The sequence below is a fragment of the Pristiophorus japonicus genome, chromosome 2 (genome assembly GCF_044704955.1).
Source record: "Pristiophorus japonicus isolate sPriJap1 chromosome 2, sPriJap1.hap1, whole genome shotgun sequence".
NCBI classification, from domain to species: domain Eukaryota; kingdom Metazoa; phylum Chordata; class Chondrichthyes; family Pristiophoridae; genus Pristiophorus; species Pristiophorus japonicus.
In genome coordinates this window covers 4,326,524-4,398,612 of record NC_091978.1, presented here as the reverse complement: position 1 = coordinate 4,398,612, position 72,089 = coordinate 4,326,524, and the positions used below count along the sequence as shown (strand labels likewise).

At 47.0% G+C, this 72,089-nt stretch overlaps 1 protein-coding gene across 1 annotated transcript; it reads left to right on the top strand.

The window, feature by feature from the left end:
• Positions 1–19,302: 19,302 nt before the first annotated feature.
• LOC139228310 (apolipoprotein L3-like) lies at positions 19,303–54,639 on the top strand. The gene is made up of 3 exons (XM_070859494.1): positions 19,303–19,310; positions 26,065–26,124; positions 53,676–54,639. Exons 1-3 carry the CDS (start codon positions 19,303–19,305, stop codon positions 54,637–54,639), a joined length of 1,032 nt encoding a protein of 343 aa, XP_070715595.1.
• Positions 54,640–72,089: the final 17,450 nt, after the last annotated feature.

Sequence of the window (72,089 nt, the reverse complement as noted above, 5' to 3'; positions counted from 1 at the left end):
TGCAAACCCTGCTAATCCTGCAAACCACCATGTTGCAGAGGAGGACAGATCCACGGTGGATCACGACGAACCAGAGCCTCAGACCAAGGAGACAGAGGAATTGTGGGGTGCACACATTTACCACAATAATGGACCATCCCCCGATAATGCTGAAGGTTGAATTAAAAGGACTCCCGGTGTCAATGGAGCTGGACACGGGCGCGAGCCAGTCCATTATGAGCAAAAAGACTTTCGATAAATTGTGGTGCTGCAAGGCCTCAAGGCCAGTCCTGACTCCCAATTGCACTAAACTGAGAACTTACACTAAGGAACTGATTCCCGTAATTGGCAGTGCTACTGTAAAGGTCTCCTACGATGGAGCGGTGCATAAGTTATCACTCTGGGTGGTGCCGGGCGATGGTCCCACGCTGCTTGGTAGGAGCTGGCTGGGGAAGATAAGTGCGTTTTCCTGGCGCCTGAAGTGAAGTTCCTGGGGAGAAGAATCGCGGCGGACGGCATCAGGCCCACCGATTTGAAGACAGAGGCAAACGAGAACTCACCGAGGCCACAGAATGTGACGGAGCTGCGCTCGTTTCTGGGACTCCTGAACCAGTTTGGTAACTTCTTACCGGTTCTCAGCACACTGCTAGAACCATTACATGTCTTACTGCGTAAAGGAGACGAATGGGTTTGCGGGTAAAAGCCAAGAAAATGCCTTTGTAAAAGCTAGAAAATTGTTAAAACAAATTGCTTGTGTTGTATGATCCATGTAAGCGTTTGGTACTAGCATGTGATGCATCGTCATACGGTGTCTGGTGTGTATTGCAACAAGCTAATGATTTCGGGAAACTGCAACCAGTTGCTCATGCATCCAGGAGTCTGTCTAAGGCCGAGAGAGCCTACAGCATGATTGAAAAAGAAGCGTTAGCTTGTGTCTGTGGTGTAAAGAAAATGCATCAATATCTGTTTGGGCTCAAATTTGAATTGGAAACTGACCATAAGCCACTGATATCCCTCTTTTCTGAAAGTAAGAGGATAAATACAAATGTATCGTCCCGCATCCAGAGATAGGCGCACACGTTGTCTGTATACAACTACGCCATCCGCCATAGGCCAGGCACAGAAAACTGTGACAATGCTCTCAATAGGCTGCCATTGCCCACCACGGGGGTGGAAATAGTACAGCCCACAGATTTAGTTATGGTAATGGAAGCATTCGAGAGTGAGCAATCACCTGTTACCGCCGACAGATTAAAACCTGGATGAGCCAGGACCCCTTACTAAAAAAACTGTGTGCTTCACAGGAGCTGGTCCAGTGTCCCATTAGAAATGCAGGAAGAGATAAAGCCGTACCAGGCAGACTGCCTTCTGTGGGGTAATCTGGTAGTGGTACCAGAAAAGGGCAGGGACACTTTCATTCGTGATCTCCACAGCACCCACCCAGGCATTGTAATGATGAAAGCGATAGCCAGATCCCACGTGTGGTGCCCCGGTATCGATGTAGACTTAACAGTCCTGCGTGCACAAATGTAACACATGTTCACAGTTAAGCAATGCACCCAGGGAGGCACCGCTAAGTTTATGGTCTTCGCCCTCCAAACCGTGGTCTAGGGTCCATGACGACTATGCAGGCCCGTTCTTGGGTAAAATATTCCTTGTGGTTGTAGACGCGTACTCCCAAGTGGATTGAATGTGAGATAATGTCGGCAAGCACATCCGCTGCCACCACTGAAAGCCTGCGGACCATGTTTGCCACACACGGCCTGCCTGATGTCCTTGTAGTTACAACGGGCCGTGTTTCACCAGTGCCGAGTTCAAAGAGTTCATGACCCGCAATGGGATCAAACATGTCACATCTGCCCCGTTCAAACCAGCATCCAATGGTCAGGCAGAGAGAGAAGTGCAAACAATCAAGCAGAGGTTGAAGAGGGTAACTGAAGGCTCACTATAGACTCGCCTATCCCGAGTCCTGCTTAGTTGCCGCATGAGACCCCACTCGCTGACTGGGATTCCACCCGTTGAACTGCTCAGGAAAAGGGCACTTAAGACAAGGCTCTCGTTAGTCCACCCTGATCTACATAAACAGGTAGAGAGCAGGCGGCTTCAACAAAGTACATATCATCATAGCGCAAATGTGTCACGTGAAATTGAGATTAATGATCCTGTATTTGTGTTGAACTATGGACAAGGTCCCAAGTGGCTTCCTGGCACTGTCGTGGCCAAAGAGAGGAGTAGGGTGTTTCAGGTCAAACTTTCAAATGGACTCATTTACAGGAAACACTTGGACCAAACCAAACTCACATTTACGGACTATCCAGAGCAACCCACTTTGGACCCTACCTTTTTTGACCCCCCAACACACACACCAGTGGCAACCGACTCAGTGGTTGACCATGAAGCAGAACCCATCACCCGCAGCAACCCAGTAGGACTCACCACACCACGCAGGCCAGCTGCACAGCAGCCCAGCAAGGCCAGCTGCACAGCAGCCCAGCGAAGGCCCAACAAACGACTCACCAAAACCAGCATTTGCACTGAGATGATCAACCAAGGAAAGAAAGGCCCCAGATCGACTCACCTTGTAAATAGTTACACTGTTGACTGGAGCGGGGGGGAGTGTTGTTATATATGTAAACCTGTAAATACCAGAGGGCTCATCCCCTGGAGTCCCAAGGGATCCCACAATCCCTTGGGAGCACCTGTACTTAAGGAGGTCTCACAGGCTGGAGAGGCACCCTGGAGACCTGCAATAAAAGACTAAGGTCACACTTAACTTTGAGCTCACAGTAGCTGGTCAGACGCTTTATTCATACACTACACATCATTCAGTGAAACCCCAACGTTGCACGAGGTTCACAAAGCCATAAAACAGCTTAAGAATAACAAGGCTACGGGAGCGGATGGAATCCCTGCTGAGGCGCTAAAATATGGTGGAGAGGCGCTGTTGGCGCGGATACATGACCTCATCTCTCTCAGCTGGAGAGAGGAGAGCATGCCGGGAGATCTGAGAGATGCAGTGATTTGTGACCATCTTTAAAAAGAGGGACAAGTCCGACTGCAGCAACTACAGGGGAATCTCCCTGCTATCAGCCACTGGGAAAGTTGTCGCTAGAGTTCTCCTCAATCGTCTTCTCCCTGTGGCTGAGGAGCTCCTCCCAGAATCACAATGCGGATTTCGTCCCCTACGGGGCACAACAGACATGATCTTTGCAGCGAGACAGTTGCAGGAAAAATGCAGGGAGCAGCGCCAGCCCTTATACATGGCCTTTTTCAATCTTACAAAGGCCTTTGATACTGTCAACTGTGAGGGTCTATGGAGCATCCTCCTCCGTTTTGGGTGCCCCCAAAAGTTTGTCAACATCCTTCACCTGCTTCACGATGACATGCAGGCCGTGATCCTTACCAACGGCCCAATCCACATCCGGACCAGGGTCAAACAGGGCTGCGTTATCACTCCAACCCTCTTCTCAATCTTCCTCACCACCATGCTCCACCTCACAATCAACAAGCTCCCCGCTGGAGTGGAACTAAACTACAGAACCAGTGGGAAGCTGGTTAACCTACGCCGCCTCCAGGCCAGGTCCAAGATCACCACAACCTCTGTCATTGAGCTGCAGTACGCGGACGATGCCTGCGTCTGTACACATTCAGAGGCTGAACTCCAGGATATAGTCGATGTATTCACTTAGGCATACGAAAGCATGGCCTTACGCTTAACATCCGTAAGACAAAGGTCCTTCACCAGCCTGTCACCGCCGCACAGCACTGCCCCCCAGTCATCAAGATCCACGGCGCGGCCCTGGACAACGTGGACCATTTCCCATATCTCGGGAGCCTCTTGTCAACAAAGGCAGACATTGATGCGGAGATTCAACATCGCCTCCAGTGCGTCAGTGCAGCCTTCGGCCGCCTGAGGAAAAGAGTGTTTGAAGGCCAGACCCTCAAATCTACCACCAAGCTCATGGTCTATAGGGCTGTAGTAACACCCGCCCTCCTGTATGGATCTGAGGCATGGACAATGTATAGAAGGTACCTCAAGTCGCTGGAGGATATATCACCAACGATGTCTCCGCAAGATCCTGCAAATCCCCTGGGAGGACAGGCACACCAACATCGGTGTCCTCATCCAGGCTAACATCCCCAGTATTGAAGCACGAACCACACTCGATCAGCTTTGCTGGGCAGGCCACATAGTTCGCATGCCAGCTACGAGACTCCCTAAGCAAATGCTTTATGCGGAGCTCCTTCATGGTAAACGAGCCAAAGGAGGACAGCGGAAACGTTATAAGGACACCCTCAAAGCCTCCCTGGTAAAGTGCGACATCACCACTGACACCTGGGAGACCCTGGCCAAAGACCACCCGAGGTGGAGAAAGTGCATCCGGGAGGGCGTTGAGCTCTTCGAGTTCCAACGCAAAGAGCGTGAAGAGGCCAAGCGCAGGCAGCGGAAGGAGCGCGCGGCAAACCAGCCCCACCCACCCCTTCCCTCGACGAATGTCTGTCCCACCTGTAACAGGGTCTGTGGCTCTCGTATCGGACTGTTCACCAAATAACTCACTTTGGGAGTGGAAGCAAGTCCTCCTTGATTCCGAGGGACTGCCTATGATGATGATGATGACACTACACCTCTCACACATCATTCCCCCCAGACAGTTAAATCAGAGACCTATTCAGAAATTTCCAAACCAAAATATTTATTATATGCCAAACAATGGGTGTCCAAAACCTCCACATAATCAATTATCACCCTTGTGCAACTCCTTATTACCTCTCTTACGCAGATCTATCCTTGCACTGCGCTGCAGTGTCTCCCCTGTGACTACCTCATGGCTTTGGGAAGGCTGCTGTGTGTCTGAAGAGGAATCTACAGGTGTCCTTCACGGATGCCCTCGACCAGCTCTGGCCTTAGAAGTGCAGGCTGCAGACTAGGCCACATCCTCCTGTGCAACTTTAGTTGGAAGTGGCTGGGGCAAAGCCATGGTTGGTAGCAATGGCAGAGCGGCAGGTCTTTGCTCAGAGTTGCTATGAACCGGAGAGCCCACATCAGCATCCTGGTCCGTGGAGCCTGCGCCACTCCCCCGGGGCAACAGCCCACCTCCCCCACCAAGCTGCTGGAGCTCAGGTTGGCAGGGTGGGGTGGCACCGTTAGGCCCCCAGTCGACCGTGGTGTACCCAGCCACGATGGCAGCAGTCAGATCTCGTGTAGTATCCAGCTGAGACTGCATGAGAGCAGCCACATTCTGGAAGCCATCAGAGGGGACAGCAGTAAGACTCTCCGTGGTCTGTTGCCCAGAGTGCATGAGAGCATTCTGAGCTTCCAGGACAGCGGCCAGCCTATCCAAAGAAGCACAGCGATGCTCATTCCCTTGCGCCTGTGCTGCAATGGCAGCTGTCATCTTGGCCAAGGGATGCATCATCACAGCTGCATCCGCACAGTCACTCTGGGAGTCCACCATCGTCTGCACACTGGCAATGGTGGGCTCCATGGTGTGTGCAGAGCTATCCATATTGTGGGAGGCAGACTCCTCGGCTCCATGCTCCTGACCACTTACGACATCCTCACGTGCTTTGCTGCAAAGAGCTCGGATTGCATGGCCTCCACCCTTTGTTCATAAGCCCCAACATCGATGGGCTCGTCTGAGTCCTCGTCAGCAGAACTCATGTGCGCACTCGCCCCCCCGGGGAGATGGCAGCAGAGGTTGCTTTTGTCCTTCACCATGCTGCAGCCCGCTAGGCCCCGGTGCTCCACACAGTGCAGATCCATCTCCTAAATCTAAGATCATCATTATCATCATCATAGGCAGTCCCTTGAGACTTGCTTCCACTCCAAAAGTGAGTTCTCAGGTGACTGTACAGTCCAATACGGGAATTACAGTCGCTGTCAGAGGTGGGACACAGTCCTTGGAGGAAAGGGTGGGCGGGGAGTCTGGTTTGCCACACGCTCTTTCCGCTCCCTGCGCTTGATTTCTGCATGCTCTCAGCGACAAGACTCAAAGTGCTCAGTGCCTTCCTGGATGTTCTTCCTCCACTTAGGGCGGTCTTTGGCCAGGGTCTCCCAGATGTTGGTGGGAATGTTACACTTTATCAAGGAGGCTTTGAGGGTGTCCTAGAAACATTTTCTCTGCCTACCTGGAGCTCGCTTGCCGTGTAGGAGTTCCGAGTAGAGCGCTTGCTTTGGGAGTCTTGTGTCGGGCATGCGGGCAATGTGGCCTGCCCAGCGGAGCTGGTCGAGTGTGGTCAGTGCTTCAATGCTGGGAATGTTGGCCTGATCGAGAACACCTGACGTTGGTGCATCTGTCCTCCCAGGAGATTTGCAGGATCTTGCGGAGGCATCGTTGGTGGTATTTCTCAAACGATTTGAAGTGTCTACTGTATATGGTCCATGTCTCTGGCCATACAGGAGGGCGGGTATCACTACAGCCCTGTAGACCAAAAGCTTGGTGCCAGATTTGAGGGCCTGGTCTTCGCGACTGCAGACTCCCAGTGTGACTGCAGGAAGCAGTGACGCAGTGTTGCTAGCACAGCTCTCCCCCTCTCTGTCTCCCTCATTGGACATGCCACCAAGATCATTCAGGGCATCAAGTGTGTCCTCCTGACTCTGGCTGCCAGTCATGTCAAGGGTGTCCGTTTCGCTCATGTTGACACTTGGGGTCTCAAATGCAATCATAAATGGGACAAGGGGTGCCGTGAGGGTGATGTGCTGCATTGCACCATGCAGCAAGCAGCTTCCACACAAGCATAATCAATAGCCAGGTAGCCGATTGCACTGTCAGGGAGCGATGGCATTGCACAAAGGCCTTCACTTACCCATGTTGTCCCACAGCCTCATCGGAGCAGCGACAGGGAAGCCAACATGCATGCCCATGACCCGCTGCACCCTCTCCTCCAGATCAGTCAGCTCGATATTTTCAGACTCGCCCCCTCCAGTGGCTTGTTGCTGGGCACGGTTCCGCACTGCCTTGGCATGCAAAGCAAAGAAGGGTTTGAAGTTGGAGTTCCCTGAGGCCTCGGCAACTAATACAAGTTTGGGTCCATTACATGCAGCTGTGAATCTCACATGCAAGGGAGCCTCCATGGTGAGTGTGCACAGATATATGCCGTAACAATCAAAAGCTACTTCAGCTACTATATAGTGTTGGTGAGAAAGCAGTCAAGGTGAAGGAGAGTTTTGCAGATGTAAGGTGAGGAGTTGGGGAACATGTATTCACTTTCATTAGGCGAATAAGATCGATGAGCCTTTTCCTGCATTGGGTTGCGATGCACTGGTCAATGGAGGTTCCCGAAACCTCCTGTGCAATCTCCCTCCAAGTCCTAATTGGTCTCCCACCAGTATCAGGGCAGAGTAACCACCTGCTTCCCCCCACAGCTTGCATCAGGCTTTCCAGCGCAGCGTCACTGTAACAGCTGGCCCTCCTGAAAGGTCCTCCTGTAGCCATCTCCTCTGAAGCCACTCAGACCGAAGTCATGACTCAGCTGCAAACCCAAGAAGGCCATGGAGCAGCAGCATAGTTATGATCAATTGGTTAGGTGTGGAATTTCTTCATCCAAACACCACAACGCTGCCACACCGCTGAAACCAGCCCATTACCTCAATCATTACTACTCCGCTCCGTTTAGCCGCCGAAAAAGCAAAATCTTGATCTTAACACTGCTCCATTTTGTACCGGCGGTAAGGGAAGCTAATATGCAGCAGATGCACCCCTTTTGTGGGGGGGGTGGGGGGCGCGATTTCCGCCCCAGATTTTCAACCAAACGAAAAATTATTCAACTCCCCACACATTCACGGCTGGTAAGTTTACATACAAACGCACATTTCCCACGCAAACTGGAATCCAGCATTCTTTCAAACTTCTTACATAGAAACATAGAAAATAGGTGCAAGAGTAGGCCATTCGGCCCTTCGAGCCTCAATAAGATCATGGCTGATCATTCACCTCAGTACCCCTTTCCTGCTTTCTCTCCATACCCCTTGATCCTTTTAGCCGTAAGGGCCATATCTAACTCCCTCTGGAATATATTCAATGAACTGACATCAACAACTCTCTGCGGTAGGGAATTCCACAGGTTAACAACTCTCTGAGTGAAGAAGTTTCTCCTCATCTCAGTCCTAAATGGCCTACCCCTTATCCTTAGACTGTGTCCCCTGGTTCTGGACTTCCCCAACATTGGGAACATTCTTCCTGCATCTAACCTATGCAGTCCCGTCAGAATTTGATATGCTTCTATGAGATCCCCTCTCATCCTTCTAAACTCCAGTGAATACAGGCCCAGTCGATCCAGGCTCTCCTCATATGTCAGTCCTGCCACCCCGGGAATCAGTCTGGTGAACCTTCGATGCACTCCCTCAATAGCAAGAACGTCCTTCCTCAGATTAGGAGACCAAAACTGAACATAATATTCCAGGTGAGGCCTCACCAAGGCCCTGTACAACTGCAGTAAGACCTCCCTGCTCCTATACTCACATCCCCTCGCTATGAAGGCCAACATGCCATTTGCCTTCTTCACAACCTGCTGTACCTGCATGCCAACTTTCAATGACTGATGTACCATGACACCCAAGTCTCGTTGCACCTCCCCTTTTCCTAATCTGCCACCATTCAGATAATATTCTGTCTGTGTTTTTGCCACCAAAGTAGATAACCTCACATTTATTCACAGTATACTGCATCTGCCATGCGTTTGCCCACTCACCTAACCTGTCCAAGTCACCCTGCAGCCTCTTAGCATCCTCCTCACAGCTCACACCGCCACCCAGCTTAGTGTCATCCGCAAACTTGGAGATATTACATTCCTTTGTGAAAAGGACCCATTTATCCCAACTCTCTGCTTCCTGTCTGCCAACCAATTCTCTATCCACGTCAATACATTACCCCCAATACCATGTGCCTTAATTTTGCACACTAATTTCTTGTGTGGGACCTTGTCAAAAGCCTTTTGAAAGTCCAAATACACCACATCCACTGGTTCTCCCTTGTCAACTCTGCTAGTTACATCCTCAAAAAACTCTAGAAGATTTGTCAAGCATGATTTCCCTTTCATAAATCCATGCTGACTTGGACCGATCCTGTCACTGCTTTCCAAATGCATTGCTATTTTATCCTTAATGATTGATTCCAACATTTTCCCCACTACTGATGTCAGGCTAACCGGTCTATAATTCCCTGTTTTCTCTCTCCCTCTTTTTTAAAAAGTGGGGTTACATTAGCTACCCTCCAATCCATTGGTACTGATCCAGGGTCCATGGAATTTTGGAAAATGACCACCAATGCATCTACTATTTCTCGGGCCACTTCCTTAAGTACTCTGGGATGCAGACTATCTGGCCCTGGGGATTTATCGGCCTTCAGTCCCATCAGTTTTCCAAACACCATTTCCTGACTAATAAGGATTTCCCTCAGTTTTTAGATTTGCAGGATCTTGTGGAAGCAGCATTGGTGGTGCTTCTCCAGCGTTTTGAGGTGCCTGCTGTACATAGTCCATTTCTCTGAAGCATATAGGAGGGCGGGTATCACTATTGTTCTGTAGACCTTGATCTTGGTGCTGGGTTTGAGGTCCTGGTCTTCAAACATTCTCTGCCTCAGGCGACCGAAGGCTGCACTGGATCATTGAAGACAGTGTTGGATTTTGTCATCGATGTCTGCCCTTGTTGACAGTAGGGTCCCGAAGTATGGAAAATGGTCCACGCTGTCCAAGGCCTCGTCATGGATTTTGATAACGGGGGGCAGTGCTGTGTGGCGAGGGCAGGTCGTTAGAAAACCTTTGTCTTATGGATGTTTAGTGTAAGGCCCATACTCTCGTACGCTTCAGTGAAGGTGTCAACGATGGTTTGGAGTTCAGCCTCCGAGTGTGTGAAAACGCCAAGCATCGTCTGCATACTGTAATTCAATGACAGAGGATGGAACGACCTTGAATCTGGACTAGAGGCGATGGACTTTGAACAGTTTCCCATTTGTTCTGTAGATTAGCTCCACTCCAGCGGGGAGCTTATTGTGGGTGAGATGGAGCATTGCAGCAAGGAAGATCGAGAAGAGCGTTGGTGCGATGATACAGCTTTGCTTGACCCCGGTCCGCACATTTATTGTCTCTGTGGTGGATCCATTGGTCAGGATCACGGCTGTTATGTCATCATGGAGCAGGCGGAGGATGGTGATTACATTTTGAGGGCAGCCGAATTTGAAGAGGACACTCCATAATCTTTTACCGATATATAAAACGGAAAAGAGTGACTAAAGTAAATGTTGGTCCCTTAGAAGATGAGAAGGGGGATTTAATAATGGGAAATGTGGAAATGGCTGAGACCTTAAACAATTATTTTGCTTCGGTCTTCACAGTGGAAGACACAAAAACCATGCCAAAAATTGCTGGTCACAGGAATGTGGGAAGGGAGGACCTTGAGACAATCACTATCACTAGGGGGTTAGTGCTGGACAGGCTAATGGGACTCAAGGTAGACAAGTCCCCTGGTCCTGATGAAATGCATCCCAGGGTATTAAAAGAGATGGCGGCAGTTATAGCAGATGCATTCGTTATCATCTACCAAAATTCTCTGGACTCTGGGGAGGTACCAGCGGATTGGAAAGCAGCTAATGTAACACCTCTGTTTAAAAAAGGGGGCAGACAAAAGGCAGGTAACTATAGGCCAGTTAGTTTAACATCTGTAGTGGGGAAAATGCTTGAAACTATCATTAAGAAAGAAATAGCGGGACATCTAGATAGGAATAGTGCAATCAAGCAGACGCAGTATGGATTCATGAAGGGGAAATCATGTTTAACTAATTTACTGGAATTCTTTGAGGATATAACGAGCATGGTGGATAGAGGTGTACCGATGGATGTGGTGTATTTAGATTTCCAAAAGGCATTCGATAAGGTGCCAGACAAAAGGTTACTGCAGAAGATAAGGGTACGCGGAGTCAGAGGAAATGTATGAGCATAGATAGAGAATTGGCTGGCGAACAGAAAGCAGAGAGTCGGGATAAATGGGTCCTTTTTGGGTTGGAAATCAGTGGTTAGTGGTGTGCCACAGGGACCACAACTGTTTACAATATACATAGATGACCTGGAAGAGGGGACAGAGTGTAGTGTAACAAAACTTGCAGATGACACAAAGATTAGTGGGAAAGCGGGTTGTGTAGAGGATACAGAAAGGCTGCAAAGAGATTTGGATAGGTTAAGCGAATGGGCTAAGGTTTGGCAGATGGAATACAATGTCGGAAAGTGTGAGGTCATCCACCTTGGGAAAAAAAACAGTAATAGGGAATATTATTTGAATGGGGAGAAATTACAACATGCTGCGGTGCAAAGGGACCTGGGGGTCCTTGTGCATGAATCCCAAAAAGTTAGTTTGCAGGTGCAGCAGGTAATCAGGAAGGCGAATGGAATGTTGGCCTTCATTGCGAGAGGGATGGAGTACAAAAGCAGGGAGGTCCTGCTGCAACTGTATAGGGTATTGGTGAGGCCGCACCTGGAGTACTGCATGTAGTTTTGGTCACCTTACTTAAGGAAGGATATACTAGCTTTGGAGGGGGTACAGAGACGATTCACAAGGCTGATTCCGGAGATGAGGGGGGATCTGAGAGAAACATTTAAAATAATGAAAGGGATAGACAAGATAGAGGCAGAGAGGTTGTTTCCACTGGTCGGGGAGACTAGAACTAGGGGGCACAACCTCAAAAAAGGGGGAGCCAATTTAAAACCCAGTTGAGATGGAATTTCTTCTCCCAGAGAATTGTGAATCTGTGGAATTCTCTGCCCAAGGAAGCATAGAAACATAAAAACATAGAAAATAGGTGCAGGAGTAGGCCATTCGGCCCTTTTAGCCTGCACCGCCATTCAATCAGTTCATGGCTGAACATGCAACTTCAGTACCCCATTCCTGCTTTCTTGCCATACCCCTTGATCCCCCTAGTAGTAAGGACTACATCTAACTCCTTTTTGAATATATTTAGTGAATTGGCCTCAACAACTTTCTGTGGTAGAGAATTCCACTGGTTCACCACTCTCTGGGTGAAGAAATTCCTCCTCATCTCGGTCCTAAATGACTTACCCCTTATCCTTAGACTGTGTCCCCTGGTTCTGGACTTCCCCAACATTGGGAACATTCTTCCTGCATCTAACCTGTCTGAACCCATCAGAATTTTAAACATTTCTATAAGGTCCCCTCTCATTCTTCTGAACTCCAGTTAATACAAGCCCAGTTGATTTAGTCTTTCTTGATAGGTCAGTCCCGCCATCCCGGGAATCAGTTTGGTGAACCTCAATAACAAGAATGTCCTTCCTCAGGTTAGGAGACCAAAACTGTACACAATACTCCAGGTGTGGCCTCACCAAGGCCCTGTACAACTGTAGCAACACCTCCCTGCCCCTGTACTCAAATCCCCTCGTTATGAAGGCCAACATGCCATTTGCTTTCTTAACCGCCTGCTGTACCTGCATGCCAACCTTCAATGACTGATGTACCATGACACCCAGATCTCGTTGCACCTCCCCTTTTCCTAATCTGTCACCATTCAGATAATAGTCTGTCTCTCTGTTTTTACCACCAAAGTGGACAACCTCACATTTATCCACATTATACTTCATCTGCCATGCATTTGCCCACTCACCTAACCTATCCAAGTCGCTCTGCAGCCTCATAGCATCCTCCTCGCAGCTCACACTGCCACCTCACTTAGTGTCATCCGCAAATTTGGAGATACTACATTTAATCCCCTCGTCTAAATCATTAATGTACAATGTAAACAGCTGGGGCCCCAGCACAGAACCTTGCGATACCCCACTAGTCACTGCCTGCCATTCTGAAAAGTACCCATTTACTCCTACTCTTTGCTTCCTGTCTGCCAGCCAGTTCTCAATCCATGTCAGCACACTACCCCCAATCCCATGTGCTTTAACTTTGCACATTAATCTCTTGTGTGGAACCTTGTCGAAAGCCTTCTGAAAGTCCAAATATACCACATCAAATGATTCTCCCTTGTCCACTCTGCTGGAAACATCCTCAAAAAATTCCAGAAGATTTGTCAAGCATGATTTCCCTTTCACAAATCCATGCTGACTTGGACCTATCATGTCACCTCTTTCCAAATGCGCTGCTATGACATCCTTAATAATTGATTCCATCATCTTACCCACTACCGATGTAATTCCCTGTTTTCTCTCTCCCTCCTTTTTTAAAAAGTGGGGTTACATTGGCTACCCTCCACTCCATACGAACTGATCCAGAGTCAATGGAATGTTGGAAAATGACTGTCAATGCATCCGCTATTTCCAAGGCCACCTCCTTAAGTACTCTGGGATGCAGTCCATCAGGCCCTGGAGATTTATCGGCCTTCAATCCCATCAATTTCCCCAACACAATTTCCCGACTAATAAGGATTTCCCTCAGTTCCTCCTCCTTAGTAGACCCTCTGACCCTTCTTATATCCGGAATGTTGTTAGTGTCCTCCTCAGTGAATACCGAACCAAAGTACTTGTTCAATTGGTCCGCCATTTCTTTGTTCCCCGTTATGACGTCCCCTGATTCTGACTGCAGGGGACCTACGTTTGTCTTTACTAACCTTTTTCTCTTTACATATCTATAGAAACTTTTGCAATCCGTCTTAATGTTCCCTACAAGCTTCTTCTCGTACTCCATTTTCCCTGCCCTAATCAAACTCTTTGTCCTCCTCTACTGAGTTCTAAATTTCTCCCAGTCCCCGGGTTCGCTGCTATTTCTGGCCAATTTGTATGCCACTTCCTTGGCTTTAATACTATCCCTGGTTTCCCTTGATAGCCACGGTTGACCCACCTTCGCTTTTTTATTTTTATGCCAGACAGGAATGTACAATTGTTGTAGTTCATCCATGCGGTCTCTAAATGTCTGCCATTGTCCATCCACAGTCAACCCCTCAAGTATCATTCACCAATCTATCCTAGCCAATTCACGCCTCATACCTTCAAAGTTACCCTTCTTTAAGTTCTGGACCATGGTCTCTGAATTAACTGTTTCATTCTCCATCCTAATGCAGAATTCCACCATATTATGGTCACTCTTCCCCAAGGGGCCTCGCACAACGAGATTGCTAATTAATCCTCTCTCATTACACAACACCCAGTCGAAGATGGCCTCTCCCCTAGTTGGTTCCTCGACATATTGGTCTAGAAAATCATCCCTTCTGCACTCCAGGAAATCCTCCTCCACCGTATTGCTTCCAGTTTGGTTAGCCCAATCTATGAGCATTTTAAAGTCACCCATTATAATTGCTGCACCCTTATTGCATGCACCCATAATTTCTTATTTGATGCCCTCCCCAACATCACTACTACTGTTTGGAGGTCTGTACACAACTCCCACTAACGTTTTTTGCCATTTGGTGTTCTGCAGCTCTACCCATATAGATTCCACATCATTCAAGCTAATGTCCTTTTTAACTATTGCATTAATCTCCTCCTTAACCAGCAATGTTACCCCACCTCATTTTCCTTTTATTCTATCCTTCCTTAATGTTGAATACCCCTGGATGTTGAGTTCCCAGCCCTGATCATCCTGGAGCCACGTCTCCGTAATCCCAATCACATCATATCTGTTAACATCTATTTGCACAGTTAATTCATCCACCTTATTACAAATACTCCTTGCATTAAGACACAAAGCCTTCAGGCTTGTTTTTTTAACACCCTTTGTCCTTTTAGAATTTTGTTGTACAGTGGTCCTTTTTGTTCTTTGTCTTACATTTCTCTGCCTCCACTTTTTCTCATCTCCTTTCTGTTTTTTGCTTTTGTCTCCTTTTTGTTTCCCTCTGTCTCCCTCCATTGGTTCCCATTCCCCTGCCATATTAGTTTACCTCCTCCCCAACAGCACTAGCAAATATTCCCCCGAGGACATTGGTTCCGGTCCTGCCCAGGTGCAGACCGTCCGGTTTGTACTGGTCCCACCTCCCCCAGAACCGGTTCCAATGCCCCAGGAATTTGAATCCCTCCCTGCTGCACCACTGCTCAAGCCACGTATTCATCTGAGCTATCCTGCGATTCCTACTCTGACTAGCACGTGTCACTGGTAGCAATCCCGAGATTACTACTTTTGAGGTCCTACGTTTTAATTTAGCTCCTAGCTCCTTAAATTCGTTTCGTAGGACCTCATCCCTTTTTTTACCTATGTCATTGGTACCAATGTGCACCACGACAACTGGCTGTTCTCCCTCCCTTTTTAGAATGTCCTGCACCCGCTCCGAGACCTCCTTGACCTTTGCACCAGGGAGGCAACATACCATCCTGGAGTCTCGGTTGCGGCCTCAGAAACGCCTATCTATTCCCCTAACAATTGAATCCCCTATCATTATCGCTCTGCCACTCTTTTTCCTGCCCTCCTGTGCAACAGAGCCAGCCACGGTGCCATGAACTTGGCTGCTGCTGCCCTCCCCTGATGAGTTATCTCCCTCAACAGTACTCAAAGCGGTGTACCTGTTTTGCAGGGGGATGACCACAGGGGACCCCTGCACTACCTTCTTTGCACTGCTCTTCCTGCTGGTCTTCCATTCCCTATCTAGCTGAGGACCCTTCTCCTGTGGTATGACCAACTCACTACACGTGATACTCACGTCATTATCAGCATCGTGGATGCTCCAGAGTGAATCCACCCTCAGCTCCAACTCCGCAACGCGGACCGTTAGGAGCTGGAGGTGGATACACTTCCCGCACACGTAGTCGTCAGGAACACTGGAGTCGTCCCTGAGTTCCCACATGGTACAGGAGGAGCATAACACACGACCGAGCTCTTCTGCCATGACTTAACCCTTAGATAGGCAACAATAATGTTAAAGTTTACTCACTGTTAAAGAGAAGAAAGAAAAACTACTCACCAATCACCAGCCAATCACTTACCCGTTTGGCTGTGACGTCACCTTTCTGTTTCTTTTTACTTCTTTTTTGCCTTCTCCCTGTAGCTGCACAAGCCACGCCTTTTATAGGCCTCCGACCCCGGACCCGCGCTGCTCCAACTGCCGCCGCCTCACTCTCCCGCTGGGCCTTTTATAGGCCTCACCAACCCCGGACTTGCGCTGCTCCAACTGCCGCCGCCTCACTCACAAGCAGTTGAGGCCAGCTCATTGAATGTATTCAAGTCACAGATAGATAGATTTTTAACTAATAAGGGAATTAAGGGTTACAGGGAGCGGGCGGGTAAGTGGAGCTGAGTCCACGGCCAGATCAGCCATGATCTTTGTGAATGGCGGAGCAGGCTCGATGGGCTAGATTGCCTACTCCTGTTCCTAATTCTTATGTTCTTATGTTCTTATGTAATCTCTCCCGATTGACAGTGTCAAAGGCCTTTGTGAGGTCAAAGAAGGCCATGTACAGAGGTTGGTGCTGCTCCCTGCAATTTTCTTGGATTTGAGCACGGTGAAGGTCATGTCCTTAGTGGGTGGAATCCGTATTTCGACTCTGGAAGGAGCTCTACAGCCCCTGGGAGAAGGTCAATTGAGGAGGATTCTTACAATGAGGTGTATAAAATTATGAGGGGCCTAGATAGAGTGGGGATAGGAAGGACCTATTTCCCTTAGCAGAGAAGTCAACAACCAGGGGGCATAGATTTAAAGTAATTAGTAGGAGGTTTAGAGGGGATTTGAGGGGATTTTTTTTCACCCAGAGGGTTGTGGGTGTCTGGTACTCATTGTCTGAAAGAGGCAGAAACCATCACCACGTTTAAAAACTACTTGGATGAGCACTTGAGGTGCTGGAAAGTGGGATTAGGCTGGATAGCTCTGTTGGCCGGTTCAGACAGGAAGGCCAAAATGGCCTCCTTCCGTGCTGTAAATTTCTATGATTCTATGAGTGTGTCAGCACACAGACACACAGACAGACAGACTCACACACACACACACACACACACACACACACACACACACACACACAGACAGACAGACAGACAGACAGACACACACACACACTCACAGACAGACAGACACACACACACAGACTCACACACACACAGACTCACACTGACTCACACAGACAGACACACACAGACACACAGACTCACACACACACACAGAGTCACACACACACACACACAGACACACACACACACAGACTCACACTGACTCACACAGACAGACACACACAGACACACAGACTCACACACACACACAGACTCACACTGACTCACACAGACAGACACACACACACAGACTCACACACACACACACACACACACAGACACTCACACTCACACAGACTCACACACACAGACTCACAGACACACACACGCTCACACACAGACTCACTCACACAGACACAGACACACACACACTCACACTGACTCACACACACACACACACACACACAGACTCACACACACACAGACTCACACACACACACACACACACACACACACAGACTCACACACACACACACACACAGACAGACACACACACTCACACAGACAGACACACAGACACACACACACTGACACACACACACACACACACACACACACAGACTCACACACACACACACACACTCACACTGACTCACACACAGACACACACACTGACACACACACACACTCACACACACACACACACAGACTCACACACACACACAGACAGACACACACACTCACACTGACTCACACACAGACACACACACAGACAGACACACACACTCACACAGACAGACACACAGACTCACACATCCCTACTTGCCCTTGAAAAGGTGATGGTGAGCCGCCTTCTTGAACCGCTGCAGTCCTTGTGGTGAAGGTGCTCCTACAGTGCTGTTAGGGAGGGAGTTCCTGGATTTTGAACTAGTGACGATGAAGGGACGACGATATATTTCCAAGTCATGATGATGTATAACTTGGAGGGGAACTTGCAGGTGATGGTGTCCCCATGCGCCTGCTGCCTTTGTCCTTCTAGGTAGTAGTGGTTGCGAGTTTGGGAGGTGCCATCTCTCGACTGATGTTGCCTGACCTACTGAGTATTTGCTGTGTTTTCTGTCTTCTCAAAGGCCTTCCTTTACCATCCGGGGCCTTGCAAGCCTCTAGCAGCACTTCTTACATATTTCAAAAATCTTTTAACATCTAATGCAGCAAGCCGCTACTTCAGTAAAATCAAAAAACCCAGGCCAAAAGCTTAAATGGAAACTTACCTAAAAGATGTGTGTGACCCATTTAAGAGGTGCTGATAGCACATCTGTAAGTCTGCTTGCACGCTGGGTTTATCTGATGAGCTTAGGACCCAGAGCTGAACTCAGCACAAAGGTCTAAGTTCACCGTGTGCAGGGCAATGCGTCTTCCCGCAGCGCTGCTGGGCCGAGGAAAATGGAAACACTGTGGGACCTGCCACCAGCTGGCGAGAGGGTGCTGGCTGTCCTCTTTTTGCAATAGTTTTGACGGTAACGGGTGGCGCAAAGGCCCCGAATTTTTAGCCCTTTGATTATGGTCATTGTTTGCAAGCTGCCTCCTTACTGTCAGATTGTTGACTAATTCTGGTTTGTTACTCATCGGTAAATCTAGTAAAGCCTTGTCGGTTCTAAAAATATTATTCTAGCATTTATTGCCTTTACTACATGAGCAATTCTGCTTCTCACAGTCTGTGTGAAAATTTAAAGCTCACATTGTAACCAATGTTTTTGCTTCATGCTGCCCTGATCTCCCTGATTATACATCCCCCACTACAGCACTATTAGCAGGTCTGGACACCCACCAGAATCTTGCAACCTTCCTGTTGTCACACCCAATTTCTGCGGTTTGCTGCTTTTATATACTCCCTCTGTCAAAGATTGTGAAATATGTTGAATGTGTTTGTCAGGGCAAACGCTCATTCTTCACTGTGAAACTGAACATCTGTCAACACGGGTCGTTTAGAATTCCCCGGACAGCCAGCCGGCCGGCCAGGTAAATGGACGTTTGTGTTATTTTCACTTAGCTGCACTGTTTACAGTAACATTTGGTACATTTTGGTAGGAAGAATAAGGAGGCCAAAAACTGCTTGGAATATCAGTGTCTAAATGGAGTCGAGGAACAGGGGAATCCCTGGGTAGATACACAGATCACTAAAAGTAGTGACGCAGACAATAAATAAGGTGAATTTAAAAAAAGCAAACAAAGCATTGGGGTTACTTTCTCACGGGATAAAATTGAAAACCAGAGAAAGTATGTTAAACTTGTATAGAACCTTGGTTAGACCACATCTGGAGTACTGTGAACAGTTCTAGTCTCAATTTTATAAAAGAATATAGAGGCACTGGAGCCGGTGCTGAAAAGATTTACAAGGATGATACCGGGACTGGGAGGTTATGCCTATCAGGAAAGATTGAACAGGCTGGGGTTCTTTTCTCTCCAAAAAGATGGCGAGGTGAGCTGATAGAGGTCTTTAAGATTATGAAAGGATTGATACGGTAAATGTAGAGAAGATACTTCCACTTGTGGGCAAGACCAGAACTGTGGGCCATAAATATAAGAAAGGCACTAATAAATTCAATAGAGAATTCAGGAGCAACTTCTTTACCCAGAGAGTGGTGAGAATGTGTAACTTACTACCACAGGGAGTGGTTGAGGTGAATAGCATAGATGCATTTAAGGGGAAGCTAGACGCGCACATGAGGGAGAAATTAATAGAACAATACATTGATGGGGTAAGTTGAAGAAGGTTGAGAGAAGGCTTGTGTGGACCATAAACGCCAGCATCGACCTGTTGGGCCGAATGACCTGTTTCTGTGCTGTAAATATTTTGTAACAATTTACAGGATCCGGCAAACTGATTGACCTGATCATGCAAGAGGAAACGTATATTGGTTTCAGGAATAAAGAGCTAACTATTGGGCTCTCTAGTTATCTTAACCTCTCTTAGTGGGAATGAATCATATATAATTCAGCGTATTTATATGAACAAATACCAGAGCACAGAATGCACTCTGGGTGGGGGACTTCAATGTCCATCACCAAGAGTGGCTCGGTATCACCACTACTGACCGAGCTGGCCGAGTCCTGAAGGACATAGCTGCCAGACTGGGCCTGCAGCAGGTGGTGAGAGAACCAACACAAGGGAAAAACCTACCTGACCTCATCCTCACCAATCTACCTGTCGCAGATGCATCTGTCCATGACAGTATTGGTAGCAGTGACCAGTGCCTGAAGACCCACTCCATCGTGTTGTGTGGTACTACCACCGTGCTAAATGGGATAGATTCAGAACAGATCTAGCAGCTCAAAACTGGGCATCCATGAGGTGCTGTGGGCCATCATCAGCAGCAGAATTGTATTCCACCTCAATCTGCAACCTTATATCCCTCATTCTACCATTACCATCAAGCCAGGGGACCAAGCTTGGTTCGATGAGGATTGTAGAAAAGCATGCCAGATGCAGCACCAGGCATACTAAACTGGGTGGTGGTGTGAGCTGCGAGGAGGACACTAGGAGGCTGCAGGGTGACTTGGACAGGTTAGGTGAGTGGGCAAATGCATGGCAGATGCAGTATAATGTGGATAAATGTGAGGTTATCCATTTTGGGGGCAAAAACACAAAGGCAGAATGTTATCTGAATGGCGGCAGATTAGGAAAAGGTGAGGTGCAACGAGACCTGGGTGTCATGGTTCATCAGTCATTGAAAGTTGGTATGCAGGTACAGCAGGCGGTAAAGAAGGCAACTGGTATGTTGGCCTTCATAGCTAGGGGATTTGAGTATAGGAGCAGGGAGGTCTTACTGCAGTTGTACAGGGCCTTAGCGAGGCCTCACCTGGAATATTGTGTTCAGTTTTGGTCTCCTAGTCTGAGGAAGGACGTTCTTGCTATTGAGGGAGTGCAGCGAAAGTTCACCAGACTGATTCCAGGGATGGCTGGGCTGTCATATGAGGAGAGACTGGATCAACTGGGCCTTTATTCACTGGAGTTTAGAAGGATGAGAGGGGATCTCATAGAAATATATAGGATTTTGACGGGACTGGACAGGTTAGATGCGGGAAGAATGTTCCCGATGTTGGGGAAGTCCAGAACCAGGGGATATAGTCTTAGGATAAGGGGTAGGCCATTCAGGACTGAGATGAGGAGAAACTTCTTCACTCAGAGAGTTGTTAACCTGTGGAATTCCCTGCCACAGAAAGTTGTTGATGCCAGTTCACTGGATATATTTAAGAGGGAGTTAGATATGGCTCTTATGGTTCAGGGGATCAAGGGGTATGGAGAGAAAGCAGGAAAGGGGTACTGAAGGAATGATCAGCCATGATCTTATTGAATGGCGGTGCAGGCTCAAAGGGCCGAATGGCCTACTTCTGCACTTATTTTTCTATGTTTCTACCTAAAAATGAGGTGCCAACCTGGGGAAGTTGCAACTAGGACTACATGCATGTTAAACAGCAGCATGCCATAGACAGGGCTAAGCGAACCCACAACCAATGGATCAGATCAGAGCTCTGCAGTCCTGCCACATCCAGTGGTGAATGGTGGTGGACAATTAAACAACTAACGGGAGGAAGAGGCTCCATGAATATCCTGATCCTCAATGATGACAGAGCCCAGCACCTGAGTGCAAAAGGCAACGCTGAAGCGTTTGCAACCAATGATTCATATCGGCCTACTCCTGAGGTCCCCACCATCACAGAAGCCAGTCTTCAGCCAATTCGATTCATTCCATGTGATATCAAGAAATGGCTGAGCGCACTGGGTACAGCAAAGGCTATGGGCCCCGACAATATCCCGGCTATTGTGCTGAAACATAGAAACATAGAAACATAGAAAATAGGAGTAGGCCATTCGGCCCTTCGAGCCTGCACCACCATTCAATAAGATCATGGCTGATCATTCACTTCAGCACCTCTTTCCTGCCTTCTCTCCATACCCCTTGATCCCTTTAGCCGTAAGGGCCACATCTAACTCCCTTTTGAATATATCTAACGAACTGGCCTCAACAACTTTCTGTGGTAGAGAATTCCACAGGTTCACAATTCTCTGAGTGAAGAAGTTTCTCCTCATCTCGGTCCTAAATGGCTTACCCCTTATCCTTAGACTGTAACCCCTGGTTCTGGACTCCCCCAACATTGGGAACATTCTTCCTGCATCTAACCTGTCCAATCCCATCAAAATTTTATAGTCGATCCAGTCTTTCTTGATAGGTCAGTCCTGCCATCCCGGGAATCAGTCTGGTGAACCTTCGCTGCACTCCCTCAATAGCAAGAACATCCTTCCTCAGATTAGGAGACCAAGAATCACACACCATCCCAATTTGGACATATATTTCCATTTATTCATTGTCACTGGGTCAATTTCAGTGAGTTAAAATGTATCTGGCTCAGGTGGAATAGAAACAGAGGTCGCAATATTTACAGGGCCATCCGTTCGGAGCTGGGAGGTGGGGAAAGGGAGGAGTTATGGATGGGGAACCCGGAAGTACAGGTTTACTGAACGTCCTCTTTTAAGATTTTACTCCAGATTTCCCGCCAGACAGCCAGCCTGACTGACCGGCTGACTGACCGGTTGATTGACCGGCTAGCTGCCTGTCAGGGGGAAAAGCCTGCAGCAGAAGAACGCAGTGGAGTAGCAGGTACAGAGAGATTGCCATCAGGGGGATCTACTGGGGAGGGGAAACAATTGAGGTGGGGAGTGGATATGAAGAGAGAGCTCGCAGGGGTGGAGTTAGTGGTTGGGGGGAGGGATCGTAAGGAGGGGCTGTTGGTATGGTGGTCAAGGGGCGCGATCGTGGGGGCGGGTCGGTGTCGAGATGGTGGTTGAAGGGGAGAGGCTCGTGACAGGAGCGAGATGGTGGTCGGGGGAGAGAACAGGGGGGGGAGTGGTGCGTGGACAGACTCACGAAATGAGTACTTTGGATCTGTTTTCACAATGAAGAGGGTGCTGGCACAGTAAAGGAGAAGGGGATCGAAAAATTGGATAGAATAAAAATAGAAACTAGATAAAGAAGTATTTAAATGGCTGGCTGTGCTCAAAGTAGAACATTCATCTGGTCCAGTTAAGAATGGAAATAGTGAAGGCTTTGACCACAATCTTTCAATCCACCTTGGATACAGGAGTGGTTCCAGAGAACTGGAGGGTTGCAAAGTTACACTCCTGTCCATAAAGGGGAGAGAGATCATAGAAGCATTGAATGGTTACAGCACAGTAAGGAAGTCCTGCTACAATTGTACAGGGCCTTGGTGAGACCACACCGGGAGTACTGTGCACCGTTTTAGACTCCTTATCCAAATATACTTGCTGCTGCAGGAGGGCGACGGCTGTGAAGCCAGGTCGCTGATTGCAGTGCGGGCAGGCACAGCAGGAGGGGCGAAGGAGCAGCAAGAGTCCACAGAGGGAATTGACTGGGGCCCAGGAGAGGCGTGAATCTGGGGCCCCAGAAGAGGCGAGGGCCCAGGGGCAGGACGGGCCAGCCCACACTGTGCGCGCTCGGTCTGTGGAGCAGAGCAGGTCTCCAGTTAGTCTTGGGTAATCCTTGCCACTGGACCAAGACCTAGCTCTGTCAAACCCGTGTGGTGACTGGTGTGCAACAGCCACAACACGTTAAAAAAAATCCAAGGGCATCTTCCACCCTTCACGATGTAGTTCGGGATCTGGAATATTAGGTCCTTCATCGAAACACCTGTGAACTCATCCCTTTTTGGAGTGGAAGCAAGTCATCCTCGCTTCGAGGGACGACTGATGATGATGATGATACTTGCCTTGGAGGCGGTGCAACAAATGTTCACTAGATTGATTCCTGGGATGAGAGGGCTGTCTTATGATGAGAGATTGTATAGAATGGGCCTATACTCTCCGGAGTTTTAAAGAATGAGAGATGATATCATTGAAACATACAAGATTCGAAAGGGGATTGACAGGGTAGATGCTGAGAGGTTGTTTCGCCTGGCTGGAGAGTCTAGAACTAGAGGGCACAGTCTCAGGTTAAGGGCTAGGCAATTTAAGACAAAGATGAGAAGGAATTTCTTCAGAGTATTGTGAATCTTTGAAATTCTCTGGCCCAGAGGGCTGTGGATGCTGAGTCTCTGAATCTATTCAAGGCTTAGAGAGATAGATTTTTAGAGTGTAGGTACAATCAAGGGATATAGAGATCGGGCGGGAAAGTGGAGTTGAGGTCGAATTGAATGGCGGAGCAGGCTTGAGGGGCTGTATGGCCTACTGCTCCTATTTCTTATGTTCATTTGGCCCATCAAGCTCGTGCCAGCTCTCTGCAAGAGCACCTGAGCTAGGCCCCCACCCTCGTCCTTTTCCTGTAGTCCTGCAAATACTTTTCTTTCAGCTACTTATCCAATTCACTTTTGAAAGCCACAATTGAGTCTGCCTCCACCACCCTTCCAGGCAGTGCATTCCACATCCTAACCACTCACTGTGTCAAAAGGTTTTTTCTCATGTCGCCTTTAGTTCTACTGTCAATCACTTTAAATCTGTGTCCTCTGGTTCTCAACCAGTCCACCAATGGGAACAGTTTCTCTCGATCTACCCTGTTCAGGCGCCTCATGATCTTGAACATCTCTATCAAGCAGGAAAACATAAGAACATAAGAAATAGGAGCAGGAGTCGATCATTTGGCCCCTCAAGCCTGCTCCGCCATTTAATAAGATCATGGCTGATCTGATCACGGACTCGGCTCCACTTCCCTGCCCGCTCACCATAACCTTTTACTCCTGTTATCGCTCAAAAATCTGTCTACCCCGCCTTAAATATATTCAATGACCCAGCCTCCACAGCTCTCTGGGACAGAGAATTCCACAGATTTACAACCCTCTGAGAGAAGAAATTTCTCATCTCAGTTTTAAATGGGCGGCCCCTTATTCTGAGACTATGTCCCCTAGTTTTAGTTTTCCCTATGAGTGGAAATATCCTCTCTGCAACCACCTTGTCGAGCCCCCTCATTAATCTTATAAATTTCAATAAGATCACCTCTCATTCTTCTGAACTACAATGAGTAGAGGCCCAGCCTACTCAAGCTATCTTCTTTAGTCAGCCCCCTCATTTCCGGAATCAACCTAGTGAACCTTCTCTGAACAGCCTCAGCCTCCAATGCAAGTATATCCTTCCTTAAATATGGAGACCAAAACTGTACGCAGTACTCCAGGTGTGGCCTCACCAATACCCTGTACAGTTGTAGCAGGACTTCTCTGCTTTTATTCTCTATCCCCCTTGCAATAAAGGCCAACATTGCATTGGCCTTCCTGATCACTTGCTGTACCTGCATACTAACCTTTTGTGTTTCATGTACAAGTCCCCCCAGGTCCCTCTGTACTGCAGCACTTTGTAATTTTTCTCCGTTTAAATTAGAATTTGCTTTTCTATTATTTCTGCCAAAGTGGATAGCCTCGCACTTTCCCACATTATACTCCATCTGCCAAATCTTTGCCCAATCACTTAGCCTGTCTACATCCCTTTGCAGATTTTTTGTGTCCTCCTCACAATTTGCTTTCCTACCCATCTTTGTATCATCAGAAAATGTGGCTACATTACACTCAGTCCCTTCATCCAAGTCATTAATATAGATTGTAAATAGTTGAGGACCCAGCACCGATCCCTGCGGCACCTCACTCATCACTATTTGCCAACCGGAACATGACCCATTTATCCCGACTCTCTGTTTTCTGTTAGTTAACTAATCCTCTATCCATGCTAATATATTACCCCCAACCCCGTGAACTTTTATCTTGTGCAATAACCTCTTATGTGGCACCTTATTGAATGCATTCTGTAAATCCAAATACACCACATCCACTGGTTCCCCCTTATCCATCCTGCTCGTTACATCCTCAAGGAACTCCAGCAAATTTGTCAAACATGATTTCCCTTTCATAAAATCATGCCGACTCTGCTTGAGTGAATCATGCTTTTCCAAATGTTCTCTACTGCCTCCTTAATAATGGACTCCAGCATTTTCCCAACCACAGATGTTAGGCTAACTGGTCTGTAGTTTCCTGCTTTTTGTCTGCCTCCTTTTTTAAATAGGGGCGTTACATTTGCGGTTTTCCAATCTGCTGAAACCTCCCCAGAATCCAGGGAAATTTGGTAGAATACAACCAATGCATCCACTATCCCTGCCGTTACTTCTCTAAAGGAGAAGTATGCTGTATCCATCAATACCAACACGTATTTCATGTTTGTTAACATTTCTGCATTTCAGATCAATTATTTCAGCAATTTCCAGAGATGGATTTCACAACGGCAAAATTTCAGAACCCAGGTAACAACAAAGTTTTGCACCTTGCTAGGAAACACTACTCTTTTTGGGGTGAATTACCAGTCATTTTCTATTGTTTGATATTCAGTGTCAGTGTCTCCCAATAAAGGGACCGTCAGTGTCAGTGAGCCCAATAAAGGGATAGTCACACTTGCCAAACTTCAAAACTTGGAAAAGCTAACAAATTAGAATGCACACACTACTCTGGTTAAGGCGGGGGCACTCATGTGTGGCACTATTTGCACTAATAGACATAGGCATGCACATTGTACGTTAAAGGAAAGGGAACCTGCCACACCTACCCACCTGGACTTCAGTCTCACACTATAGGCAAGTCACTCAGTTGTAAAGAATCACCCATCATCATCATAGGCAGTCCCTCGGAATCGAGGAAGACTTGCTTCCACTCTTAACATGAGTTCTTAGGTGGCTGAACAGTCCAATACGAGAACCACAGTCCCTGTCACAGGTGGGACAGATAATCGTTGAGGGAAGGGGTGGGTGGGACTGGTTTGCCGCACGCTCCTTCCGCTGCCTGCGCTTGATTTCTGCATGCTCTCGACGACGAGACTCGAGGTGCTCAGCGCCCTCCCGGATGCACTTCCTCCACTTAGGGCGGTCTTTGGCCACGGAATCCCAGGTGTCGGTGGGGATGTTGCACTTTATCAGGGAGGCTTTCAGTGTGTCCTTGTAACGTTTCCTCTGCCCACCTTTGGCTCGTTTGCCGTGAAGGAGTTCCGAGTAGAATGCTTGCTTTGGGAGTCTCGTGTCTGGCATGCGAACTATGTGGCCTGCCCAGCGGAGCTGATCAAGTGTGGTCAGTGATTCAATGCTTGGTATGTTGGCCTGGTCGAGGACACTAACGATTTGTAGGATCTTGCGGAGACATCGTTGCTGGTATTTCTCCACTGACTTGGTCCATGTTTCTGAGCCATACTACTGGGCGGGTATTACGACAGCCCTGTAGACCATGAGCTTGGTGACAGTTTTGAGGGTTTGGTCTTCAAACACTCTTTTCCTCAGGCGGCCGAAGGCTGCACTGGCGCACTCGAGGTGGTGTTGGATCTCGTCGTCAATGCCTGCTCTTGTTGATAGGAGGCTCCCAAGAGAAGGGAAGTGGTCCACATTGTCCAGGGCCGCGCCGTGGATCTTGATGACTGGGGGGGGGGGGCAGTACTGTGCGGCGAGAACAGGCTGGTGGAGGACCTTTGTCTTATTGATGTTTAGCGTAAGGTCCATGCTTTCGTACGTCTCAGTAAATACGTCGACTATGTCCTGGAGTTCAGCTTCTGTATGTGCGCAGACGCAGACGTCGTCACTACAATCACTACAAAGTTCAATAATAACAAGAAATTCAGGCTGACCAATCAGCCAGGCATCATATCAGGATAAGACGAAGATAATCTCATCTGTGGTCCCTGCAATATCCTGCTCACCAACATCTGGAAGCTGGTGCCCAAGTTGCGAGACCTGTCCCACCAACTTATCAAGCAACAGCCTATAATCGTATTAGCTAACATACCGGACTCCTCCATGACCATTCCTGGATAAGCCCTGTATCACCAGAAGTGGGAACACAGTGGTATACAATCAGGAAGTCTTCAACATTAACCTCAGACCCTTTGAAATCCTATGGTTTCAGGTCAACCAAGGTCAAAGAAACCTTCTGGCAATGACCATGTATCACCACCCACCTCAACTGATGAATCAGTACCTCTCTGTAATGTCAGCCATCGCTCAGTGGGTAGCACACTCGCCTCTGAGTCAGAAAGTTGTGGGTTCAAGACCCGCTCCAGAGACTTGAGCCCATAATCTAGGCTGACCCTCCCAGTGCCAGTGCTGAGGGAGTGCTGCACTGTCGGAGGTGCCATCTTTCGGTTGAGAAGTTAAACCGAGGCTCCATCTGCTCTCTCAAGTGGACATAAAACATCCCATGTCACTAGTTCAAAGAAGATTAGGGGAGTGATCCCTGTGTCCTGGCCAATATTTATCCCTCAATCAATATCACTAAAACAAATTATTTGATGATCATTACATTGCCGTTTGTGGGAGCTTACTGTGGCTGCCGCGTTTCCTACATTTCAACAGTGACTACACTTCAAAAGTATTCAATCGGCTGAAAAGCTCTTTGCAACTTCCTGCGGTTCTGAAAGGCGCTATAGAAATACAATTTTCCTATGTTGAGCATTGTCTGTACAATAATAAACCTCATCTACCTGAAATTATCTGATTCTATAAAAGTTGACTGCAATCATGCATTAGGCGGAACAGATCCCCCTTGTTCCTCTTTGGTGAAGCGCACTCTTCTGTTACACAGCTTCTCATTAAGATCTTCATAGGGGCAGTGTTGCCTGTATTGTTCTTTGTGGGGGGTAATATCTTGAAGATTCCAGCCTCCACAAATGCTCCTTCACTCGCCTTTCCTCCAGGATACAAGCACACGAAGGTATGTGTAATATATGTAAACTTGTATTTACTCTGTACAGCCACCAGAGGGCTCATCCCCTGGAGTCCCAAGGGATCTCATAATCCCTTGGGAGCACAGCTTTTTAAAGAGGCTTCACAGGTTGGAGAGGCACTCCGGAGACCTGCAATAAAACACTTAGGTCACATTTTACTTTGAACTCACAGTGCTCAGTCTGACTCTTACTCCATACACTACAACTGGCGACGAGATACAGATAGCGAACCCAAAGATGCAGAGAACAGTGGGCATCCTGGAGAAATTTTCAGAGGGAGATGATTGGGAAACTTTTGTGGAGCTACTCGACCAATACGTCGAAGCCAACGAACTAGATGGGGAAGAGAGCGCTGCCTTTAAAAGGCCCAATGCGTCGCTGAGGCTCGGGAGTTCAGAGGAGAGGCTCGGGAGGTGCGTGGAGGAATGGCCTATTAAAGGCCCAAAGCGTCGCTGAGGCTCGGGAGTTCAGAGGAGAGGCATCTTATGCAGCTGCAGCAGGGAGAGAAGGCAAAAAAGTAGAAAGAAATCGAAAGGTGACATCACAGCCAAGGGGGTAAGTGATTGGCTGGTGATTGGTAAGTAGTTTTTCTTTTTCCTTTCTTTATTAGTAAGTAACCTTTAGCATTGTTGTTGCCAAACTAAGTTTATCTAAGGGGTAAGTCATGGCAGGACAGCTCGGACACGTATTATGCTCCTCCTGTACTATGTGGGAACTCAGGGATGCTTCTGGTGTCCCTGATGACTATGTGTGTGGGAAGTGTATCCACCTCCAGCTCCTGACGGACCACATTGCGGCACTGGAGCTACGGGTGGATTCACTCTGGAGCATCCACGATGCTGAGAATGACGTGAATAGCACGTGTAGTGAGTTGGTCACATCGCAGGGAAAGGGTCCACAGCCAGATAGTGAATGGAAGACCAGCAGGAAGAGCAGTGCAGGGAAGGTAGTGCAGGGGTTCCCTGTGGTCATCCCCCTGCAAAACAGATACACTGCTTTGGGTACTGTTGAGGGAGATGACTCATCAGGGGAGGGCAGCAGCAGCCAAGTTCATGGCACCGTGGCTGGCTCTGCTGCACAGGAGGGCAGGAAAAAGAGTGGGAGAGCGATAGTGATTGGGGATTCGATTGTAAGGGGAATAGATAGGAGTTTCTGCGGCCGCAACCGAGACTCCAGAATGGTATGTTGCCTCCCTGGTGCAAGGGTCAAGGATGTCTCAGAGCGGGTGCAGGACATTCTGAAAAGGGAGGGTGAACAGCCAGTTGTCGTGGTACCAACGATATGGGTAAAAAGACGGAATGAGGTCCTACGAGACGAATTTAGGGAGCTAGGAGCTAAATTAAAAAGTAGGACCTCAAAAGTAGTAATCTCAGAATTGCTACCAGTGCCATGTGCTAGTCAGAGTAGGAATCACAGGATAGCACAGATGAATACGTGGCTTGAGCAGTGGTGCAGCAGGGAGGGATTCAAATTCCTGGGACATTGGAACCAGTTCTGGGGGAGGTGGGACCAATACAAACCGGACGGTCTGCACCTGGGCAGGACCGGAACCAATGTCCTGGGGGGAGTGTTTGCTAGTGCTGTTGGGGAGGAGTTAAACTAACATGGCAGGGGAATGGGAACCTATGCAGGGAGACAAAAGGAAATAAAATGGGGGCAGAAGCAAAAGATAGAAAAGAGAATAGTAAAAGTGGAGGGCAGAGAAACCCAAGGCAGAAAACAAAAAGGGCCAATTACAGCAAAATTCTAAAGGGGCAAAGTGTGTTAAAAAGACAAGCCTGAAGGCTCTGTGCCTCAATGCAATGAGTATTCGGAATAAGGTGGATGAATTAACTGAGCAGACAGCAATTAACGGATATGATGTCATTGGCATCACGGAGACATGGCATCCAAGGTGTCCAAGGCTGGGAACTCAACATCCAGGGGTATTCAAGGTATTTAGGAAGAATAGGCAGAGAGGAAAAGGAGGCGGGGTGATGTTGCTGGTTAAAGAGGAAATTAATGTAATAGTAAGGAGGGACATTAGCCTGGATGATGTGGAGCTACGGAATACCAAAGGGCAGAAAACGCTAGTGGGTGTTGTGTACAGACCACCAAACAGTAGTAGTGAGGTTGGGGACAGCATCAAACAAGAAATAAGGGAGGTGTGCAATAAAGGTACAGCAGTTATCATGGGTGACTTTAATCTACATATAGATTGGGCTAACCTAACTGGTAGCAATGCGGGGGAGGAGGATTTCCTGGAGTGTATTAGGGATGGTTTTCTCGACCAATATGTCGAATTGTCCCCTGATAATGAAGAACCTGCTCACTCCAGTGAAACCCACGGAGAAATCTTATGATGATTTATGCACACTGGTCCGAGAGCATTTGAACCCGAAGGAAAGCGTTCTGATGGCGAGGTACTGGTTCTACACCTACAAAAGGTCTGAAGGCCAGGAAGTGCCGACTTATGTCGCCGAGCTTAGACACTTTGCAGGACATTGCGAATTTAAAGGACACTTGCAGCTCATGCTCAGAGACTTTTTCGTACTTGACATTGGCCACAAAACTATACTTCACAAACTTTTGACTGTAGAGACCCCAACCTTGAGTAAGGCCAGAGCGATAGCACAGGCGTTCATTGCCACCAGTGACAATATGAAGAAAATTTCTCAGCACACAAGTGCTGCTATAAGTACTGTGAACAAAGTGATGTTGTTTTCGAATCATAATGTACAGAGCAGGTCACACATACCTGCAGTTACATGTCCGCAGATGTCTCAGAGTCCACCATCAAGGGTGATGAATGTAAGGCCATTAACACCTTGTTGGCGCTGCGGGGGTGATCATCGTTCTCAATAATGCCGATTCAAAGGATACATTTGCAAGGGCTGTGGAACAATGGGACATCTCCAACGAGTGTGCAGGCGAGCTGCTAGGCCTGCTAAACCTGCAAACCACCACGTTGCAGAGTGCAGATCCACCTAATTCCGGGGGCGCGACCCATCCATCACAAGGCAAGAGCAGTACCGTACATGATGAGAGAAAGGGTAGAGATCGAGCTAGACCAGCTGCAAAGAGAAGGCATCATTTCATCGATCAAGTTCAGCGAGTGGGCCAGTCCTATTGTCCCAGTCCTCAAGGGAGACGTCACCTTCAGAATCTGTGGTGATTACAAAGTAACTCCGTGCAGGATCAATACCCACTTCCAAAAGCCGACGACCTCTTTGCAACGCTGGCGGGAGGAAAGATGTTCACGAAGCTGGATCTGACTTCAGCCTACATGACGCAGGAACTGGAGGAATCATCGAAGGCCCTCACCTGCATCAGCACGCACAAAGGTCTTTTTGTTTATAACTGATGCCCGTTTTGAATCCGATCAGCGGCGGCGATATTCCAAAGAAACATGGAAAGTTTACTGAAGTCGGTCCCGCACACCGTGGTCTTCCAGGATGATATCTTGGTCACAGGTCGGAACACAGTCGAGCATCTGCAGAACCTGGAGGAGGTTCTTAGTCGACTCAACTGCGTGGGGCTCAGGTTAAAATGCTCGAAGTGCGTTTTCCTGGTGCCTGAAGTGGAGTTCCTGGGAAGGAGGATTGCGGCGGATGACATCAGGCTCACCATCGCGAAGACGGAGGCAATCGAGAACGCACCGGGCCACAGAACGTGACGGAGCTGCGGTCGTTCCTGGGACTCTTGAACTACTTTGGTAACTTATTACCAGGTCTCAGCACACTGCTAGAACCACTGCATGTCTTACTACGAAAAAGGGGCGAATGGATTTGGGGCAAAAGCCAAGAAAATGCATTTGTAAAAGCGAGAACATTGTTATTCTCAAACAAATTGCTTGTGTTGTATGATCCATGTAAGCGTTTGGTACCAGCATGTGATGTGTCATCATATGGCGTCGGGTGTGTATTGCAACAAGCTAATGATTTTGGGAAACTGCAAACGGTTGCTTATGCATCCAGGAGTCTGTCTAAGGCCGAGAGAGCCTACAGCATGATTGAAAAAGAAGCGCTGCGTGTGTCTATGGGGTAAAGAAAATGCATCAATACCTGTTTGGGCTAAATTTCAAATTGGAAACTGACCATAAGCCACTTATATCCCTGTTTTCCGAGAGTAAAGGGATAAATACCAACGCATCGGCCCGAATCCAGAGATGGGCGCTCACGTTATCCGCATACAACTACGCCGTCCGCCATAGGCCAAGCACAGAAAACTGTGCCGATGCTCTCAGTAGGCTGCCATTGCCCACCACGGGGGGTAGAAATGGCGCAGCCCGCAGATCTAGCCATGGTTATGGAAGCATTTGAGAGTGAACAATCACCCATCACTGCCCGGCAGATCAAAACCTGGACAAGCCAGGAGCACTTATTAACTATAGTCAAAAGCAGTGTGCTTCACGGGAGCTGGTCCAGTGTCCCAGTGGAAATGCAGGAAGAGATAAAGCCGTTCCAGTGGCGCAAAGATGAAATGTCTATACAGGCAGACTGCCTTCTGTGGGGCAATCGAGTAGTAGTCCCCAAGAAGGGCAGAGACACCTTAATCAACGACCTCCACAGTACCCACCCAGGCATCGTAATGATGAAAGCGAGAGCCAGATCCCACTTATGTGGTGGCCCGGTATTGATGCTGACTTAAGAGTCCTGCTTTCACAGATGCAATACATGCTCGCAGTTAAGCAATGTACCCAGGGAGGCACCACTACGTTTATGATCTTGCCCCTCCAAAACTGTGGCCTATGGTACACGTCGACTATGCAAGCCCGTTCTTGGGTAAAATGTTCCTTGTGGTTGTAGACGCGTACTCCAAGTGGATTGAATGTGAGATAATGTCGGCTAGCACGTCCGCTGCCACTACTGAAAGCCTGCGGGCCATGTTTGCCACACATGGCCTACCCGATGTCCTGGTGAGCGACAACGGGCCATGTTTTACCAGTGCTGAATTCAAAGAATTTATGTCCCGTAACGGGATCAAACATGTCACATCTGCCCCATTTAAACCAGCGTCCAATGGTCAGGCAGAGAGAGCAGTGCAAACCATCAAGCAAGGCTTGAAGAGGATAACTGAAGGCTCACTGCAGACTCGCCTATCCCGAGTCCTGCTTAGCTACCGCACAAGACCCCACTCACCCACTGGGATCCCACCTGCTGAACTGCTCATGAAAAGAGCATTTAAGACAAGGCTCTTGTTAGTTCACCCTGATCTACATGAACAGGTAGAGAGCAGGCGGCTTCAACAATGTGCATATCATGATAGTGCAAATGTGTCACGCGAGATTGAAGTCAATGATCCTGTATTTGTATTAAATTATGGGCAAGGTCCCAAGCGGCTTCCCGGCACTGTCGTGGCCAAAGAGGGGAGCAGGGTGTTTTGGGTCAAACTTTCAAATGGACTCATTCACCAGAAACACTTGGACCAACTCAAACTCAGATTCACAGACTATCCTGAGTCTTGGACCCTAGCTTTTTTGATCCCCCAACACACACACCAGTGGCAACCGGCACCACGGTTGACCACGAAACAGAATCCATCATCCACAGCAGCCCTGCAGGGCCCAACACACCAGGCAACCCAGCAAGGCCAGCTGCACAGCAGTCCAGCGAGGGCCTAACAAATGATTCAACAACACCAACCTTCACACCGAGACGATCAACTAGGGCAAGAAGGGCCCCAGATCGACTCACATTGTAAATAGTTACACTATTGACTTTGGGGCGGGGGTGGGGGGGGGTGAGGGAGAGTGTTGTTATATATGTGGACTTGTATTTACTCTGTACAGCCACCAGAGGGCTCATCCCCTGGCGTTCCAAGGGATCCCATAATCCCTTGGGAGCACAGGTATTTAAGGAGGCTTCACAGGCTGGAGAGGCACTCTGGAGAACTGCAATAAAAGACTACGGTCACACTTTACTTTGAGCTCACAGTACTCAGTCTGACTCTTTCTCCATACACAACAATATGCCCACTAGAAATCCCATACCACCTTCTGAAAAGCACTCTCTGTCTCGGAGGAGGGGAAGAATACCCCAGTCGTCACTCAGTCTAAGAAGCAGTCATAAATAAATTCAACATGGTAAAATATCCCAAACACACTCTCCCTACTGAGTGTAAAATATCCCAAACACACCCTCCCTACTGAGTGTAAAATATCCCAAACACACCTTCCCTACTGAGGGTAAAATATCCGAAACACAACCTCCTTACTGAGTGTAAAATATCCCAAACACAACCTCCCTAGTGAGTGTAAAATATCACAAACACACCCTCCCTACTGAGTGTAAAATATCTCAAACACACCCTCCCCACTGAGTATAAAATATCCCAAACACAACCTCCCTACTGAGTGTAAAATATCACAAACACACCCTCCCTACTGTGTGTAAAATATCACAAACACACCCTCCCTACTGAGTGTAAAATATCCCAAACACACCCTCCCTACTGAGGGTAAAATATCCCAAACACAACCTCCCTACTGAGTGTAAAATATCCCAAACACAACCTCCCTAGTGAGTGTAAAATATCCCAAACACACCCTCCCTACTGAGTGTAAAATATCCCAAACACACCCTCCCTACTGAGTGTAAAATATCCCAAACACAACCTCCCTACTGAGTGTAAAATATCCTAAACACACCCTCCCTACTGAGTGTAAAATATCACAAACACACCCTCCCTACTGAGTGTAAAATATCACAAACACACCCTCCCTACTGAGTGTAAAATATCCCAAACACACCCTCTCTACTGAGTGTAAAATATCCCAAACACACCCTCTCTACTGAGTGTAAAATATCCCAAACACACCCTCCCTACTGAGTGTAAAATATCCCAAACACAACCTCCCTACTGAGTGTAAAATATCACAAACACACCCTCCCTACTGAGTGTAAAATATCCCAAACACACACTCCCTACTGAGTGTAAAATATCCCAAACACACACTCCCTACTGAGTGTAAAATATCCCAAACACACCCTCCCTACTGAGTGTAAAATATCCCAAACACACCCTCCCTACTGAGTGTAAAATATCAAAAACACAACCTCCCTACTGAGTGTAAAATATCCCAAACACACCCTCCCTACTGAATGTAAAATATCCCAAACACACCCTCCCTACTGAGTGTAAAATATCCCAAACACACCCTCCCTACTGAGGGTAAAATATCCCAAACACACCCTCCCTACTGAGTGTAAAATATCACAAACACACCCTCCCTACTGAGTGTAAAATATCCCAAACACACCCTCCCTACTGAGGGTAAAATATCCCAAACACACCCTCCCTACTGAGTGTAATATATCCCAAACACACCCTCCCTACTGAGTGTAAAATATCCCAAACACACCCTCTCTACTGAGTGTAAAATATCCCAAACACACCCTCTCTACTGAGTGTAAAATATCCCAAACACACCCTCCCTACTGAGTGTAAAACATCCCAAACACACCCTCCCTACTGAGTGTAAAATATCCCAAACACACCCTCCCTACTGAGTGTAAAATATCACAAACACAACCTCCCTACTGAGTGTAAAATATCCCAAACACAACCTCCATACTGAGTGTAAAATATCCTAAACACACCCTCCCTACTGAGTGTAAAATATCCCAAACACACCCTCTCTACTGAGTGTAAAATATCCCAAACACAACCTCCCTACTGAGTGTAAAATATCACAAACACACCCTCCCTAATGAGTGCAAAATACCCCAAACACACCCTCCCTACTGAATGTAAAATATCCCAAACACACCCTCCCTACTGAGTGTAAAATATCACAAACACAACCTCCCTAGTGAGTGTAAAATATCCCAAAGACACCCTCCCTACTGAGTGTAAAATATCCCAAACACACCCTCCCTACTGAGTGTAAAATATCCCAAAAACAACCTCCCTACTGAGTGTAAAATACCTCAAACACAACCTCCCTACTGAGCGTTAAATATCCCAAACACACTCTCCCTACTGAGTGTAAAATATCCCAAACACACCCTCCCTACTGAGTGTAAAATATCACAAACACACCATCCCGACTGAGTGTAAAATATCACAAACACAACCTCCCTACTGAGTGTAAAATATCCCAAACACACCCTCCCTACTGAATGTAAAATATCCCAAACACACCCTCCCTACTGAGTGTAAAATATCCCAAACACACCCTCCCTACTGAGGGTAAAATATCCCAAACACACCCTCCCTACTGAGTGTAAAATATCCCAAACACACCCTCTCTACTGAGTGTAAAATATCCCAAACACACCCTCCCTACTGAGTGTAAAATATCCCAAACACACCCTCCCTACTGAGTGTAAAATATCCCAAAAACAACCTCCCTACTGAGTGTAAAATACCTCAAACACAACCTCCCTACTGAGCGTAAAATATCCCAAACACACTCTCCCTACTGAGTGTAAAATATCCCAAACACACCCTCCCTACTGAGTGTAAAATATCACAAACACACCCTCCCTACTGAGTGTAAAATATCCCAAACACACCCTCCCTACTGAGTGTAAAATATCCCAAACACGCCCTCCCTACTGAGTGTAAAATATCCTAAACACGCCCTCCCTACTGAGTGTAAAATATCCCAAACACACCCTCCCTACTGAGTGTAAAATATCCCAAACACACCCTCCCTGCTGAGTGTAAAATACCCCAAACACACCCTCCCTACTGATTGTAAAATATCCCAAACACAGCCTCCCTACTGAGTGTAAAATATCCCAAACACACCCTCCCTACTGAATGTAAAATATCATTAACACACCCTCCCTACTGAGCGTAAAATATCCCAAACACAACCTCCCTACTGAGTGTAAAATATCCCAATGACAACCTCCCTACTGAGTGTAAAATACCCCAAACACACCCTCCCTACTGAGTGTAAAATACCCCAAACACACCCTCCCTACTGAGTGTAAAATATCACAAACACACCCTCTCTACTGAGTGTAAAATATCACAAACACACCCTCCCTACTGAGTGTAAAATATCCCAAACACATCCTCCCTACTGAGTGTAAAATATCCCAAACACAACCTCCGTACTGAGTGTAAAATATCCCAAACACACCCTCCCTACTGAGTGTAAAATATCCCAAACACACCATCCCTACTGTGTGTAAAATATCCCAAACACACCCTCCCTAGTGAGTGTAAAATATCCCAAACACACCCTCCCTACTGAGTGTAAAATATCCCAAACACACCCTCCCTACTGAGGGTAAAATATCCCAAACACAACCTCCCTACTGAGTGTAAAGTATCCCAAACACACCCTCCCTACTGAGTGTAAAATATCCCAAACACACCCTCTCTACTGAGTGTAAAATATCCCAAACACACCCTCCCTACTGAGTGTAAAATATCTCAAACACACCCTCACTACTGAGTGTAAAATACCCCAAACACACCCTCACTACTGAGTGTAAAATATCCCAAACACACCCTCACTACTGAGTGTAAAATACCCCAAACACACCCTCCCTACTGAGTGTAAAATATCCCAAACACACCCTCCCTACTGAGTGTAAAATATCCCAAACACACCCTCGCTACTGAGTGTAAAATACCCCAAACACACCCTCCCTACTGAGTGTAAAATATCCCAAACACACCTTCCCTACTGAGTGTAAAATATCCCAAACACACCCTCCCTACTGAGTGTAAAATATCCCAAACACACCCTCACTACTGAGTGTAAAATACCCCAAACACACCCTCCCTACTGAGTGTAAAATATCCCAAACACACCCTCCCTACTGAGTGTAAAATATCCCAAACACACCCTCCCTAGTGAGTGTAAAATATCCCAAACACACCCTCCCTACTGAGTGTAAAATATCCCAAACACACCCTCCCTACTGAGGGTAAAATATCCCAAACACAACCTCCCTACTGAGTGTAAAGTATCCCAAACACACCCTCCCTACTGAGTGTAAAATATCCCAAACACACCCTCTCTACTGAGTGTAAAATATCCCAAACACACCCTCCCTACTGAGTGTAAAATATCTCAAACACACCCTCACTACTGAGTGTAAAATATCCCAAACACACCCTCCCTACTGAGTGTAAAACATCCCAAACACACCCTCCCTACTGAGTGTAAAATATCCCAAACACACCCTCCCTACTGAGTGTAAAATATCACAAACACAACCTCCCTACTGAGTGTAAAATATCCCAAACACAACCTCCATACTGAGTGTAAAATATCCTAAACACACCCTCCCTACTGAGTGTAAAATATCCCAAACACACCCTCTCTACTGAGTGTAAAATATCCCAAACACAACCTCCCTACTGAGTGTAAAATATCACAAACACACCCTCCCTAATGAGTGCAAAATACCCCAAACACACCCTCCCTACTGAATGTAAAATATCCCAAACACACCCTCCCTACTGAGTGTAAAATATCACAAACACAACCTCCCTAGTGAGTGTAAAATATCCCAAAGACACCCTCCCTACTGAGTGTAAAATATCCCAAACACACCCTCCCTACTGAGTGTAAAATATCCCAAAAACAACCTCCCTACTGAGTGTAAAATACCTCAAACACAACCTCCCTACTGAGCGTTAAATATCCCAAACACACTCTCCCTACTGAGTGTAAAATATCCCAAACACACCCTCCCTACTGAGTGTAAAATATCACAAACACACCATCCCGACTGAGTGTAAAATATCACAAACACAACCTCCCTACTGAGTGTAAAATATCCCAAACACACCCTCCCTACTGAATGTAAAATATCCCAAACACACCCTCCCTACTGAGTGTAAAATATCCCAAACACACCCTCCCTACTGAGGGTAAAATATCCCAAACACACCCTCCCTACTGAGTGTAAAATATCCCAAACACACCCTCTCTACTGAGTGTAAAATATCCCAAACACACCCTCCCTACTGAGTGTAAAATATCCCAAACACACCCTCCCTACTGAGTGTAAAATATCCCAAAAACAACCTCCCTACTGAGTGTAAAATACCTCAAACACAACCTCCCTACTGAGCGTAAAATATCCCAAACACACTCTCCCTACTGAGTGTAAAATATCCCAAACACACCCTCCCTACTGAGTGTAAAATATCACAAACACACCCTCCCTACTGAGTGTAAAATATCCCAAACACACCCTCCCTACTGAGTGTAAAATATCCCAAACACGCCCTCCCTACTGAGTGTAAAATATCCTAAACACGCCCTCCCTACTGAGTGTAAAATATCCCAAACACACCCTCCCTACTGAGTGTAAAATATCCCAAACACACCCTCCCTGCTGAGTGTAAAATACCCCAAACACACCCTCCCTACTGATTGTAAAATATCCCAAACACAGCCTCCCTACTGAGTGTAAAATATCCCAAACACACCCTCCCTACTGAATGTAAAATATCATTAACACACCCTCCCTACTGAGCGTAAAATATCCCAAACACAACCTCCCTACTGAGTGTAAAATATCCCAATGACAACCTCCCTACTGAGTGTAAAATACCCCAAACACACCCTCCCTACTGAGTGTAAAATACCCCAAACACACCCTCCCTACTGAGTGTAAAATATCACAAACACACCCTCTCTACTGAGTGTAAAATATCACAAACACACCCTCCCTACTGAGTGTAAAATATCCCAAACACATCCTCCCTACTGAGTGTAAAATATCCCAAACACAACCTCCGTACTGAGTGTAAAATATCCCAAACACACCCTCCCTACTGAGTGTAAAATATCCCAAACACACCATCCCTACTGTGTGTAAAATATCCCAAACACACCCTCCCTAGTGAGTGTAAAATATCCCAAACACACCCTCCCTACTGAGTGTAAAATATCCCAAACACACCCTCCCTACTGAGGGTAAAATATCCCAAACACAACCTCCCTACTGAGTGTAAAGTATCCCAAACACACCCTCCCTACTGAGTGTAAAATATCCCAAACACACCCTCTCTACTGAGTGTAAAATATCCCAAACACACCCTCCCTACTGAGTGTAAAATATCTCAAACACACCCTCACTACTGAGTGTAAAATACCCCAAACACACCCTCACTACTGAGTGTAAAATATCCCAAACACACCCTCACTACTGAGTGTAAAATACCCCAAACACACCCTCCCTACTGAGTGTAAAATATCCCAAACACACCCTCCCTACTGAGTGTAAAATATCCCAAACACACCCTCGCTACTGAGTGTAAAATACCCCAAACACACCCTCCCTACTGAGTGTAAAATATCCCAAACACACCTTCCCTACTGAGTGTAAAATATCCCAAACACACCCTCCCTACTGAGTGTAAAATATCCCAAACACACCCTCACTACTGAGTGTAAAATACCCCAAACACACCCTCCCTACTGAGTGTAAAATATCCCAAACACACCCTCCCTACTGAGTGTAAAATATCCCAAACACACCCTCGCTACTGAGTGTAAAATACCCCAAACACACCCTCCCTGCTCAGGGTAAAATACCCCAAACGCGAAGTTGTGCTGCTTATCTTGATGAACATTAATTTTTTTGTGTTGAATCCCCTCCATACAAGAAACTCATCTGCTCCGAACAGATACTCTGTGCGGAAATTTCTCTTTGATTTCTGTGCAAGATTTTGCCAAAAATTGCTAATTTTTTGCCATTTCCTTAACAGACAAGGAACTCAATACAGAAGATCATTGGTATGTACAGATGCGTATAATACAGTTACATATTAAATCTATTGACGTGCTTTCTCTTTCTCTATTTTCTCCAACTCCTCCCGCCCCCTCCCAGGGTACCCAAGCTGTGGAGCTAGCTGCCTCGCCATCCTAGGGATGGTGGCGTTAACCTTCTGAGATGTCAGAGTGTCGGGTGTTTTGTGTGCCCAATGTCTCTATGCCCCTCCCTTGAGTCGACCCATGCTTTAAAACTCCCCGGTTCGGGTTTTCCCTTTTGGACGGCAGGAGCTTTTGCCAATAGTTCCTGCCTAGCCCGTCGATTACCGGGTAGTCCCACACAGAGACCAAGGTCAGACAGGTCTTCTCCTATGCCTGATGCGAAGCGTCCCCAGCGGGATTACTGTGTAACCCGGCCATGAACAGATGCCACTCGGTTGGTCTTCCGAATTATACCGCGGACCACAAGCCCCACAACCCCCAAGTTCGGACCTAAGGAGTTACTATGGATAGATTATAATTGACTCAGACAAAACAAAATAGTTCAGGTTGGTCAAAGATCGATTCCTTTTTATTCCACTCACACAACGACAACCCCAACTCCTCTTGCTTATGGCTTAAAGAGTATGTGACTGTGGACACCAGCTTAAAACAGACTAAACATCCACCCTGTTGGTTACGCTGAACCAACCCCTTTCCCAGAATCTAAGCCGAGATAATGGAAACCCTTCTCACTAAACCCCTCTCCCGGTTTGGTCAGAACCCACACTTAGAAGTTAGCCTGTGTCTTGGACACTTGCAGTACCTCAGCAGACAAACACGTTGGCGGTCTTGGGGATTTCCAGACGTGTATGCTGGATATAATTACCAGCCCTTGTCGTGGATTCACGCGGCCCCAGGTCTGTTCGACTCTTAAGACAAAACCGTGCCTAACAGAGGCATGCATGAGGCCTAGAGAGTTACGTTCAGGCGGTACAGCAAGGCACACACTTCGGGCGTTCCTGGAGAGTTGACAGACGCGTAGCCACATGGGCACGCCGTTTCAGATGATGGAGAAAAGTAAGCCATTGAATCCCCCAAAGTTGACCTGCAGCTCCTGACAAATCGTATTATGGAACTGGAGCTGCGGGTGGATTCACTCTGGAGCATCCATGATGCTAAGGATGTCGTGGATAAGAACATAAGAACATTAGAACATAAGAATTAGGAACAGGAGTAGGCCATCTAGCCCCTCGAGCCTGCTCCGCCATTCAACAAGATCATGGCTGATCTGGCCGTGGACTCAGCTCCACTTACCCGCCCACTCCTCATAACCTTTAATTCCCTTATTGGTTAAAAATCTATCTATCTGTGACTTGAATATATTCAATGAGCTAGCCTCAACTGCTTCCTTGGGCAGAGAATTCCACAGATTCACAACCCTCTGGGAGAAGAAATTCCTTCTCAACTCGGTTTTAAATTGGCTCCCCCGTATTTTGAGGCTGTGCCCCCTAGTTCTAGTCTCCCCGACCAGTGGAAACAACCTCTCTGCCTCTATCTTGTCTATCCCTTTCATTATTTTAAATGTTTCGATAAGATCACCGCTCATCCTTCTGAACTCCAACGAGTAAAGACCCAGTCTATTCAATCTATCATCATAAGGTAACCCCCTCATCTCCGGAATCAGCCTAGTGAATCGTCTCTGTACCCCCTCCAAAGCTAGTATATCCTTCCTTAAGTAAGGTGACCAAAACTGCACGCAGTACTCCAGGTGCGGCCTCACCAATATCCTGTGCAGTTGCAGCAGAACCTCCCTGCTTTTGTACTCCATCCCTCTCGCAATGAAGGCCAACATTCCATTCGTCTTCCTGATTACCTGCTGCACCTGCAAACTAACTTTTTGATTCATGCACAAGGACCCCCAGGTCCCTCTGCACCGCAGCATGTTGTAATTTCTCCCCATTCAAATAGTATTCCCTTTTTTTGTTTTTTTTCCCCAAGGTGGATGACCTCACATTTTCTGACATTGTATTCCATCTGCCAAACCTTAGCCCATTCGCTTAACCTATCTAAATCTCTTTGCAGCCTCTCTGTGTCCTCTACACAACCCGCTTTCCCACTAATCTTTGTGTCATCTGCAAATTTTATTACACTACACTCTGTTCCCTCTTCCAGGTCATCTATGTATATTGTAAACAGTTGTGGTCCCAGCACCGATCCCTGTGGCACACCACTAACCACCGATTTCCAACCCGAAAAGGACCCATTTATCCCGACTCTCTGCTTTCTGTTCGCCAGCCAATTCTCTATCCATGCTAATACATTTCCTCTGACTCCGCATGCCTTTATCTTCTGCAGTAACCTTTTGTGTGGCACCTTATCGAATGCCTTTTGGAAATCTAAATACACCACATCCATCGGTACACCTCTATCCACCATGCTCGTTATATCCTCAAAGAATTCCAGTAAATTAGTTAAACATGATTTCCCCTTCATGAATCCATGCTGCGTCTGCTTGATTGCACTATTCCTATCTAGATGTCCCGCTATTTCTTCCTTAATGATAGTTTCAAGCATTTTCCCCACTACAGATGTTAAACTAACCGGCCTATAGTTACCTGCCTTTTGTCTGCCCCCTTTTTTAAACAGAGGCATTACATTAGCTGCTTTCCAATCCACTGGTACCTCCCCAGAGTCCAGAGAATTTTGGTAGATTATAACGAATGCATCTGCTATAACTTCCGCCATCTCTTTTAATACCCTGGGATGCATTTCATCAGGACCAGGGGAATTGTCGACCTTGAGTCCCATTAGCCTGTCCAGCACTACCCCCCTAGTGATAGTGATTGTCTCCAGGTCCTCCCTTCCCACATTCCTGTGACCAGCAATTTCTGGTATGGTTTTTGTGTCTTCCACTGTGAAGACCGAAGCAAAATAATTGTTTAAGGTCTCAGCCATTTCCACATTTCCCATTATTAAATCCCCCTTCTCATCTTCTAAGGGACCAACATTTACTTTAGTCACTCTTTTCCGTTTTATATATCTGTAAAAGCTTTTACTACCCGTTTTTCTGTTTTGCGCAAGTTTACCTTCGTAATCTATCTTTCCTTTCTTTATTGCTTTCTTAGTCATTCTTTGCTGTCGTTTAAAATTTTCCCAATCTTCTTTTTTCCCACTAACCTTGGCCGCCTTATACGCATTGGTTTTTAATTTGATACTCTCCTTAATTTCCCTGGTTATCCACGGCTGGTTATCCCTTCTCTTACCGCCCTTCTTATTCATTGGAATATATTTTTGTTGAGCACTATGAAAGAGCTCCTTAAAAGTCCTGCACTGTTCCTCAATTGTGCCACCGTTTAGTCTGTGTTTCCAGTCTACTTTAGCCAACTCTGCCCTCATCCCACTGTAGTCCCCTTTGTTTAAGCATAGTACGATCGTTTGAGACACTACTTCCTCACCCTCACTCTGTATTACAAATTCAACCATACTGTGATCACTCATTCCAAGAGGATCTTTTACGAGGAGATCGTTTATTATTCCTGTCTCATTACACAGGACCAGATCTAAGATAGCTTGCTCCCTTGTAGGTTCTGTAACATACTGTTCTAAGAAACAATCCCGTATGCATTCTATGAATTCCTCCTCCAGGCTACCCCGTGCGATTTGAGTTGACCAATCGATATGTAGGTTAAAATCCCCCATGATTACTGCCGTTCCTTTTTCACATGCCTCCATTATTTCCTTGATTATTGCCCGCCTCACCGTGAAGTTATTATTTGGGGGCCTATAAACTACGCCCACCAGTGACTTTTTCCCCTTACTATCATCTATCAATGATTCAACATTTTGTTCATTAGGGCCAATATCGTCTCTCAGAACTGCCCTGATATCATCCTTTATTAACAGAGATACCCCACCTCCTTTCCCTTCTTGTCTATCTTTCCGAATCGTCAGATACCCCTGTATGTTTAATTCCCAGTCTTGGCCACCCTGCAACCATGTTTCTGTAATGGCCACCAAATCATACCCATTTGTAATGATTTGTGCCGTCAACTCATTCACTTTATTTCAAATGCTGCGTGCGTTTAGGTAGAGTGTTTTAATACTAGTTTTTAATCCATGATTTTTAGTTTTGACCCCTCCTGCAGCCACTTTACATTCAGTGGCCCTTTTTGTTTTTTGCCTTGGGTTTCTCTGTCCTCCACTTTTATTCATCTCCTTTCTGTCTTTTGCTTTTGTCTCCTTTTTGTTTCCCTCTGTCTCCCTGCATTGGTTCCCATCCCCCTGCCACATTAGTTTAACTCCTCCCCAACAGCACTAGCAAACACTCCCCCTAGGACATTGGTTCCGGTCCTGCCCAGGTGCAGACCGTCCGGTTTGTACTGGTCCCACCTCCCCCAGAACCGGTTCCAATGCCCCAGGAATTTGAATCCCTCCCTGCTGCACCACTGCTCAAGCCACGTATTCATCTGCACTATCCTGCGATTCCTACTCTTGACTAGCACGTGGCACTGGTAGCAATCCTGAGATTACTACTTTTGAGGTCCTACGTTTTAATTTAGCTCCTAGCTCCTTAAATTCGTCTCGTAGGACCTCATCCCTTTTTTTACCTATGTCATTGGTACCAATGTGCACCACGACAACTGGCTGTTCACCCTCCCTTTTCAGAATGTACTGCACTCGCTCCGAGACATCCTTGACCCTTGCACCAGGGAGGCAACATACCATCCTGGAATCTTGGTTGCGGCCGCAGAAACGCCTATCTATTCCCCTTACAATTGAATCCCCTATCACTATCGCTCTCCCACTCTTTTTCCTGCCCTCCTGTGCAGCAGAGCCAGCCATGGTGCCATGAACTTGGCTGCTGCTGCCCTCCCGTGATGAGTCATACCCCCAACAGTACTCAAAGAAGTGTATCTGTTTTGCAGGGGGATGACCGCAGGGGACCCCTGCACTACCTTCCTTGCACTGCTCTTCCTGCTGGTCTTCCATTCCCTATCTGGCTGTGGACACTTCACCTGCGGTATGACCAGCTCGCTACATGTGCTACTCACGTCATTCTCAGCATCGTGGATGCTCCAGAGTGAATTCACCCTCAGCTCCAACTCCGCAACGCGGTCCGTCAGGAGCTGGAGGTGGACATACTTCCCGCACACGTAGTCATCAGGGACACTGGAGGCGTCCCTGAGTTCCCACATGGTGCAGGAGGAGCATAACACGTGACCGAGCTGTCCTGCCATGAATTAACCCTTAGATTGGCAACAACAATGCTAAAGTTTACTCACTGTTTTAGAAGAGAAAAAAGAAAAACTACTCACCAATCACCAGCCAATCACTTACCCCCTTGGCTGTGACGTCACCTTTCTGTTTCTTTCTACTTCTTTTTGGCCTTCTCCCTGCAGCTACACAAGTCACGCCTTCTATAGGCCTCACCAAATGACCTCCTCGACGCTGCTCCCGACTGCCGCCGACGCTGGGCCCCGGACTCCCTGCTGTGCCTTTTATAGGACTCACCAACGGACCTCCTCGACGCTGCTCCCGACTGCCGCCGACACTGGGCCCCGGACTCCCTGCTGTGCCTTTTATAGGCCTCACCAAATGACCTCCTCGACGCTGCTCCCGACTGCCGCCGACACTGGGCCCCGGACTCCCTGCACGTTTAGCGAGTTGGTCACACCGCAGGCAAAAGTCACACAGATAGATAGGAAATGGGTGACCAGCAGGCAGAGCAGTAGTAGGAAGGTAGTGCAGGGGTCCCCTGCAGTCATCTCCCTCCAAAACAGATATACCACTTTGGATATTGTTGGGGGAAATGACTCATCAGGGGAGGGCAGCAGCAGCCAAGTTCATGGCACCGTGGGTGGCTCTGATGCGCAGGAGGGCAGGAAAAAGAGTGGGAGAGCTATAGTGGTAGGGGACTCCACTGTAAGGTGAATAGATAGACGTTTCTGCGGCCGCAAACGAGGCACCAGGATGTTATGTTGCCTCCCTGGTGCAAGGGTAAAGGATGTCTTGGAGCGGGTGCAGGGCATTCTAGAGGGGGAGGGCAAACAGCCAGTTGTTGTGGTGCATATAGGTGCCAACGATATAGGTAAAAAGCAGGATGACATGCTACAAGCTGAATTTAGGGAGCAAGGAGTTAAATTAAAAAGTAGGACCTCAAGGGTCGTAATCTCAGGATTGCTACCAGTGCCATGTGCTAGTCAGAGTAGGAATAGCATAGAAACATAGAAAAATAGGTGCAGGAGTAGGCCATTCAGCCCTTCAAGCCTGTACCACCATTCAATAAGATCATGGCTGATCATTCCCTCAGTACCCCTTTCCTGCTTTCTCTCCATACCCCTTGATCCCCTTAGCTGTAAGGGCCATATCTAACTCCCTCTTGAATATATCCAATGAACTGGCATCAACAACTCTCTGCGGCAGGGAATTCCACAGCTTAACAACTCTGTAAAGAGCTGGGGTCCCAGCATTGAGCCCTGCGGCACTCCACTAGTCACTGTCTGCCATTCTGAAAAGGACCTGTTTATCCAACTCTCTGCTTCCTGTCTGCCAACCAGTTCTCTATCCCCGTCATTACATTACCCCCAATACCATGTGCTTTGATTTTGCACACCAATCTCTTGTGTGGGACCTTGTCAAAAGCCTTTTGAAAGTCCAAATACACCACATCCACTGGTTCTCCCTTGTCCACTCTACTAGTTACATCCTCAAAAAATTCCAGAAGATTTGTCAAGCATGATTTCCCTTTCATAAATCCATGCTGACGTGGACCGATCCTGTCACTGCTTTCCAAATGCGCTGCTATTTCATCTTTAATAATTGATTCCAATATTTTCCCCCTACTGATGTCAGGCTAACCGGTCTATAATTACCCATTTTCTCTCTCCCTCCCTTATTAAAAAGTGGTGTTACTTTAGCTACCTTCCAGTCCATAGGAACTGATTCAGAGTCGATAGACTATTGGAAAATGATCACCAATGCATCCACTATTTCTCGGGCCACTTCCTTAAGTACTCTGGGATACAGACTATCACACCCCGGGGATTTATCGGCCTTCAATCCCATCAATTTCCCGCTGAATAAGGATATCCTTCTGTTCCTCCTTCTCACTAGACCCTCGGTCCCCTGCTACTTCCGGAGGTTATTTGTGTCTTCCGCCGTGAAGACAGAACCAAAGTATTTGTTCAATTGGTCTGCCATTTCTTTGTTCCCCATTATAAATTCACCTGAATCCGACTGCAAGGGACCTACGTTTGTCTTCACATATCTAAAGAAGCTTTTGCAGTCAGTTTTTATGTTCCCGGCAAGCTTCCTCTCGTACTCTATTTTCCCTCTCTTAATTAAACCCTTTGTCCTCCTCTGCTGGATTCTAAATTTCTCCCAGTCCTCAGGTTTGCTGCTTTTTCTGGCCAATTTATATGCCTCTTCCTTGGATTTAACACTATCCTTAATTTCCCTTGTTAGCCACGGTTGAGCTACCTTCCCTGTTTTATTTTTACTCCAGACAGGGATGTACAATTGTTGAAGTTCATCCATGTGATCTTTAAATGTTTTCCATTGCCTATCCACCGTTAACCCTTTAGGTATCATTTGCCGGTATATTCTAGCCAATTCATGCCTCATACCATCGAAGTTACCTTTACTTAAGTTCAGGACCCTAGAGTCTGAATTAACTCTGTCACTCTCCATCTTAATAAAGAATTCTACCATATTATGGTCACTCTTCCCCAAGATTGCACAACAAGATTGCTAATTAGTCCCTTCTCATAACACATCACCCAGTCTAGGATGGTCAGCTCTCTCGTTGGTTCTTCGACACATTGGTCCAGAAAACCATCCCTAATGCACTCCAGGAAATCCTCCTCCACCACATTGCTACCAGTTTGGTTAGCCCAATCAATATGTAGATTAAAGTCGCCCATGATAACTGCTGTACGTTCAATGCACATATCCCTAATTTCTTGTTTGATGCTGTCCCTAACCTCACTACTACTGTTTGGTGTTCTGTACACAACTCCCACTAGCGTTTTCTGCCCTTTGGTATTCCATAGTTCCACCCATACCGATTCCACATCATCCAAGCTAATGTCCTTCCTTACTATTGCATTAATTTCCTCTTTAACCAGCAATGCCATCCTTTTCCTTTCTGTCTATCCTTCCTAAATGTTGAATACCCCTGGATGTTGAGTTCCCAGCCTTGGTCACCCTGGAGCCATGTTTCCGTGAGGCCGATTACATCATATCCGTTAACTGCTATCTGCGCAGTTAATTCGTCCACCTTATTCCGAATACTCCTCGCATTGAGGCACAGAGCCTTCAGGCTTGTCTTTCTAACACACTTTGCCCCTTTAGAATTTTGCTGTAATGTGGCCCTTTTTACTTTTTGCCTTAGGTTTCTCTGCCCTCCACTTTTACTTTTCTTCTTTCTATCTTTTGCTTCTGCTCCCCATTCTACTTCCCCCTGTCTCCCTGCATCGGTTCCCATCCCCCTGCCTTATTAGTTTAACTCCTCCCCAACAGCACTAGCAAACACTCCCCCTAGGACATTGGTTCCGGTTCTGCCCAGGTGCAGACCGTCCGGTTTGTACTGGTCCCACCTCCCCCAGAACCGGTTCCAGTGTCCCAGGAATTTAAATCCCTCCCTTCTGCACCACTCCTCAAGCCACGTATTCATCTGAGCTATCCTGCGATTCCTACTCTGACTAGCACGTGGCACAGGTAGCAATCCTGAGATTACTAATTTTGAGGCCCTACTTTTTAATTTAGCTCTTAGCTCCTTAAATTTGTCTCGTAGGACCTCATCCCATTTTTTACCTATATCGTTGGTACCACGACAACTGGCTGTTCACCCTCCCTTTTCAAAATGGCCTGCACCCGCTCAAGACATCCCTGTCCTTGCACCAGGGAGGCAACATACCATCCTGGATTCTCGGTTGCAGCCGCAGAAATGCCTATCTATTCCCCTTACAATAGAATCCCCTATCACTATAGCTCTCCCACTCTTTTTCCTGTCCTCCTGTGCAGCAGAGCCACTCACGGTGCCATGAACTTGGCTGCTGCTGGATAGCTCAGATGAATACGTGGCTTCTGGAGTGGTGTAAGAGGGAGGGATTCAAATTCCTGGGACATTGGAACCGGTTCTGGGGGAGGTGGACCAGTACAAACCGGATGGTCTGCACCTGGGCAGGACCGGAACCAATGTCCTCGGGGGAGCATTTGCTAGTGCTGTTGGGGAGGGGTTAAACTAATATGGCAGGGGGATGGGAACCTAAGCAGGGAGACAGAGGGAAGTAGAATGAGGTCAGAGGCAAAAGGAAGAAAGAGGAAAAATAAAAGTTGGGCAGAAAAATCAAAGACAAAAATGAAAAAGGGCCACATTACAGCATAATTCTAAAAGGAGAAAGTATGTTAAAAAAGCAAGCCTGAAGGATCTGTGTCTCCATGCGAGGAGCATTCGTAATAAGGTAGATGAACTAACTGCACAGATAGCGGTAAACGGATATGATGTCATTGGGAATATAGAGACATGGCTCCAGGGTGACCAAGGCTGGGAGCTCAACATCCAGGGGTATTCAATATTCAGCAAAGATAGACAGAAAAGAAAAGGAGGTGGGGTGGCGTTGCTGGTTAAAGAGGAAATTAATGCAATAGTAAGAAGGGACATTAGCCTGGATGAGGTGGAACCTGTATGGGTGGAGCTGCGGAATACTAAGGGGCAGAAAACGCTAGTGGGAGTTGTGTACAGACCACCAAACAGTCATGGTGAGGTTGGGGATGGCATCAAACAGGAAATTAGGGATGCGTGCAATAAAGGTACAGCAGTTATCATGAGTGACTTTAATCTACATATAGATTGGGCTAACCAAACCGGTAGCAATACGGTGGAGGATGATTTCCTAGGGTGTATAAGGGCTGGTTTTCTAGACCAATATGTCGAGGAACCAACTAGAGGGCTGGCCATTCTAGACTGGGTGATGTGTAATGAGAAAGGATTAATTAGCAAGCTTGTTGTGCGAGGCCCCTTGGGGAAGAGTGACCATAATATGGTAGAATTCTTCATTAAGTTGGAGAGTGACACAGTTAGTACAGAGACTAGGGTCCTGAACGTAAAGAAAGGTAACTTTGACGGTATGAAATGTGAATTGGCTAGGATAGACTGGCAAATGATACTTAAAGGGTTGACGGTGGATAGGCAATGGCAGACATTTAAAGATCACATGGATGAACTTCAACAATTGTACATCCCTATCTGACGTAAAAATAAAGTGGGGAAGGTGGCTCAACAGTGGCTTACAAGGAAAATTAGGGATAATGTTAAATCCAAGGAAGAGGCATATAAATTGGCCAAAAAAAGCAGCAAAACTGAGGACTGGGAGAAATTTAGAATTCAGCAGAGGAGGACAAAGGGTTTAATTAGGAGGGAGGAAATAGAGTATGAGAGTAAGCTTGCAGGGAACATAAAAACTGACTGCAAAAGCTTCTACAGTTACATGAAGAGAAAAAGATTAGTGAAGACAAATGCAGGTCCCTTACAGTCAGAATCAGGTGAAGTCATAATGGGGAACAATTAAATGGCAGACCAATTGAACAAATACATTGGTTCTGTCTTCACTAAGAAAGACACAAATAACCTTCCGGAAAAAATAGGGGAATGAGAGTCTAGCGAGAAGGAGGAACTAAAGGAAATTCTTATTAGTCAGTAAATTGTGTTAGGGAAATTGATGGAATTGAAGGCAGATAAATCCCCAGGACCTGATAGTCTGCATCCAGGAGTACTTAAGGAAGTAGCCCTAGAAATAGTGGATGCATTGGTGGTCATTTTCCAACATTCTATAGACTCTGGATCAGTTCCTATGGACTGGAGGGTAACTAATGTAACACCACTTTTTTTAAAAAGGAGGGAGAGAAAACTGGAAATTATAGACCGGTCAGCCTGACATCGGTGGTGGGGAAATTGGATTCAATTATTAAAGATGTAATAGCAGCGCATTTGGAAAGCAATGACAGGATCGGTCCAAGTCAACATGGATTTATGAAAGGGAAATCATGCTTGACAAATCTAGAATTTTTTGAGGATGTAACTAGTAGAGTGAACAAGGGGGAGCCAATGGATGTGGTGTATTTAGACTTTCAAAAGTCTTTTGACAAGTGTCCACATAAGAGATTACTGTGAAAATTAAAGCTCATGGTATTGGGAGTAATGTACTGACGTGGATAGAGAACTGGTTGGCAGACAGGAAGCAGAGAGTAGGAATAAACGAGTCCTTTTCAGAATGGCAGGCAGTGACTAATGGGGTACCACAAGGTTCAGTGCTGGGACCCCAGCTATTTACAATATACATTAATAATTTCGATGAAGGAATTGAATGCAATAGCTCCAAGTTTGAGATGACAGTAAGCTGTGGATAAATGTGAGGTTAGCCACTTTGGTGGTAAAAACAAGAGGGCTGATTATTATCTGAATGGTGACAGATTGGTAAAGGGGGAAGTGTAACGAGATCTGAGTGTCATGGTACATCAGTCATTGAAAGTTGGTATACAGGTGCAGCAGGTGGTGAAGAAGGCAAATGGTATGTTGGCCTTCGTAGCGAGAGGATTCGAGTATAGGAGCAGGGAGGTGTTACTACAGTTGTACAGGGCTTGGTGAAGCTACACCTGGAGTATTGTGTACAGTTTTAGTCTACTAATCTGAGGAAGGACATTCTTGCTATTGAGGAGTGCATCGAAGGTTCACCAGACTGATTCCCGGGATGACAGGACTGACATATGAAGAAAGACTGGATCAACTAGGCTTGTATTCAATGGAATTTAGAAGAATGAGAGGGGATCTCATAGAAACATATAAAATTCTGACGGGATTGGACAGGTTCGATGCAGGAATTATGTTCCCAATGTTGGGGAAGTCCAGAACCAGGGGTCACAGTCTAAGGATAAGGGGTAAGCCATTTAGGACCGAGATGAGGAGAAACTTCTTCACTCAGAGAATTGTGAACCTGTGGAATTCTCTACCGCAGAAATTTGTTGAGGCCAGTTAGATATATTCAAAAGTGAGTTAGATGTGGCCCTTACGGCTAAAGGGATCAAAGGGTATGGAGAGAAAGCAGGAATGGGGTACTGAACTTGCCTGATCAGCCATGATCATATTGAATGGTGGTGCAGGCTTGAAGGGCCGAATGGCCTACTCCTGCACCTATTTTCTATGTTTCTATGTTTAAAGGCGCTATATAAATACAAGTTGTTGTTCCTGAAGCTGGCCTCTATAGGTGTGTGCAGAATCGTACCTCAGTTCAGGCACAAATCAGCTTCTCGGCCTTTTGAGTTTTCACATAACTTCCCTGCACCTATGTCCTGGTAAAGATCAGTTTATCTTATTTTAATTTTAAGTGTGTGTGAGACAGTGCAAAAATTTGAGAAAATTGTTTTTTCAATCTCAATAGGGACCAACTTGAACTGGAAAAGAGAGCTGAGAATGTGCAGCACTTTGTAAATGAGTTCCCTGAGTGGGAAAGTGGAATGACCGGACACATACGTGAACTACAAGAGATTGCCAACAGCATTGATCAGTATCACAAAGGTGCAACAATTGCAAATGTCACAGGATCTTCCGTAAATGCTGTGGGAGGCATTCTAAGCCTTGCAGGAATAATTGCTGCTCCTTTCACAGCCGGTGCATCCTTGGTGCTCACTGCTGTGGGAGCAGGCATTGGTGGAGCCGGTGCTGCCACAAACTTGACAGCTGGTATCAGTGAATATGTTACGCAGTCAAAGAAACAGAAAAGAGTAGATGAGATCATCAAACAGTATAAAAGTGACATGAAAGAAATGTCAAAACGTTTGAAAGACATCGGCAGTGATCTTCAATTCTTGAGTCAATGCAGTGAGGGAGACATGACAGAATGTGATTATGGTGAAGAAAAGCAAGGGGTCAGTAAGGCAAGGGAAGTCTTCAATAATTGTAGGAAAACATATTGGCCCAGAGTTAAAGCTGGATTGCAAACTGGTTCCATCAGCATGAAAACCGTTAATACGACAGCATCAGTACTGGCCAAACAAGTGTTAAAGAAAACGCCCGGCCTGAAAGTACTAGCCAAGAGATTGGCAGCATTGAGTCACAATGTTCGAAATACAAAGTATGCAAAGGAAACTGGAAATGTAAAACAACTGCTTCGTGGAACTCCTCTGGCACTGTCCAAAACCACGAGAGCTGTTTCAGGAGCTGTGTCAGTATTCTTTGTTGCATTCGATATCTACTCTATAACAAAAGACTCCATTGAGCTTAGCAAAGGAAGTAAAACTGAAGTCGCTAAAAAGATACGAGATGAAGCTCAGAGGATAGAGGATGCATTAAAAGTGTATGAAGACATATATCAATCTCTAAAAAAAATGTTTGAGAGAAACTGAGGCAATGTATTAATAATGGGTTGAGGGCTAGCAGAAAAAGCAGAAAAAGTGTTTCCTCATTTCAAATGGCTTTGCCCTAATTTTAAGATTATGCCCTCTTGTTCAGGATTCTCCCACCAGGGAAAATAGTTTCCCTGTAACTATGCCGTCAAATCACTTTATCATATAAAGAGCTTAATTAGTTCACCTCACAACCTTCGAAACTCAAGTATATAAGTTTATGAAAACTGTGCTCCCTTTAGAAACATAGAAATTAGGTGCAGGAGTAGGCCATTCGGCCCTTCGAGCCTGCACCGCCATTCAATAAGATCATGGCTGATCATTCAACCTCAGTACCCCTTTCCTGCTTTCTCTCCATACCCTTTGATCTCTTTGGCCGTAAGGGCCATATCTAACTTCCTGTTGAATATATCTAACGAACTGGCATCAACAACTCTCTGCGGTAGGGAAGTCCACAGGTTAACCACTCTCTGAGTGAAGAAGTTTCTCCTCATCTCGGTCCTAAATGGCTTACCCCTTATCCTTAGACTGTGACCCCTGGTTCTGGAACTCCCCAGCAACGGGAACATTCTTCCTGCCTCTAATCTGTCCAATCCCGTCAGAATTTTCTATGTTTCTATATAAACCCTGATATCTAAGCCCTGATATCATTCTGGTAAATCTGCACTGGACCCCCTCCAAGGCCAATATGAAGAGTCTTTTGCTGATTAAGATTGGCTGTAAATATAAAAGCAAAATACTGCGGATGCTGGAATCTGGAATAAAAACAGAAAATGCTGGAAATATCAGCGGGTCAGGCAGCATCTGTGGAGAGGAAGCAGAGTTAATGTTGCAGGTCGATGACCCTTCGTTAGAACTGGAGAGTGTTCGAAAAGAGCAGATTCTTAACAAGCCCTGAAAGGGGGAGGGAAAGAAAGAACAAAAGAACCTACAATCAAAATGAATGACCATCCGTGGGTGATCGTATGTATATCCTATCCGCAATATATATTAGTGGTGATGCGCCTTGTATTGCAATAAGTTTAGTTTTGACATTGTATTGGAACCCTTGATTTCTGATGTCTCAATAAAGTCGAGTTAAGCTGGAATCTGCGTTTGTGTCAATTACTCATTTATAATTCTCAGATCAGAATCTTAAACCTGTGACGTCCCGAAAGGAAACGTCCTGCACACAAAAGTCCTTTCTTTTTAATCCGTTCCTGGCATGTGGGCATCGTTGGCAAGGCCAGCATTTATTGCCCATCCTTAATTGCCCCCAAGATGGTGGTGGTGAGCCGCCTTCTTGAACCGTTGCAGTTCGTGTAGTCATCATCATCATTAGGTAATCCCTCGAAATCAAGGAAGACTTGCTTTCACTCTAAAAGTGAGTTCTCAGGTGACTGAACAGTTCAATACAGGAATTACAGTCTCTGGCACAGGTGGGACACACAGTGGTTGAAGGAAAGGGAGGGTGGGACTGGTTTGCCGCACGCTCCTTCCGCTGCCTGCGCTTGATTTCTGCATGCTCCCGGGGACGAGACTCGAGGTGCTCAGCGCCCTCCCGGATGCATTTCCTCCACTTAGGGCAGTCTTTGGCCAGGGACTCCCAGGTGTCGGTGGGGATGTTGCACTTTATCAGAGAGGCTTTGAGGGTGTCCCTGTAATGTTTCCTCTGCCACCTGGGGCTCACTTGTTGTGTAGGAGTTCCGAGTAGAGCGCTTGCTTTGGGAGTCTTGTGTCAGGCAATGCGGACAATGTGGCCCGCCCAACGGAGCTGGTCAAGTGCGGTCAGTGCTTCAATGCTGGAGATGTTGGCCTGATCGAGAACACTGACGTTGGTGCGTCTATCCTCCCAGGAGATTTGTAGAATCTTGCGGAGACATCGTTGGTGGTATTTCTCCAGCGATTTGAGGTGTCCACTGTACATGGACCATGCCTCTGAGCCCTACAGGAGGGCGGTATCACTACAGCCCTGTAGACCATAAGCTTGGTGCCAGATTTGCTGTCCTGATCTTCAACATTCTCTTCCTCAGGCAGCTGAAGGCTGTGCTGGCGCACTGGAGGCGGTGTTGGATTTGTCAGCGATGTCTGACCTTGCTGATAATAGGCTCCCGAGGTATGGAAAGTGGTCCACGTTGTCCAAGGCCGCGCCGTGGATCTTGATGACTGGGGGGGCAGTGCTGTGTGGTGGGGTCAGGTTGGTGGAGGACCTTTGTCGTACAGATGGGTACAAAGGCCTATGCTTTCGTACGCCTCGGTGAAGATGTTGACGATGGCTTGGAGTTCAGTCTCTGAATGTGCGCAGACGTAAGCGTTGTCCGCGTACTGTAGTTTGACGACAGAGGACGGGGCGGTCTTGGATCTAACCTGGAGGCGACGAAGGTTGAACAGGTTCCCACTGGTTCTATGGTTTAGTTCCACTCCAAAGGGGAGCTTGTTGAGTGTGAGGTGCAGCATTGCAGCGAGGAAGATCGAGAAGAGGATTTGCGCGATGACGCAGCCCTGCTTGAACCCGGTCCGACGTGCATTTGGTCTGTGGTGGATCCATTGGTCAGGATCACGGCTTGCACAGTGGTTAGGTCAATGCTGGGGATGTTGGCCTGAGCGAGAACACTGACATTGTCTATCCTGCCAATGGATTTGCAGGATCTTGCGGAGGCAGCGCTGATGGTACTTCTCCAGTGCTTTGAGGTGTCTGTTGTATATAGTTTCTTCTGCCCACCTGCGGCTCGTTTGCCGTGTAATAGTTCTGAGTAGAGCGCTTGCTTTGGGAGTCTCGTGTCGGGCATGCGGATGATGTGGCCTGCACAATGGAGCTGGTCAAGTGTGGTCAGTGCTTCGATGCTGGGGATGTTGGCCTGAGTGGGAGCACTGACGTTGGTGCATCTATCCTCCCAGGAGTTTTGCAAGATTTTGCAGAGGCAGGGCTGATGATACTTCTCCAGCACTTTGAGGTGTCTACTGTATATGGTCCACGTCTCTGAGCCACAGGACAAGAACACCCTCAAAGCCTCCTTGATAAAATGCAACATCCCCACCGGTACCTGAGAATCCCTGGCCCAAGACCGAGCTAAGTGGAGGAAGAGCATCTGGGAGAGCATTGAGCAATTAGAGTCTTGTCGCCGACAGCATGCAGAAAACAAGAGCAGGCAGCACAATGAACGTGCGGCAAACCAGACTCCCCACCCACCCTTTCCTTCAACCACTGTCTCTCTCACCTGTGACGAGACTGTAATTCCTGTATTGGACTGGACAGTCACCTGAGAACTCACTTTTAGAGTGGAAGCAATTTTCCAACAGTCTATCGACTCTGGATCAGTTCAAATGGACTGGAGGGTAGCTAATGTAACACCACTTTTTAAAAAAGGAGGGAGAGAAAACAGGTAATTATAGACCGGTTAGCCTGACATCAGTAGTGGGGAAAATGTTGGAATCAGTTATTAAAGATGAAATAGCAGCGCATTTGGAAAGCAGTGACAGGATCGGTCCAAGTCAGCATGGATTTATGAAAGGGAAATCATGCTTGACAAATCTTCTAGAAATTTTTGAGGATGTAACTAGTAGAGTGGACAAGGGAGAACCAATGGATGTCCCACACAAGAGATTGGTGTGCAAAATTAAAGCACATGGTATTTCGGGTAATGGACTGACATGGATAGAGAACTGGTTGGCAGACAGGAAGCAGAGAGTCGGGATAAACGGGTCCTTTTCAGAATGGCAGGTAGTGACTAGTGGAGTGTCGCAGGACTCGGTGCTGGGACCCCAGCTCTTTACAATATACATTAATGATTTAAATGAAGGAATTGAGTGTAATATCTCCAAGTTTGCAGATGACACTAAGCTGGGTGGCGGTGTGAGCTGTGAGGAGGATGCTAAGAGGCTGCAGGGTGACTTGGACAGGTTAGGCGAGTGGGCAAATGCATGGCAGATGCAGTATAATATGGATAAATGTGAGGTTATCCACTTTGGGGGCAAAAACACGAAGGCAGAATATTATCTGAATGGCGGCAGATTAGGAAAAGGGGAGGTGCAAAGAGACCTGGGTGTCATGGTACATCAGTCATTGAAAGTTGGCATGCAGGTACAGCAGGCGGTGAAGAAGGCAAATGGTATATTGGCCTTCATAGCTAGGGGATTTGAGTATAGGAGTTGGGAGGTCATAGTGCAGTAGTACAGGGCCTTGGTGAGGCCTCATCTGGAATAATGTGCTCAGTTTTGGTCTCCTAATCTGAGGAAGGACGTTCTTGCTATTGAGGGAGTGCAGCGAAGGTTCACTAGACTGATTCCCGGGATGACAGGACTGACATATGAGGAGAGACTGGATCGACTAGGCCTGTATTCACTAGTGTTTAGAAGGATGAGAGGGGATCTCATAGAAACATATACAATTCTGACGAGACTGGATAGGTTAGATGCAGGAAGAGTGTTCCCGATGTTGGGGAAGTCCAGAACCAGGAGTCACAGTCTAAGGATGAGGGATAAGCCATTTAGGACTGAGATAAGGAGAAACTTCTTCACTCAGTGAGTTGTTAACCTGTGGAATTATCTACCGCAGAGAGTTGTTGATGCCAGTTCATTGGATATATTCTAGAGGGAGTTAGATATGGCCCTTATGGCTAAACGGATCAAGGGGTATGGAGAGAAAGCAGGAAAGGGGTACTGAGGTGAATGATCAGCCATGATCTTAGTGAATGATGGTGCAGGGTCGGAGGGTTGAATGGCCTACTCCTGTACCTATTTTCTATGTTTCTATGTTTCTATGTTTCCTCGATTTCGAGCGACTGCCTATGAAGAAGATGATGATGTATATAGGAGGGTAGGTATCACTTCCACCCGAAGCACGCGATTCCGAGGGACTGCCTATGAATGAATGATCACTACCACCCTCTAGACCATAAGCTTGATGCTGGATTTGAGGTCCTGGTCTTCAAACACTCTCTTCCTTAGGCGACTGAAGGCTGCGCTGGCGCACTGAAGGTGCTATTGAACCTCGTCGTCAATGTCTACTCTTGCTGACAGTAGGCTCCCGAAAATGGTTCACATTGTCCAAGGCCTCGTCGTGGATTTTGATAATCGGGTGGGCAGTGCTGTTGGGTGGAGTCAGTTTGGTAGAGGACCTTTGTCGTACGGATGTTTAGAGTAAGGCCAATGCTCTCATAAGAACATAAAAAATAGGAGCAGGAGTAGGCCATATGGCCCCCCGAGCCAGCGCCACCATTTAATACGATCATGGCTGATCAGATCATGGATTCAGCTCCACTTCCCCGCCCGCTCCCCATAACCCCTTATTCCCTTATCGGTTAAGAAACTGTCTATCTCTGTCATAAATTTATTCAATATCCCAGCTTCCACAGCTCTCTGAGGCAGCGCATTCCACAGATTTACAAACCTCTGAGAGAAGAAATTCCTTCTCATCTCAGTTTTAAATGGACGGCCCCTTATTCTAAGATTATGCCCCTTAGTTCTAGACTCGCTATCAATGGAAACATCCTCTCTGCATCCACCTTGTCGAGCCCCCTCATAATCTTATACTTTTTCGATAAGATCACCCCTCATTCTTCTGAATTCCAATGAGTAGAGTCAACCTTTCTTCATAAGTCAACCCCCTCATCTCAGGAATCAACCTAGTGAACCTTCTCTGAACTGCCTCCAAAGCAAGTATATCCTTTCTTAAATATGGAAACCAAAACTGTATGCAGTATTCCAGGTGTGGCCTCACCAATACCCTGTATAACTGTAGCAAGACTTCCCTGCTTTTATACTCCATCCCCTTTGCAATAAAGGCCAATATACCATTGGCCTTCCTGATCACTTGCTGTACCTGCATACTGACCTTTTGTGTTTCAGGTGCAGGTACCCTCAGGTCCCGCTGTACTGTGGCACTATGCAATCTTTCTCCATTTAAATAATAACTTGCTCTACGATTTTTTCTGCCAAGGTGCATAACCTCACACTTTCCAACATTATACTCCAACTGCAAAATTTTTCCCACTCACTTAGCCTGTCTATGTCCTTTTGCAGATTTTTGGTGTCCTCCTCACACATTGCTTTTCCTCCCATTTTCGTATCATCAGCAAACTTATACGTTATACTCGGCCCTTTCTTCCAAGTCATTAATATAGATTGTAAATAGTTGAGGTCCCAGCACTGATCCCTGCAGCATCCCACTAGTTACTGATTGTCAACCCAAGAATGAAACTTTTATCCCAACTCTCTGTTTTCTGTTAGTGAGCCAATCCTCTATCCATGCTAATATATTGCCCCCAACCCCGTGAACTTTTATCTTGTGCAGTAACCTTTTATATGGCACCTTGTCAAAAGCCTTCTGGAAATCCAAATACACCACATCCACTGGTTTCCCCTTTATCCACCCTGTTCGTTACATCCTCGAAGAATTCCAGTAAATTTGTCAAACATGACTTCCCCTTCATAAAACCATGCTGACTCTGTCTGACTGAATTATGCTTTTCCAAATGTCCTGCTACTGCTGCTTTAATAATGGACTCCAACATTTTCCCAACCACAGATGTTAGGCTAACTGGTCTATAGTTTCTTGCTTTTTGTCTGCCTTCTTTTTTAAATAGGGGCTTTACATTTGCAGTTTTCCAATCTGCTGGGACCTCCCCAGAATCCAGGGAATTTTGGTAAATTACAACCAATGCATCCACTATCCCTGCTGCTACTTCTCTTAAGACCCCAGGATGCATCAAGTCCAGGGGATTTATCTGCCTTTAGTCCCATTATGTTGCTGAGTACCACCTCCTTAGTGATTGTGATTACATTAAGTTCCTCCCCTGCTCTAGCCCCTAGACTATCCACTGTTGGGATATTGTTAGTGTCCTCTACCGTAAAGACTGATACAAAATATTTGTTCAGAGTTTCTGCCATCTCCATGTTCCCCATTACTAATTCCCCGGTCTTGTCCTCTTAATAATTCCCCGGTCTTGTCCTGTAAGGGACCAACATTTACTTTAGCCACTCTTTTCCTTTTTATATACCTATAGAAAGTCTTGCTATCTGTTTTTATATTTCGTGCTAGTTTACTTTCATGGTCTATCTTCCCTTTCTTAATTATTTTTTTAGTTATTCTTTGCTGGCTTTTAAAAGCTTCCCAATCTTCTGTCCTCCCACTAGTTTTAGCCACTTTGTATGTCCTTGTTTTTAATTGGATACCGTCTTTTATTTCTTTAGTTAGCCACTGATGGCTATCTTTTCTCTTACACCCTTTCTTTCTCACTGGAATATATTTTTCTTGAGAGTTGGCAAATATCTCCTTAAATGCACGCCACTGTTCATCAACTACACTGCAATTTAATCTATTTTCGCAGTTCACTTTAGCCAACTCTGCCCTCATACCTTCATAGTCTCCTTTATTTAAGCTTAGTACGCTGGTTTGAGATCCAACTTTCTCACCCGCCATCTGAATTTGAAACTCAATCATGCTATGATCACTCATTCCGAGGGGATCCTTTACTAGGAGATTGTTTATTAATCCTGCCTCATTACACAGGACCAGATCTAAGATAGCCTGCACCCTGGTTGGTTCCGTTACATACTGCTCAAGGAACCCGTTCCTTATGCACTCTATGAACTCTTCTTCAAGGCTACCCTGACCAATTTGATTTGTCCAATCAATATGGAGGTTAAAATCACCCATGATTATTGCTGTTCCCTTTTTATAAGCCCCCACTATTTCCTGGATCCAAATACATCACATACATCGGTACACCTCTATCCACCATGCTCGTTATATCCTCAAAGAATTCCAGTAAATTAGTTAAACATGATTTCCCCTTCATGAATCCATGTTGCGTCTGCTTCATTGCACTATTCCTTTCTATGTTTCTATGTTTCTATGTAGATGTCCCGCTATTTCTTCCTTAATGATAGCTTCAAGCATTTTCCCCACTACAGATGTTAAACTAACCGGCCTATAGAACATAAGAACATAAGAATTAGGAACAGGAGTAGGCCATCTAGCCCCTCGAGCCTGCTCCATTCAACAAGATCATGGCTGATCTGGCCGTGGACTCAGCTCCACTTACCCGCCCGCTCCCCATGACCCTTAATTCCCTTATTGGTTAAAAACCTATCTATCTGTGATTTGAATACATTCAATGAACTAGCCTCAACTGCTTCATTGGGCAGAGAATTCCACAGATTCACAACCCTCTGGGAGAAGAAATTCCTTCTCAACTCGGTTTTAAATTGGCTCCCCCGTATTTTGAGGCTGTGCCCCCTAGTTCTAGTCTCCCCGACCAGTGGAAACAACCTCTCTGCCTTTATCTTGTCTATCCCTTTCATTATTTTAAATGTTTCTATAAGTTCACTCTTCAATAACCCCCAACATCCTCTCCCTTCTGCCGGCTCCTTCCCATTCAATCACAGGAGATGCAGTGGCTGCCCTTTCACCTCCTCCCTTCCCATCATCCAGGGCTCCAAAGACTCTTTCCAGGTGAAGCAAGTGATTAACTTGTACTTTCAATTCAGTGCATTGTATTCGCTGCTCACGATGCGGTTTCCTCTACATTGGGGAGACCAAACGCTTAATGGGAAATCGCCTTGCTGAACACCTCCGTTCAGTCCACAATCGTGACCGAGCTTCAGGTCATTTGCCACTTTAATTTTCCATCCCACTCTGACCTCAACCTCCTACACTGTTCCAACAAAGCTTAACGTAAGCCCGAGGAACAGCTTTCGATTCGGCACTTTACAGGCTTCTGGACTCAACATTGAGTTCAACAATTTCAGACCATAACCACCACTCCTATTTTCCTCAGCCAGCAGGTGCTAGTAATGATGAAGGGTCACAGACCCGAAACGTTAACTATAGTTACTTGCCTTTTGTCTGCCCCCTTTTTTAAACAGAGGCGTTACATTAGCTGCTTTCCAATCCGCTGGTACCTCCCCAGAGTCCAGAGAATTTTGGTAGATTATAATGAATGCATCTGCTATAACTTCCGCCATCTCTTTTAATACCCTGGGATGCATTTCATCAGGACCAGGGGACTTGTCTACCTTGAGTCCCATTAGCCTGTCCAGCACTACCCCCCTAGTGATAGTGATTATCTCAAGGTCCTCCCTTCCCATATTCCCGTGACCAGCAATTTTTGGCATGGTTTTTGTGTCTTCCACTGTGAAGATCGAAGCAAAATAATTGTGTAAGGTCTCAGCCATTTCCACATTTCCCATTATTAAATCCCCCTTCTCATCTTCTAAGGGACCAACATTTACTTTAGTCACTTTTTTCCGTTTTATATATCGGTAAAAGCTTTTACTATCTGTTTTTATGTTTTGCGCAAGTTTACTTTCATAATCTATCTTTCCTTTCTTTATTGCTTTCTTAGTCATTCTTTGCTGTCATTTAAAATGTTCCCAATCTTCTATTTCCCACGAACCTTGGCCACCTTATACGCATTGGTTTTTAATTTGATACTCTCCTTTATTTACTTGGTTATCCACAGCTGGTTATCCCTTCTCATCACGGGAGGGCAGCAGCAGCCAAGTTCATGGCACCGTGGCTGGCTCTGTTGCACAGGAGGGCAGGAAAAAGAGTGGGAGAGCGATAGTGATAGGGGATTCAATTGTAAGGGGAATAGATAGGCGTTTCTGCGGCCGCAACCGAGACTCCAGGATGGTATGTTGCCTCCCTGGTGCAAGGGTCAAGGATGTCTCGGAGCGGGTGCAGGACATTCTGAAAAGGGAGGGTGAACAGCCAGTTGTCGTGCTGCACATTGGTACCAATGATATAGGTAAAAAACGGGATGAGGTCCTACGAGACGAATTTAAGGAGCTAGGAGCTAAATTAAAAAGTAGGACCTCAAAAGTAGTAATCTAGGGATTGCTGCCAGTGCCACATGCTAGTCAGAGTAGGAATTGCAGGATAGCTCAGATGAATACGTGGCTTGAGCAGTGGTGCAGCAGGGAGGGATTCAAATTCCTGGGGCATTGGAACCGGTTCTGGGGGAGGTGGGACCAGTACAAACCGGATGGTCTGCACTTAGGCAGGACCGGAACCAATGTGCTCGGAGGAGTGTTTGCTAGTGCTGTTGGGGAGGAGTTAAACTAATATGGCAGGGGAATGGGAACCAATGCAGGGAGACAGAGGGAAACAAAATGGAGACAGAAGCAAAAGACAGAAAGGAGATGAGTAAAGGGGGAGGGCAGAGAGACCCAAGGCAAAAAACAAAAAGGGCCACTTTACAGCAAAATTCTAAAGGGTTAAAGTGTGTTAAAAAGGCAAACCTGAAGGCTCTGAGCCTCAATGCGAGGAGTATTCGGAATAAGGTGGACGAATTAATTGTGCAGATAGCAGTTAACGGATACGATGTGGTTGGTATCACGGAGACATGGCTCCAGGGTGACCAAGGCTGGGAACTCAACATCCAGGGGTATTCAACATTTAGGAAGTGTCATGTATTCAACCAGCATTGTAACCCATGTATAAAGTGACCTAAGACCTTGAGAACATTAAACACAAGGGGGTGAACTTGTGGGAGACACTCCTAACCTAGACCTTCAGATAAAAAAGGGGAAGCTTCACCCACTTCCTGCACTTGAGTGCTATGAAATAAAGGATAGGTCACAGACTGACCTTCCCTCAGCAGGCGGTCCAATTCGCATTCTATCTTTTCCCGCATCACGTACGGCACCGCTCTGGCCTTGTGGTGTACTGGCCTGGCGTCCGGGTTTATGTGAATCACTACCTTGGCTCCCATGAAAGTGCCAATGCCGGGTTAAAATAATGAGTCAAATTTGTTCAGGATCTGTGAGCATGATACTCACTCCACAGAGGAAATTGCATTGACATCGCCCCATTTCCAGTTCATGACAGCAAGCCAACTCCTCCCCAGTAGTGCGGGACCGTCCCCTGGGACAATCCAGAGTGGCAACCTGTTCTCCGAATCTTTGTGGGTCACGACTACCGTGGCGCTGCCTAGCACCGGAATGATATGCTTTGTGTAAGTCCGTAGCTGTGCGTCAATCGGTGATAATTTTGGCCTCCTGGCCTTGGACGCCCACAACTTTTCGAACTGTTTGATACCCATCAGGGACTGGCTGGCCCCCGTGTCTAGTTACCCCATCCTTATCGCCATTGATACGTCCTTACTATACAGTATAAATGCACACGAGGCCCAAACTTGAGAGAAGGTCAGTCTGTTACCTGTCCTTTATTTCACAGCACTCAAGTGCAGGAAGTGGGTGGAGCTTCCCCTTTTATATCTGAAGGTCGAGGTTAGGAGTGTCTCCCACAAGTTCACCCTCTTGTGATTAATGTTCTCAAGGTGTACAACTTAGGTCAGTTTATACATGGGTTACAATGCTGGTTGAATACATGACATCAAGGATAGACAGAAAGGAAAAGGAGGTGGGGTGGCGTTGCTGGTTAAAGAGGAAATGAATGCAATTGTAAGGAAGGACATTAGCTTGGATGATGTGGAATCGGTATGGTGGAGCTACGGACTACCAAAGGGCAGAAAACACTAGTGGGAGTTGTGTACAGACCTCCAAACAGTAGTAGTGATGTTGGGGAGGGCATCAAACAGGAAATTAGGGATGCATGCAATAAAGGTGCAGCAGTTATCATGGGTGACTTTAATATGCACATAGATTGGGTTAACCAAACTGGAAGCAATACGGTGGAGGAGGATTTCCTGGAGTGCATAAGGGATGGTTTTCTAGACCAATATGTCAAGGAACCAACTAGGGGGGAGGCCATCTTAGACTGGGTGTTGTGTAATGAGAGAGGATTAATTAGCAATCTCGTTGTGCGAGGCCCCTTGGGGAAGAGTGACCATAATATGGTGGAATTCTACATTAGGATGGAGAATGAAACAGTTAATTCAGAGACCATGGTCCAGAACTTAAAGAAGGGTAACTTTGAAGGTATGAGGCGTGAATTGGCTAGGATAGACTGGCGAATGATACTTAAGGGGTTAACAGTGGATGGGCAATGGCAGACATTTAGAGACCGCATGGATGAACTATAACAATTATACATCCCTGTCTGGCGTAAAAATAAAAAAGGGAAGGTGGCTCAACCGTGGCTATCAAGGGAAATCAGGGATAGTATTAAAGCCAAGGAAGTGGCATACAAATTGGCCAGAAATAGCAGCGAACCCGGGGACTGGGAGAAATTTAGAACTCAGCAGAGGAGGACAAAGGGTTTCATTCGGGCAGGGAAAATAGAGTACGAGAGGAAGCTTGCAGGGAACATTAAGACGGACTGCAAAAGCTTCTATAGATATGTAAATAGAAAAAGGTTAGTAAAGACAAACGTAGGTCCCCTGCAGTCAGAATCAGGGGAAGTCATAACTGGGAACAAAGAAATGGCAGACCAATTGAACAAGTACTTTGGTTCGGTATTCACTAAGGAGGACACAAACAATCTTCCGGATATAAAAGGGGTCAGAGGGTCTAGTAAGAAGGAGGAACTGAGGGAAATCCTTATTAGTTGGGAAATTGTGTTGGGGATTGAAGGCCGATAAATCCCCAGGGCCTGATGGTCTGCATCCCAGAGTACTTAAGGAGGTGGCCTCGGAAATAGCGGATGCATTGACAGTCATTTTCCAACATTCCATCGACTCTGGACCAGTTCCTATGGAGTGGAGGGTAGCCAATGTATCCCACTTTTTAAAAAAGGAGGGAGAGAGAAAACAGGGAATTATAGACCGGTCAGCCTGTTGATTGTAGTGGGTAAAATGATGGAATCAATTATGAAGGATGTCATAGCAGCGTATTTGGAAAGAGGTGACATGATAGGTCCAAGTCAGCATGGATTTGTGAAAGGGAAATCATGCTTGACAAATCTTCTGGAATTTTTTGAGGATGTTTCCAGTAGAGTGGACAAGGGAGAACCAGTTGATGTGGTGTATTTGGACTTTCAGAAGGCTTTCGACAAGCTCCCACACAAGAGATTAATGTGCAAAGTTAAAGCACATGGGATTGGGGGTAGTGTGCTGACGTGGATTGAGAACTGGTTGGCAGACAAGAAGCAAAGAGTAGGAGTAAATGGGTACTTTTCAGAATGACAGGCAGTGACTAGTGGGGTATCGCAAGGTTCTGTGCTGGGGCCCCAGCTGTTTACATTGTACATTAATGATTTAGACGAGGGGATTAATGTAGTATCTCCAAATTTGTGGATGACACTAAGTTGGGTGGCAGTGTGACCTGCGAGGTGGATGCTATGAGGCTGCAGAGTGACTTGGATAGGTTAGGTGAGTGGGCAAATGCATGGCAAATGAAATATAATGTGGATAAATGTGAGGTTATCCACTTTGGTTGTAAAAATAGAGAGACAGACTATTATCTGAATGGTGCAACAAGACCTGGGTGTCATGGTACATCAGTCACTGAAGGTTGGCATGCAGCTACAGCAGGCGGTTAAGAAAGCAAATGGCATGTTGGCCTTCATAGCGAGGGGATTTGAGTACAGGGGCAGGGAGGTGTTACTACAATTGAACAGGGCCTTGGTGAGGCCACACCTGGAGTATTGTGTACAGTTTTGGTCTCCTAACTTGAGGAAGGACATTCTTGCTATTGAGGGAGTGCAGCGAAGGTTCACCAGACTGATTCCCGGGATGGCGGGACTGACATATCAAGAAAGACTGGATCAACTGGGCTTGTAGTCACTGGAGTTCAGAAGAATGAGAGGGGATCTCATAGAAATGTTTAAAATTCTGACGGGTTTAGACAGGTTAGATGCAGGAAGAATGTTTCCAATGTTGGGGAAGTCCAGAACCAGGGGTCACAGTCTGAGGATAAGGGGTAAGCCATTTAGGACCGAGATGAGGAGAAACGTCTTCACCCAGAGAGTGGTGAACCTGTGGAATATTCTCTACCACAGAAAGTTGTTGAGGCCAATTCACTAAATATATTCAACAAGGAGTTAGATGTAGTCCTTACTACTCGGGGGATCAAGGGGTATGGCGAGAAAGCAGGAATGGGGTACTGAAGTTTCATGTTCAGCCATGAACTCATTGAATGGCGGTGCAGGCTCGAAGGGCCGAATGGCCTACTCCTGCACCTATTTTCTATGTTTTTATGTTTCTAAGACGCAGGCAGGCAGAAGTTTGTAAACCGCGTTTGGTTAGAATAATCCGTATCTCCCTATAAATCATTTACTGCCAAGCTTTCACAATGTTACTGTTGAGGTAGCTGTTGTGCAAAGAAACGGCTCCCCCCACACCCCCCCTTGCCCACTGAATGGCGCCACCTGGGGACTGCAATCAGTATTGTTGTGGTTTGGGCCTGCAAGCACCATCGGATCATGCCGGGGAGCGGGAGGAGCAGTGTGGCGGCATACCACTCCAGGGAACAGCACGTGCTGGAGCAGGAGAGCAAAGGCAGTGAAAAGGGACATCACCAAGATCCAGGTCGGTGATTGGAGCGTGGGCAGGTACAGCAGGAGCGGCGAGGTCAGGGCGAAGAGGAGGTCAGGGCGAAGGAGCGGCGGGAGATTGGAGAGGGACGTGATCGGGACCCAGGAGAGGCGTGCGTTTGCTGCCCAGAAGAGGCGAGGGCCCAGGGGCAGCACGGGCCAGCCCACACTGCGATATATGTGCGCACTAGGTCTGTGCAGCAGAGCTGGTCTCCAACTGTCTTGGTTAACCCTTGCCACTGGACCAAGACCTAGCTCTGGTGTGCAACGGCCACCCCACGTTAAAAAAAATCCACGCACAGGCATCTTCCACCCTTCAGGATTTAGTTCAGGACCTGAAATTTTAGGTCCTTCATTGAAACACCTGTGAACTTTTTGACGTGGAAGTAAGTCATCCTCGATTCGAGGTACTGCCTGTGATAATGATAGACTACGCCCACCAGTGACCTTTTTCCCCTTATTGTTCCTTATCTCCACCCAAACTGTTTCAACATCCTGATCATTTGAGCCAATATCGTTTCTCACTATTGCAGTGATTCCATCCTTTATCAATAGAGCTACCCCACCTCCATTTCCTTTCTGTCTGTCCTTCCGGATTGTCAAATACCCCTGAGTATTTAATTCCCAGTCCTGATCACTTTGAAACCACGTCTCTGTGATGGCAATCAGATCATACCCATTTGTATCTATTTGTTCTGTCAACTCATCTATTTTGTTACGAATGCTACGTGCATTTAGACAAAGTGCCTTTAAATGTGTTTTTTACCCTTTTTTCCTGCTTGTTTCCTCTCTCCTTCAAACTCAATTTCTTTATTTTTGCTTTCTAATTCCAGCTTTACTCTCCTCCCTACTGAATCTATTCTCAGGTTCCCATCCCCTTGCCAAGCTCGTGTAAACCCTCCCCAACAGCACTAGCAACCCCCCACTCCGTGAGGATACTGGTCCCGGCTCTGTTGAGGTGCAACCCGTCCGGTTTGTACAGATCTCACCTCCCCCAGAAGCAGTCCCAATGTCTCAGGAAACTAAAGCCCTCCCTCCTGCACCATCTCTCCAGCCACGTATTCATCCGCTCTATCCTTCTATTTCTGTACTCACTAGCTCGTGGCACCGGGAGTAATCCGGAGATTACTACCTTTGAGATCCTGCTTTTTAATCTCTCTCCTAGTTCCCTAAACTCTGCCTGCAGGACCTCATTCCTCTTCCTACCTCTGTCATTGGTCCTGATATGGACCACGACCTCTGGCTGTTCTCCCTCTCCCCCCAGAATGCCCTGCAGCCACTCAGTGACATCCTTGACCCTGGCACCAGGGAGGCAACATACCATCCTGGAGTCACGTCTGCGGCCGCAGAAACTCCTGTCTGCTCCCCTGACTAGCGAGTCCCCGACCACTATTGCTCTTCCATTCTTCCCCCTCCCCCGCCTGTGCAGCTGAGCCACCCATGGTGCCGTGGACTTGACTTTGGCTGCACTCCCCAGGGCCACCATCGCCCTCACCGGTACTCAGAACAGAATACCGGTTAGAGCGAGATGGACTCAGGGGACTCCTGCACTACCTGCCTAGTCCTCCTCTTCTGTCTGGCGATCACCCACTCCCTGCACACTCTTAAGCTGCGGGGTGACCACCTCTAGAAACGTGCTATCCACATCGCTCTCAGCCTCACAGATGCACCTCAGTGACTCCAGCCGCCGCTCAAGCTCCAAAACACAGAGCTCAAGTTAGTGCAGCCGGAGACACTTCCTGCACACATGGTCATCCCTGCTGCGCGAAGCATCCGGGACTTCCCATAGAGCACAGGATGTGCAATCCACGGGACTGAGCTGCCCTGCCATCCCTCGCGTACGCCTCGGTGAAGGTGTTGATGATGGCTTGGAACATCAAAGCATTGACCACGCACGATCAGCTCCATTGGGCAGGCCACAGAGTCTGCATGCCCGACATGAGACTCCCAAAGCAAGCGCTCTATGCAGAGCTATAACACGGCAAGCGAGCCCCAGGTGGGCAGAGGAAACACTTCAAGGCCACCCTCAAAGCCTCCTTGATGAAGTGCAACATGTCCACCGATTCCTGGGAATACCTGGCCCACGCCCGCCCAAATTGGAGGAAGAGCATCCGGAAGGGCACTGAGCACCTCGAGTCCCATTGCCGAGAAAAAGCAGAAATCAAGGCCCAAGTTTCCACATGATTTGCGCCTGATTTTTAGGAGCAACTGGTGGAGAACGGACTATCTTAGAAATCGCAATTCTCCACATTTTTTTTTCTGCAGTTCTAGTCAGTTAGAAGTTTCACTTTGGAACAGAATTTTTTCTTCAAAAGGGGGCGTGTCCGGCCACTGATGCCTGATTTCAAAGTTTCCATAGTGAAAACGTACTCCAAACTAACTTAGAATGGAGCAAGTGAAGATTTTTGTAGAACTGAAAAAACCTGTTCTACACATTAAAAAATCAGGCGCAGGTTACAAAATAGGCTCCAGAACGAGGTGGGGGGGGGGGGGAAGGGAAGTCATTAAATTCTTTAAATCCTTATTTATACTTCTACAAATATTATACAAATAAATCCAACCTGAATAAACATTTATAAGCAAAGAAAAGATTAAATAAACCATCTTCCTACCTGTGTGAAAGTGCTTCAGCCAGGGAGAATTCTGCAGCCGTTTGTTGCCACTGAGCGGGGGGGGGGGGGGGGGGGGGGGAGGAGACAGCCGTTTGTTGCCACTGAGCGGGGGGGGGAGGGGGAGGAGACAGCCGTTTGTTGCCACTGAGCGGGGGGGGGGAGGGGGGAGGAGACAGCCGTTTGTTGCCACTGAGCGGGGGGGGGGGGGGGGGAGGGAGGAGACAGCCGTTTGTTGCCACTGAGCGGGGGGGGGAGGGGGAGGAGACAGCCGTTTGTTGCCACTGAGCGGGGGGGGGGAGGGGGGAGGAGACAGCCGTTTGTTGCCACTGAGCGGGGGGGGGGGGGAGGAGACAGCCGTTTGTTGCCACTGAGCGGGGGGGGGAGGGGGAGGAGACAGCCGTTTGTTGCCACTGAGCGGGGGGGGGGGAGGAGGGAGACAGCCGTTTGTTGCCACTGAGCGGGGGGGGGGGGGGGGAGGG

Bases quoted from the DNA above. Each gene is read 5' to 3' on its own strand.
- LOC139228310 (XM_070859494.1), top strand. The intron at 26,125-53,675 runs GTAACAACAAAG...CAATCTCAATAG, and splicing joins GGCAAAATTTCAGAACCCAG to GGACCAACTTGAACTGGAAA.